A 65,534-nucleotide genomic window follows, 5' to 3' on the forward strand; every position below is an offset into this window, starting at 1 on the left:
GAGAAAGAACATCAATCAGCCTTAAAAGCAAATTTAGGTGACTTACTTCGAACTTCTTATGGTTCGTATTTAAATATTAAAATATCTATACGTAGCCGCTGGTATGACTGTGGATGTCGTGTCGCGGAGCTGCGCAGAGCGTCCGGTGGCGGAGCCGGACACGTGCATGGATGTGGATGACATGGGTGCCACTAACCCTGAACTTGGGGCCGCCCTCGCTCGGATGACATCGCGCCTCAACACTGTCAACTACACCGGGGAGCAGTGCTTCACAAGCGCCAATGGTTCAGAAACTATCACCCCCGAACCCCACGTCACAGAGGTCCCAAACACAACGCAAAGACCCACAACAGGTTCTTCTCTCGCGGCAAGCACCACCGCTGTTCATGTTGCCGCAAACACCACCGCTGCTCCTGTTGCCGCAAACACTACCGCTGCTCCTGTTGCCGCAAGCACCACCGCTGCCCCTGAACCTACAGCGGTGTCCATGTCGACCTATGCTCATGGTACGATTTATTTGCCCTTATAATAAATAGTATAACACTTAAAGACCTAGTTTAATCCTTCTATAAGTTTCTCCCGCCCCGCCCCCCTCCCCCCCCCCCCCAAAAAAAAAAACAACAACACACACACAAAAAAACAACAACAGCAAACAAAACAAAAACAAACAAAATCAAACGTGTATTGTACACAACCTCTGTCCATTGATATTAATGTAATTGCCTAATTGTCTTATCAGATCTCCTATCGAAATATCCTGCTGTGTAGATTTGGAGGTTTCATTAAATGGACCCTAAATGGCCTTGAGAAACGAATACACAGGAAATTGGCACCTACTGTTACATCAATGCTATTAGCATGAGATGCACAGCAGGGAATTGTCATGCCAACCACACCTTAAACTAGGCCTTTAACGTTTTTGAAGTCAGAGAGAAGCTTAACGAACCGTCAGTAAAGCATATCATCGTGTTTTCAGTTCGACCTAAAATTCTTTGCATATAATAGGCGATAAATTTTAATTAAAGTCAGTAATGCTAATGAATGAATTCAGTACTTAAGTTGCTTGAATAGTGTCTTTATTATTACTTGATGGTTACAGGTTGCTCTGAGTGCTTCCATATCGGCATGCAGACCAAGAACATGCCCGCATTCGCCACGCAAATGATGACAACCATACTGAACTCCATGAACCTAACAAACCGCGCATGTGCGAACAACACTGTCCCGCCCAGCACCTGTTCGGCCGCCTTCCCCGGCACAATCAACAAATGTCACGACGTCGCTTTCAGCGTCCACGCCGTTGGAATGACAGGCGCCATACCAGGTAAAAATCACAAACTTCAGTTTGGGTCGTCTCTTGGTTAAAAATAAACGCAAGGTATGCTGAAGAACAACCGAAGATAGACGTTGATTATGTTATTTTTCATGAACAAATTTGCATAGTCAATTGTAATAACAAACATATTAAAAACGCTCTTAAGAAGATAACGTATGAATTTAGCAACACTTTTTTCCGTTCTTTAAAATTGGTTAAACCCAATGAACATTAGCCATGTGTTTGCACATGCAGGCATATTAAGATGCATCGAACACGGATTCTATGTTATTGATAACTTTCCTCGCTCTTATGAGCAACAAAACAATGGTCTGCGTTGTAAACAGTGTTGCCTCCTTGTAAAATTCAATTTGTTGACTTCAAATACCACTTTGCTTCATATATACGTATGATGTGGTCTATTTAAATATATTATCTATTAAAAACCTATCTGTTTATTGCAACAACGTGAGGTTTTGATAGTAGATTCATCTTTTACTTGGAATGAATGAAGACGTAGCTTATTTTAATTGACGCAAAATCACTTAACTATGGGTTTAAGTGGTTTTCATAAATCGCTTATATATGAGCGTCATGATGACTTGCAACCATCGCTTTAACAAATCAGAATGCTGTTTTCGTGATTCACTGATATTAATAGTTTAATTATAATTGTGCAAGGTGTCGCATAATAACGAATATCATGACCACACGCAATAAACTCGGCAAAAGATATGTGACCCCCCACCCCTATCCCCTCTAAAACTAGTGGTAAACGAATATAAAAACTCTGCGTTCAGAAAAATATTTCTTACTTTCCGAGTTCCACATTTCCAAATACTTTTAATAGTGGTGCTCAAAAGTATATAAATTACATTTTGTAAGTATTTTTTCCAAGTCTGCCGTACATTTATGTTGGTAGCCGTTAATGATTATAAACAATTGTATCGGTAGATTAAAAAGAGGTCTGTAGTCAAACACTATGCCGGTTTTGAGGTTTTTGTATGCATATACACAATCAACGAGCCGAGTCCAAGCCTGTTTTTTTTATAAATGCATACTACTATAAACCAGTCTAGTGGTCGTCTACTGAGGTAGCCTCTTTTTAAATTTACAGCAGCACTTGTTACCATTGGATGCCGCCTACCAAACCGAAGGAGTTTAACTCCTACATATGCACCAGTCAGTTGTAACCACGCCCCTCCAAAAGGTCCGGGGGTATACCGGGGATAGCAGGGGAAGTGGGCCGTGTTTTTATTTTCTAAGTGGCCCTGCAGTGCCGAGTAAATGCGGTGGTTCAGATTTGCGTCGAAAATACATGTTGCTGGAAATGGGCCATACCTAGGTATGCGGGGGTGGGGGTACATTTGGCGGGCATTTTACCAGCAGTTTGTGCCCGAAGGGTGATGATTTTACCTTTGGCTGGACCAAAAGTCCAGGCTATTCCTTGGACCTAGGGGACCGTGGTTACAATTGACTAGTGCAATATATTTACGAGGCGCGAACACCGACACTCAGAAGATTAATACTTTAAAATATTGTTTTAGTATTTTAAACTTCTGTCATTTTTGCCAGATGCGGAGGTTCACATGGACGTGATAGTGCGTGGATGCGAGGCGGTGCCGTTGGCCGAGGCCGCGGACGGCTGCTCTCCCGTACAGAAGGCCCTTGACGCAGCCTCCATGGCGCAAGTGATGACCAGCATCAAGCAGATGTCCGACAGGTTTGACAAGGTCACGTACAACGGTACTTCCTGTTTGTTTCCAGTGGGCTCCAAAGCTCCAACTGTGGAACCAACTCCAATCCCAACCACAACCCCAGTCCCAACCACAACCACGATCACAACCACAACCACGATCACAACCAAGGCCACTTCTACTGAACAGACGACTGCTGGTCAAATTACAAAGAACAATGATACATCCGACGGAAGTGGTTCATCTCAAATAAGTTTATCGTTCGTGTGTTTGATGTTAATGTACATTTTACATTTGTGATATAACCATTGTTACATATTCCCATCATCATTTTCATTGTGATTAATTGCATAATGGTTTCTATTCTGTTATTTACATGCCATTATTTTGTACTTGCCGTGACAACATGTTATAATTGTTTTTGTTTTTTTTGTGCTCAAAATTGTTAAATAAACAACAAATATTTTCATAAATCTCTAGTCGACTTCTGGATAAACGTAAAACGAGGTTGTTTTAAGTTTGCTAAGATAATCACTTCATATATACTGCAAACAACGTGCCGGTGGTGATGAAAAGGTTTGCTTAAAGTTTGTAAGTTTTTTATGTTGTTTTTGCCCATATGACGTGAGACCACAGTTATTTTTACTATATGTTTCATATAGACACTAACCTGGCTTTTGACTTTATACACACACAAATTGAAAAACAAGGACATGGCATCTCTAGAACAATTCAAGACACAAAATATAATCACAAGAAAACACCATGTTGACCATTTACCCGACTGTCAAAATTGAGTTCAAATACATAACTCTTCCGCCAGGGAGTCAATCGGCTACAAACAACTAATTTTCAGACTTCCACAAGCTATGATTTTTCCAATATTTACATTGAAAACTATCAATTTCTGCAATAGAGTGTCAAATTCAGTCAAGTTCTTTGCAAAAAAGAACATTTTTTGCTTCTTTTTCATTCAATTTTAATAAAATATTGATACTTGAACACAAGCACTCTTTTTTTCTGTATTCACATCCGGTCAACGGGGGCGGTCAACGGGGGGGGGGGCAGATAACTGTGGTCTTGAGCCATATGTCTGTGTTGCTAACACAGCTCACACGTGATTTATAAAAAAGGATGTTCTCGATGTTTCATCAATGAATCAACTCATTCACATAGGGCGCTGATAAGAAAGTACATAATCTTAAGATATTTTGAAATATAGCCTCTCCTACATCATGGTAAAACTACCATTATGCCATGTTCAATAGTCACAAGAAGTGTCAGCAACCCGTTCAAACAATGATTCGTGACGTTGATATCTTAAAGCACAACTAGGGGCGGATCCAGGATTCGTTGTTGGAGGGGGCGTAACTAAGGGACATATCCTTTTGACTTGCGCCCCACCCTCAGAACCGAAAATTATTGGTTTAAAGTGTTGAGAGAGGGTAGTACTCCCCTAAGAAATTATTAACAATTTCTAGTACGAAATGGTGCAGTTTGGACGTGTTTTATTACTTTTTGTCTTTTTTCTCCTTAATTGAAATCGAAATTACAAGTAAACTTAGTGCCCCCCCCCCCCCCGGAACCGCTTGTACAAACAACATTTGTGTGTCAAGGTAGCTTGACGTGAGGTTACGTGTATATCTAGTGGATCACGACCGTTCTAAATTAATACCTTATGTCGCCATTATTAGTTCAAGCGCAACAATATTCTTTTTTTAATGAACTTCCGGTATTGATATAACAGTGAAATCGAGAATTAGGACCTTATACTTGATAGTGAGTCAAAAATAATGATATAGTCTGTTCTAAATATCAAATCTGATTAAAACGTGATTAAAATTGATCCACTATATGAACGCCACGCATGTGGGTCGTTCTCTCAAGTCGACTGACCACCTAGAAGCAGGACATAACTAATATGAACTAAGGCGCTGCCTCTACGGGCTTGAAGTGTTATTGCCGGAATCGTAGTTCTTTTTATGAAACACGTGTTCTACAATACATGGCGGCCGGCATATTTGGCCTCTCGGGCCATCAAAAACAACTAGCTGTTTTATATAGACAGGTCGTAAAACTTTTCAGTACATGTTCTTTAAAGTTAAGCACAGAGCCTTAATTTATGACATATGGCATATATATGGCAAGGACGAAGAGGCTTTTTTGAATGTGCTTTTCAGCTGTATAATTATTTTGATATCGGGTCTACACTCCAGTTACCAGAAAACCATTTTTTTATGAAGAAGTAAAATATACAAACCATTATTAGTCCATGATTTAATGGTGTAGTATGATAATACAGGCATATCTCTATTGTTCGCCATTTTCCTTGCCACATACTTTGCATGATCTCTCAGTATTTTGATTAGTAATTAAGACCATAGTGAAAGAAATCGGCTAAGTAGTGTGAAGGAAATCGGAAAGGGGCGATGGTTTAATATTGAACGTAATAATAGGAAATGTCATCTTTGTCAATCAAACGATGTCGGTGACGAATTTCATTATCTTTTTAAATGTACTCACTTTGTTGATGCAAGAAAACGACTGCTACCGCATATTAAAGGTGATAACTGTAACACAATTATGTATAAAAAAATTGATGAATGAAACAGATGAAAAGAAATTGATAGGTTTAGCGAAGTTTTTTTAAGATTATACTGGATTATTTATTAATACACCAGGCTAACTAGCGCTTACCTCAATTTTTACTATAAATTGTTACAAATTAATATAAATATATTTATTATATTTGTCTTAGTTCACTCCAGAAGATAGAATATAGCGTTCTTCTTCTTTTTCTTAGTACCTACACAGCTTGACCGATTTAATTTGTGTATGTTTATTTGTTGTAAACCTCGTATCACATGTATTATATATGCAGAGTGTACAATAAACTTTGAAACTTTGAAACCAAATGTAAATCCTTTTAAGTATTAGTCTTTCACACCTTCCACAAAGCAAGCAGTAAGTATTTCACAGTTTATTTATGAGTCCTTAATTTACATAGCTACACTATCTTCATACATTTATAAACTAAAGCTATAAAATATGAGATAAATATGCACATGGCCATTGTATATGAGTAATGTGATATTCATACAGTTATGTTGCGGTAGACAAATTATTAATTATTATAAACAAGAACTAGGTAGCATATAAGTATAATGAGGATAAAACATGAGCATTCAGCTGATACTGAAGACATTTTTTTTAAAAGTTAAAGATGAGTATATGGTCACCTTAGTGCAAGAACTCAATATCTGCTTCTATATCTATATGCAGTTATTGAGTTATTGCACTAAGGTGATTTATCATATTCTTGTAACAATAACATTTAATACTCATATTTGAAGATATTGCTCTAAGGTGATTTATCATATTCTTGTAACAATAACATTCAATACTCATATTTGAAGATTTAACTTCAACACTATCCATTTCATAAAATATGTCGATTTAACTGCAACATTAGTAAAACATTCCTTTGACCAAATGCATGAGTATAATCCCTGATTAACAGTAAATAAAACAATTCTTTTTAACATCACATGTCAAAAGCATTATCGCATTTGAAAAAAGCTATATTGTTTACACAGAAAAAAAATAAAAATAAAATAATAGTTAAGGAAAAATATAAATGCAATAAATTGCCCATTGAGGTCAAACTTAAGAACATTACTCAACATTTATTAAAACTTCATTTTTTCAAACTAAAAGATTTAAGGGATTTACTTCCATTTTCAAAAACTAGTAACTAGTATATTTTTAAAGAGCATTTCAATATCTGCAATATATTTCCATCACATAAGTGCTTTGTTTATAGTAAGTATAATTGAAGAATAAGTCTGTAATTAGAAAATAAATTTATAAAAAATAACAGAAAAAAATGCATGGATTTTTTTTTTTTTTTAATTGAAAATGAAAACAAAAGTGAGCCTTACAATTTTCAACAAAAATGTTTTATCATTTGAATGTGGAGGGCAACATAAGTGAATAAATGAGTTAATGCTCAAATATAGTTAAGGCTTATACTAAGAATAACTGATAATCTATTGAAAAAGAATGGATTAAAAGTAAATACATGGTCTTAATTAAGCAGTGTAATGTACATGTATGTTTGTCAAGTTTAGAAGTTGTTAATAACTTTCCTGTTTGTACATTAACTAAAGCAAGTACTTTTTGCTTTTGATTGTTTTCCTTTAAAGCATTGATATATAATAAAGAAAAATCCACTAATTTGAGATTGTCATTTCTGCACACACTTGATTATGGAGGAAAATATCAAAATGCCATAAAAGTTTTGCTGTTACTTAAAGCTTCACTCTCACAGATTTACTGTTTTGACAACTTTTTTTATTCTTTGTCTTGGAATTAGATTTTTTGTAAATATCTGCTTACCAGTGATGAAAGACTGCTGACAAAAGATCAGATCGCAGATTTTCATATTTCCATTCCAAATTTAATGTTTAATGACTTAAACCGTTTCTAACGGTTTAATAAAAATCCATGAAACATCGTTTTTGGGACGGAAATATGAAAAGCTGCGATCTGATCTTTTTTCAGAAGAAATCATTGGTTTGCAGATATTTATGCAAAAACTTGTTCGTTCAAAGACAAAAAATAAAAAAAGTTGTCAAAACGTTAATCTGTGAGAGAGAAGCTTTTACCTCAGATATTACAATAAATGGAAAAAATAGGTATCACACATGTCAGAAAATAAATTACACAAAAAGCTGTTTAATTTCTGATAAAAATAGGATAGAAACTCTATCGCTAAACTATGATAAAAAAGTGCTATTACTTTGATATAAAGTCTTCATGATGTTTTTGTTCTAAGTAATATCCCAAAATATGACATTATATAAATATTGTATGGCTTCCAGTGTGACAGTACAGTATTTACCCGAATGTTGACAATATGTACTGTCACACTGGAAGCCATGCAATATTTATTTTATTATACCGAACACAGTTACATTTATATACATATAAGATTTTGACCATAACACAACTTTCAAGTTTAATCAATTCATTCTGTAATTATTGTTTGTTTACATTAGCTGTCATTTTTTGGAAATGTCGTTTAGAAATAAGGCAAACACCGGTTGTAACCAGATTCACAATACATTTTAATACATGTAAGCAATTTTCATAGTTCCACAGGCAATGATTTTTCCAAATTTTACACTGAAAACTATTTGTTTTTGCAATACAGTGTCAAATTATGTTGAGCTCTATGCCACCTGTTTCTTCTCTTTCATTCAACTTTAATAAAATATTGATACTTGAACACAAGCACTCTTTTTCTGTATTCACATCCAGATTTTGGTCAATGGGGAGCAGATAACTGTGGTCTTGAGCCTATTGAAGAAACATTTTTTCAGAAACATACTTCAAAACTCCTATAGTTCAACTTCAGGCTATATGCAGGCTATATGCAACACATACTGAAAGTTAAACAATGATATATTAAACACTAAATGAATGAGACAAGTATTAGCACCTGTGGTATTTTCACAAGAGGCCTAAAAGGGCCTATGCTCTACTGGCATGGCTTTTGTGGTCATCTCAATCCAGAGCATATATGTATAGGTAAAAGGCAACAGACATATAGTTTATGTTTTGTGTTTGGGTTACCTGAAAACGTGGCGCGTTCAACATCTGAGCCCAGAAAGTATTGTAAGCAGATTAGATGCATGAACTATTTTAATATGTGCCAAGTAAACATCATCTGACAAAAATAATACTTTCAAAACTGTACTCATAGTAAAAATTTATGTAGTTTTAAAAGTTAAAAAAAAGTTGGTCAAAAGGTCAAAGTCAAGGGCATCCTAGGACAACATTGATCAATTTGAACAAACATTCACAATCAATTGTGCTGAGATGGATGCACGAACACACAAAAAGATGTTCAAACCTTTCCAGATTTATGTTTACCAAACCTGTGGACCCTGGGTGTGGCCAGTAATGACACCAGGTGCATAACTTAAACATTCACAACCAATTTTGTCAAGATGAATGCACAAACTACAGAACTTAAAGCTAAAAATGGCATTTGGGCTTTCAACATGAACAAGGCAGAGTAGTAATTCACAAAATCAACTGCAGAAGCAAAAAGCAAATTGTCTCTCAAAATCATAGACTTGCAAATTGCCTCCCTTAACTCTAGACTTGAATTTACATGTACATGTAAACTTGGCTAAAAATAGAAATCGCTCATGCAGACCTGGCTAAAAATAGAAAGCATTTCTTTAAAACTTTCATGGCCCATAATCTAGGCAATAATCCGAGCTCTAATGGATATCTAGATACTGTACAAGTTTCATCGAGATACAATCAAAACTGAAGATTGTATCGTGTTCACAAGCAATTGTTTACAGACGCACGAACGCACGGACGCACATACTACGTACACATTACCATCGCATAAGCTCTTCTGGCCTTTGGCCAGTAGAGCTAAAAAGCAGAAACAGCCATTTCCCTCAAATGGTAAGCCGCAAACCTTTGAAGAGCTATTATTTCCTTATGCATTGGAATAATTTGACCAAGTAAAGTTTTCCTTGTAGCTTTCAATAGTGTCTATAGGACAGACCACAAATAAATGGCCTGCCTACTCTTTTAAGGGTTTTTTTCTAAGCAAAATAAGGTTTTTCCATTTCATCGGCTTAGTGCTTTATATAAAAACAACAAAGAGCCAAACTGAAATGCTTCAACTTGTCAAAATTTTGCTTTTCTGGTCCACTTATATACAAAGGTAACAGAACTGTTCAGTTTAACAAAAGAAATTTAGTGATTATGTGTTTATAGACAGTTTAAACACCACTATATGCCAAATTGTATGCTTCTGGGACAAATGGCGCAACAAAGGAAATGGCAAAAAAAAACACCTAAACTGAAAGATTCATGACAACTGCTAGTGTTTTCATGTATGAGATGGCTTCATGATGTAGAAAATGCAGAGATAGCATTATTATGCCCATTTAAAAAAAAAAATACTTTAAGAATCTGTTTTGAAGGCTAGATTTGGCATTATTAATTCAGAGTACAGCACTTCACCATTGTCTATAAGTTGCTTATTTCCACCTACGAATACCGCAGAAAAATGCGAACATTATTGCAAGTCATAATGACACAATATATCTGAATAATTTTAAAACAGAAATTAACTAACAAGAAATAATACTTACACAAAATACAAAAAAAATATATCTTTGAATAAAATTTAATGGCATCGTCCATTTTTCTCACGCTGACACCTATGGAATTTATAGTCAGTTTCAACTTGTAATAGAAATGATGCACTGAGTTTCATAGAATTGATTCTCATTCAAGTGATCAATAATTCATATCTTTAATCTAATATGTACCATTGTTTCAGTATTTGAAAATACATAAGCTTATTAAACTACATTTGTATATCAGTTATGTTTATTATTAATGACCTATTATTAATGACATAATGATCTTGAATCTTTTTCTTTGATCTTGTTTGTAGTATATATATATGTTTGTATAATTATGTTCCTACCCATAGGCTTGCAGTAGCCTCAACTTGGCATTAAAAGTGCAATAATGTATATAAACTTAATGAAATTATTTTTAGTGTCTGCTTATTTATGCCTTCATTGTTTCTATTTAAAATAGAATGAAACATGATCTCTTCAGTTATTGTCAGCACTATTTATTACTATTTTTTAACTATTTAAAAACTAAGCTGTCCCATTGTGGATGTCAAATTTAAGGGTTAGAAGTACTTACTCATATAGTTACCATATTTTTATTTTACAGGAGCATAAAGTCAATACACAAGGAGAGTAACATTTATTTTCTATTTTCATTTAACTATAAATGGTCTTAAATTCAAAATCAAAGTGAGTTCTTATGTAGATACCAATAACCAGAATCAGCAATGTTAAACAGCATATATACACTAGCGGCTCCATGAAGTTCATTTTGTGATGTTTTCTTGACGGCACATTTGTCATATAACCTTGGTCCTCCACTGGTAACAATCTAAAGAAAAGCAAAATTATTTTGTAGTCATTAAGTCTGTGAAAATCAGCTTCATATCATAAATGGCTGATTAATGAATATTGGGCGCGGATATGGAAATATGCTCTTTTTTTATTTTTTATTTTTATTATTATTATTATTTTTTTATTTATTTATTTATTTAATTTTTTTTTTTTTTTTGGGGGGGGGGGGTGACGGCGTTCCCCAGAGGCCAATGTTTCTATAAATTTGAAAGGTAAGTTAACAAGAGCGTCGGTAAGAGATGATGGCTTTCACAATAAACAAACCAGTTATTAATATTTTGCTTTCACTATAATGACAGTATTCTGATAATTTACAGAAGAAAAAAACAACATCTTATTATTACCTCACTGCTCTTGGTGTCTTTAATCATGTGCCTTTTATATGTTCTAACATCACATTGGCTCTGCTGGCTTTCGCTGATGAAAAGCCTAAAATGGTTATTTTTTATTCATTATCACAATTATGAAATGGTTGTGTGCAATTGAACATAAACATGTTTATCAAAGAACTGTATATGTAACAGTATAATTTATATACATTTTAACAAACTCATAATATCATCCTTGGGTATGTTGTAGTACCACAGCTGTTGTTTTTGTCAAATATACAGTAAACTTTTATATTATCAATGCACTTTAAAATACAGTATTTGGTTAGCAATCACCCCATTGTGTGCCTCTATGTAAAAGAAAACTGTAGAAATAGACTATAGACTGAGGTATTTTTCTTAGAAAATGACGTCATAGCTGTAATTTACTGTTCAATGTTTACAGGCGGTTCAATTTGATTGTAAATATTTATGTGCAAAATACTCAAAATATGTGCAAAGTGGGATACATTTCAACAAAGTAAGGTCGAGACCTGCAATCAAGTGTTGGTCTCGAACCATTGCAATGAATTTTGAAAGATTTTGGAATTATTTAAACGCGAAACAAGGTAATTACATTCTCAAATTTCAGATTTCTTGTGTCACTGTTTTTGTACATGACGTGTTCGTGGGAATATTTTTAATGCATTAATTTGTTCACACAGTGGTTATTGGCGATTTCTTACCTCTGTATTCCTGTCTTCTATTGATATGGATGTAATGGAACAGTTTTCTATTCACGAAGTTTCAATTTGTCTTTAAAATCGACAAAATGAGTTGTGAATCGAGCGTTTGTTTGTCTGGTCGGCCATCTTGATTCTGGTAACTGAGACGGTAAATCAATTTACCCACCTATTGGAGGAGGGTAAATATTACCGCGGTAAATAGCTTGGTAAAATCTTAATTTTGTTTTATACAATTGCTTACCGCCAATTTACCAGAAAAATTACCGCCGGTAAAATATTACCCTGGGTAAATCTGTTTATACAATTGGCTGCTGATTTGCTATAAATCTCACTCTTTGGAATCATTTACACATAAAAAAGTACTACAGAAATGACTAACATCTTCATTCTTCTGAAATACTGGATTCAGAGCTGCATCTCCTGGATTTAGATTGCAGGACTACCGCCGGGGGGGGGGGGGGAAGCTGCAGCGAACTGGAGCTTATTGGCACATCATGATCTGCAAGCAAGACACAAAAGCAATGTTTTACACTAATAAAACTATCTGCCGCTACTGTTAAAGTTTGAAAAAGGCCTGTAAACACTCATTTGAGGCATACACATTTTTTATGAATTCTAAATGTGTTAAATATGCAGAAAAGTTAATGAATTCAAGGATTTTCAGGACAATTTTATGAAATATATAGTCTTTTGGACATTTTGCAATCAGTTATTAACAACTCAAAGGTTAATCTCATCGTATTGAGTACCCAGATGCATTTTGAAAGCATTAAAACCAGACATGCTTAGAATTTCTTCTTACTTGGAGACGGTATTCCTTTCTCGGAAATCCTTGCCGAGAACCGGTATGGAAAACACACGAGACCACATTTTGACCCAAACTGGTTCTTGTCCTTGAAACTCCTCTGTGGCTACAGCAACCAGGCTGGCTATTGAAATAAGCAATCAATTAGGGTTTTTAAGACATTTATAATGTATTAAGGTTGTCTTTTTAAATGCATGAAGGGAAAAGGCTATAATCTTTATGAAAGCGGCTCACTTTTTTTATTTCTTTTGCCTTGAGAAATGGCAAGTTTTTAAATGTATAAACTGAATAAATGAATGAATATATATGAATTAATGAAAGGTGGCATTATTTCTTTAAAATAGGGATCTCATTGTGTTGCTGTGATTGTTGAAGTAGACGTGTTCTTGTCCATAAGCTGAAAATCATATGCACACTAATGCACCAGTCAATTGTAACCACGGCCCCTCAGGTCTTGGAGTATACCGGGGAAAATGGCTGTGTCTTTTACTTTCCAGGTGGCCCGCAAGGCCGGGTGACCGCGGAGATTGGGCCAAATATAGAATCTCTGGGGTGCGGGGGCATTTGGCCGGGGTTAAACCAGTTTGTCCCCGCAGGCCGGGATTTTACCGGGGTTGGCTGGACCAATAGTCAAAGTCGCAGCTATTCCCTGGCCCTTGGGGTGGGGCGTGGTAACAATTGACTGGTGCATGAAGAAAACATCATGCTGCATCAAATCATTTTAAGTGTAGTAAGTTTTGATTAATGGCTTATAGAATTTGCAATTAATGTAATGATTGCTTAAAAGAGCAAACAAAATGTGCGAATAGATGCACAATACAGACCAAAGACTAATACAAGTCAGCAATTTCATTAGAAAAAGAAAATAATATTATTTATAATTATCAAAGCCGCACCAGAAATGATTGACAAACAACATGAAAGGAATTCATTAGGAATGCAACAAACAGTATCAATGGTCTTATATGACCAAACTTACTCACTTTATACTTCAGTTGGTTCATCATCGTTTCCTCCCGGGTCTGTTTAAAATGATAAGAAATGAAAATAAATAACCGCACAACACCTACTCAAACATACAATCATTGACACCCTTATAGCCTATACAACATACTCAATCAACACATTTCTGGCATACCAGTTTAAATTGATGGGATTCAATATCTATTTGAGAGCTTGCTTTAATTTCAAGCAGTAAAAAATATATCAATGTTTGAAACAGTGAAATATTGTTTTTATTGTTTATAAATGTCTATAAATCAGCACAAAGCATATATAATAAAAATGTTTTGAATTTTTCTATGCCTATGCTTTACTATATTAGAGCTGGCATTGTAAATGTCTTGTTAATTTTACATGAATAATATTGCTTTTTTAGTAATTCATATAGACTGTTTTAAGAAAAAATTGAGAAGAAAATATTTCTCTACCATATTCTATCTCAAGTCAAAACAGCTGTTAGGAAGAGAAAATTGCACACCTACAAGCATGTTAAAAACTTCTGAAAAATATTGCAAAAACCGCCACTGTTTTTGTGCTGAACTGATGACCCCGCATTTTCTGATTATATGCAGGAGAACTAAGGTTTTATTAACATTGCTTGTCCCCATTTACATAATTAATAACTGTATTTTTTTTACTTTGTAGGAAAGAGTTTGTCTAAAACTGTCTTGCATGCTTATACATGCCTTCAGCTGAATAATTTTGAAAAGAGGTTAACTTAAAGTTAGAAATTCTGTGCGGAAATATGTGCCAGTTTAAGCACGACATGTCAATACATTTCATCTCGCCTAAAGATATCCTTCTGAAAACCTTTGTAAAAAATCACCAGTAAGACACTGTAGCACTAGTGTTATCATGTGTTATCATGTAATTCTGCCAAAAAAGAAACACTGTCTTTTATGCTGAAACCTCCCCTGGATTCATAATCTATAATACTCACATTATAATGCTTGTTGAAACCAGGTCAAACATGCCAAATTTGATGGTTGTCGGGAGGGGAAACCCCTCCCAAACCCTCCCCTCTAAAACAAATAATGAATTACTAAACATTTGATTTCATTATTTGTGCTGAAGTGTTTTTTCTGTAATTTCATTCATACATCTTTATCGCTTAAAGTATTCGCGAGTCATCTGCCCCACTCTGCCATGACAACAATTTTTATTCAATAAACATTTATTTATTTTTTAAACTGGGTTGAAGTGTGTTTGGGTTAGGACCAGCCGCCGAGTTAGCTCTGAGTAGCTATATAGAGTTCCGGCTGCGGTGTTGTGTTTAATCACCTCACTGGGCATAATTACACTCAGGTTACCCACAATCGTGGCAGCAGTAAAAGAGCAGAAGTGCCTACATGTCGGCCTAATGGTTAAAGGGACTGTGTTACAGATCTATAAGCACCAAAAAAAGTTTTTTCTGTAACGAATCTCAGGACGCCCACTAGCTAATCACGCATAATGAATGAATTATACCTGGTAATCTTTTTTAATGGAAAAATATGAAATATCTCTTTAATGGGCGGACGAATCTAGTCTGTGTGAGTTGAAACCAGCTGCCCATTTAACTCAGTTGGCAAGAGCGCCATGCTAGTGTTCCTACGGTCGTGAGTCTGAGCCCCACACCAGGCTCACTTTTCTTCTCAGGTTTACCATAAGCATGCACAATGATTTTTAATGAAAAAGGAATGTTTTTTTAGATTTATTTTCACTACTTAAGTTTTAACATTTTTATTAATTACTTTAATTTTACAATACAATAAACGAAGTACACAATCGCACAGTTAACAGTTAGTTTGGCATGTATAGTGATGAGTCATAAATTATGACCTGAAGGTCATATCTGGATACCGATTGCATCAATTTAGCTTGTTCATTATCCGTAAAAACCAACGTTTGGGAGCAGGACTTTTCAACACCAAGATTTTTCAACCCCTTCTCAAAATGAAGACTTTTCAACCCTTAGATTTTTCAACCCCTATTTTAAAGACTGTTCAACCCCTACCTGTTTAGACTTTTCAACCCCTAAATCAAAGACTTTTCAACCCCAAGTTGAAATATTTTGATAGCCATATTGAAGACTTTTCAACCACTATATCAAAGACTTTTCAGCCCCTATTATTTTTGTCAGTCAGGTGTTGTCTTTTTCATTGTTTGGCAAGAAACTTTACCAGTTGTTATTGAAATACGATTAGAGATTTGTTTGGCTTATTTGTTACACTTTTCTCCAAAGTATTGGATGAAATTTACAAAGGCTTTGCCTTGATTTACTAAGCACTTGATGGTTAAGTTTTTTTCAAAATAATATTCCGAACATTAACAATGGTTCGGTAAAGTAAGATTTTGGTGCCTGGTTACTCCGAACAGGGAATTGTTGTATTATTCTGAAGGATATTACATATCTCAGCGAATTCACATATATTATGTACAATGTTATTACCATAATTGTGTTCTTTAAATAACACATTTGAATAATTGCAAAAGAAAATGAATGCAAAGAAGAATTTACGGAACATTCTCCTTTTTGTGCCTGTAGAATACCAATAAAAACCTGAACTTGAACATTTATAAAACTTTCATTGCTTTTAAAAAAGGTCAACAGTGGAAACTTTTTTTGTAGTACCATATTGCTATTTCAGTACAGTTTGATTTTAATTCTTGATAATGTATTATCTAAAAATTCAGAGTTTGCGGGTATAAATAAATAAAATATATTTTTGTTTGGTTTTAAATCCTGAAAATCATACACAAAATATATCAAGCTGGCCATAGTTTGGAATGATGGCCATGATATTAGAACCTTAATAAACTGTCACTTTCAAGTTACTATAACCTCAATTAAATGTGTTATGAAGCCCCTTAATCCCTTAGGAATTTATGACCATGTCACACAATAATTGTTGCCCATTAATGAATGTGCGATCTTCATTCCATTCTTTAATTGCATATATGAAAAGACAATACAATGCTAATAACATTTGTTTTACATATATACCACTTTATAATAGAATGTCCTTACTTTTTTAAACTGAGAAATAAAAAACGTTAATAAAATCTTATGTTACACTTACGTAATTTGAAAGCATTTGGAACTCAATCTATAAGTATTATACATTTTTAACATCTTTGAACTCAATGTATACTTTTGTATTTCTTAAACATTGTCTGCTAAATCATGATATTTTGAAATATTATGAAGAATTTTATTTAAAGTTCAACTCATTTTATTGTCTTTTTTATTGATGACAAAATGTTTTAATATTTTTTTAAAAAAAACTAAAAGAAAAACAAACGCTGTTTCAATTAATTGATGGAGCAGTACCATGCACATAATATATTGTGTGAGGATTTCCTCAGGGAGATAGGGAAGATTTATGGCTAAGTGACTAAATAGCTAAATGGACAGTCGAGCATTTTTAAATTTAATGAATTATTGTAATATCATGTGTTTCAAGTATGTATATTGTGTATGTATTGCATATTTTTTGTTTGTTATATTTTTAGTCTTAAGATATTCTTGATTTTTAAAAGAAATTTCAAAATAAATTGTTTACTGTTGTAGTTATTTTCTCAAAAAGGTGAGAAATTAAGGGGTTGAAAAGTCTTTGTTTAATGTGGGGTTGAAAAGTCTTAGCACTTTTAGGGGTTGAAATGACAAAGGGGTTGAAAAGTCTTTGATTTCACAGATGAGAAAGGGGTTGAAAAGTCTGACAGCCATCAGGAGCTGTCCAAACAGCAACGTATGAACGATTGAATTTACAATAACAAGTATAATTCTTTGTACAACTCACCGTGAAAGCAACGTTAAATCCGTGTTATTACATCATGATGAAAGTTTCTATATAATACTTTAAATAATAGACACATTGAAGGAAGACGTCACGCGCACCTGCAATGTGCCTATAGATATGCAAATCATCGTTTACATCAGCTGTCGTAAAATGCGCACAAATACATTTAACTTAATTATTTAGAAATCCAGTTTAAACGGTATTTTTTAAGATGTAGAGTAAAAAAACACAATTGTTATGACAAACCCTGTTCGTTTTGTATTATTATTGCAAAGTTATGAAATATATTTTCCGGTCAAATGAAGTACTCTTTAGACGTGTATGCATACTATGTGTTATCCACTCCTTTTATGGAAGTGCCGAAGGTGGATTGTACATGTACCTCGGGTATTTCCGTATTGATTTTCATTGGTTAACGGAGGTCGAACCCCGCCCTAAACATGTACAATTTGCTTGCCGGCATGCACGCGCTTTATATGAACAATGTATGACGAGCTTTTCTGGTTCTCATTTTCACGGTTCAGTGGTGCCCAAATTTTTTAATGCCTATCACTCCGGCAAAAAAGAAGTAGTCCCTTGCATACACGTACAAACCGTAAGAGGGCTTGTACAGACAAAGGCTTCGCGTTTGTCTTCAAGCCCGTATCATCTTCATATTATGTACACTTTCATTCTTATACTTATATTGATACTTACTCATTGATATAATTCTTAGTAAGAAACAAAATTAACGAACACAAATATCTACACTTTTCAAACCCTGCTAATTTATTAAGTGACATACATGACCTGTACAATTAAGTGCAATTAAGTGACATTTATCTTAAAAAGGTGCATTCTTTCTTCCGATTCAGACAACTGGTCTCTCCTTATGACTACATATGAACTACATGTATGACACTTTAAGAATGTCAGACTAATATAATATTCAAGACTTGTTATATGAGGTATTTCGAGATACAGGCTGACATTCTTTAAATGCTTCAATCCAGAGCTATTTCATTTCACTAAGGAGTGAATCCGACTAAAGGCAAAAATCACTGTTTTAGGTCACATGTCACTTAATTCACAGGTCATGTGACACTAAATAAAATAAAAGGAGTTCACCATATGGCTAACTTGGAAACTGACTCTTACGCAATTACGAGGAATTCATACAACAATAATTCAGTACAGGCGTGCTTGGCGTTACGTTGAGCAGTTAAGTTGTTATGTTGACAATGCCAACACTGGTAGTAGCAGACCACAATCAGACGGACGGCCGGACGGTCCGCAGAGATTGGCTGAATATCCTTCAGGTGGTCCATGTCATACCACGCGGGTTTTGGCGCTGCGCCTGGGCATGTGCCTTCCGTCATGTTTATGTTCTCGGACTGCAATCGCAGTACCTTCAATATCTGGTCAAAGGACGGCACGGGGGGGGGGGGATAGTTAATTGGCTGGCACGTGTTCCTCGTGGAGTTTTGCGAATTATACGTACATATCCTCATGGTTGTCTTTGACTCATTTGCACCACCTTTATAAAATATAAATAAAGTGTATGATGTCTGCATTAATCACGAACGACATCGGAATATGCGCGAATTATGTTTGGTTCAATGCTTAATTCCAGAGTATCCGTACTGTCCATAGGTGATAGTCACATAGCTTGGTCACTAAAATATAGACGGCTATCATCGACTTTTATGGTTTTAATGACGTCATTTTATCAATTTTAATTGTTGGTAATTGCCACATTTGAAAAAAATAAATATTTTTTTTTAAACAATATCAAAGGACTAAAGTGTCAAATTTTAGTGACCAAGCTATGTGACGATCTCCTGTGGTACTGTCCACCGTTTCTAAAGGAACAGTTTCCATCATCTATACAAACAAAAATAACAATGACATATCCCGTTGTATGAAGAGTAAAAACGAATAGTTTTACCTGTTATATGCTTTCTGGTGGTTTGTATAGAAAAAATATAGTTTTCACTGTTTTTAAAATTAAGCCCGTTCTCAAGTCACAATCAAACATCAACGCGCACAGGGCTGGGACACATTTTCAACTATGTTTATTTTCGACGTATAATAAAAAGGAAAACAAAATGTTTGTAAAAGTGTACGATCGAACAATATTTCAACTCGTGTAAACTCATGATTATTATCTTAATGCTCATTTGGTAAAATATATTTCGATCTTACACTGAAAGAAACAATTATTCTGGATATGCGCGCAGTGATTCGGATTATGTTAATAGTGAACTCGGGTTTTAAATCGTTCTGAGGAGAGTAAAACTTTTTTATGGTGACATTTGAACGAGAAATAATTAATAAGCATTCTAAATATTGCAACAAGACCAGGTTTCTTTGAGGTAATTACAATGTGCTGACCATTAAATAGGTGTTCCATACGGGCGTTTTATCTCTATCCGTGGGAAAGATAAGAATTTATAGTATGGTAAAATTTTTGGATCTACTTATCTGAGGTGTAAGATAGGTTCATCCCAACCCTCGCGCAGTGTGTTTTGCGGAATATCGGTAAACCTCGTTTCCGCAAAACATCCTACTCTCGGGTCGGGATGAACCTGTCTTACACTCTCGGCCATTCAAGAAACTTATAATCTGAGGTTGGATAAAACATCGGTACACTATCGATATATGTGATCCGATGCGTACCAATACACAAGCCCGACAAGACCTCACGATACGAGTTAGTCGAACGTCGTCTCTATTAAAATGGCTATTATACAGTCCTGTTATTCGGTATTACTTTATACCGGTTTGCTATCATTTGTAAACGCTTTATTTGCTAAATTGTATCAAGCACCGGGAGCCACAGCCATCAGTGACGCAATCCGAACAGTCACACGCGACCATAATCTTGCGACACGGACAAACGATCGAGAAACTTATTTATTTTTTTTAAAAAGGGGCGTTTCATATCTTCCGCTATTTTCGAAACAGATCTTAAAGTTGTTTTCTCCGGCGTCACATATTGATCAAGTATGAAACAATACGATTAAATGAGACATCGCGCGGTTTTAGGACAAGGAGTTCGTATGACTAGCAGTCTAGCGCTTGTGTTATCAATCTTAAACCATTTTTGTTTGTTAATGTCTGTCTTATAGAAAAAAATAATGTTTTCAATTAATATCATGAATTTCCAAAAAAAACACGCTTGCCTTTTGTTCGCTCATAATCATTTTTGTTTGTTAATGTCTGTTTTAAAAAAAGAAAATTAATGTTTTCAATTAATATCATGAATTTCCAAAAAAAACACGTTTGCCTTTTGTACGCTCATAATCAGCATTAAAGATATAAAAAGCCATATGACAAAGCTAAGGATTTTTGCGCATTATAATCTTTTATGCGCAAAAACAACGGATTTTGTGCACGATTATCGTCTATTTGTGTTATTGTTAAACCACATGCCAAGTGTTTGCAAGTCACAAACGTGAACGAAATTCTATTATGAATTTGTTAAGCGAACCTTTCACTTTCAATTATTTGAACATTTCTTTAATATTCAACGAAATAAAAACAACATACATCATGTACAAACGCAAACCTGTATCGACGATCAATCAAAACAAAACACCAAAAAACAAGGTTTGACACATTGATTGGTGACTGACAAAGACGATAGAGGAGAGTGACGGCGACAGCGGAAGTGCCACGAACGGAACAGGAAGTTTTGTGACGGGATAGCAACTAACAGCGACGGCGCAGGTAGTAAGTAAACGGCGACATGAATGGCAACAGTGACTGAATGTCTATTAACAACGACCACAGGTGACTAAACAACACCTGCGAGGTAAAAAATATAAGGCCGACAAAGGATGTTCACGTCGACGGCAGTTAAAATAAACGACGTAGGGAACATAATTTTGGCAATGGCACGAACAGAAACTGCCCAAGAGTGAATGAGTATAGCAACGATAACAGGAGTGTAATCAAAACCGAGTGGAGAGGAACAGCGTCATACAAAAGTTGAAGTACGAATTCCAAAACAAATACAATTCCAATAGACCATATAAAGACATATATTAGTAATAGATAAACATGTTTGTATATAAAAAATGTTTTCTGATCACAAATAGTCGCAAATAGTACAGCATGTTATATAATGTGATTTTAGAAAGAGTTCAACAATGAGAATCTATTCCTGTAAGATATTCTTTTTCAAACAAATACTTCTTCTGTTTAGACTATCTGCGCATGCGCGCAGGTAGTCTTAAGACCACAAACTCCAAAGAACTACTTCTATTCATGTCGTTTTAACCCAATTTTTTGTCTCAATGTGCTCTATGTTTAGCAGAATGACGTCGACACCATACAAATAGTCCGAGTATGAGTTTTTGCTTGTTCGGCTATTTCCTCGCCGTAATTATGTATCCCGGCGTTTTATTTTTAGCAGAATATTGATATTTTTATATCGTTATATTTATCAGATTAATGAGGGTCAAGATAATGGAGGCTCTGGTAGGATGATAACACATTTATATTCACTCTTAGTTTAGCCCATGCTGTTTCAGAAATTATTACCGACCGCAAGTGTCCCATCGCCTGCAGGATTTGTTATTGGCGTGACCCTGAACACGCTTATTTGTAATGGTGCTTTTTATTTGACTTTTATGAGATAAGAAACAAAAATGATTGTCTTAGTGTTAAAATAGTTGTATCTCAGGTTTCGCATTGCTAGTGCTTTGAATACTATACATTGTAATTTACCTGCTGACACAATAACAAGATACTATTCATTCTATGATTTTAGGCGTTTATATTGAGATGTTTTCGTTTTTTTGTATAAAAGCTTCGTTCCGGTGTATTCTTGGCATAGTTTTAGACATTAGGCTTTCAATTTATATAAGCACACATGCACTGATATGACAGTGAGTCATGCATACGTTTGGTGAAGAAAAGTAGTTCGGATTAAACCTGTTTAACATCCACAGAGTACGAAGCATTCATAACAGCACTAGTACTATTTCTACACAGGTACTTACATAAAACATTAATAACATTAAATTTATCAATAAACTTTAAAACGCACAATCATATTCTCATTCATAAAACATACAAGTTCTGATAATCTAAAAATAGTTTCAACTACATTAACTGACAGATATTCTAAACATAGTTTCTACATACATTAACTGACCACATATTTGTCCTCACCGCGGGAAAACGACCATCTGATAACCTCTGCATTTTAAAAGGTATTATTGCTAAAGTTGCTCGTAAAAATAGAATCATTTTCCTTAAAGAATTAAAACGTGTAAGTTCATAAAACTTGCATAACGTATGCTATCTAATCAAAGCACCGAAAAACCTTTAGACGCGATTGAAAAGAGCATTTATTGTCACTTCAAATACATGGGGAATTATTGCTGAAGTTGTTTTTAAAAAAAAATATTTTCCCTAAACCAAACGTGTATGTTAATAAAAGGAAATGATATATATATATATATATATATATATATATATATATATATATATATATATATATATATATATATATATATATATATATATATATATATATATATATATATATATATATATATGATGCATTGTATTTTCCTATCGTATGATATTTAATCAAAGCAACGAAAAACCTTTAGAAACGAATGAAATGGGGCATGCCTTTGTAACACTAAATACATGGAGATTGGGGATTACGACGATTGAATGACATTTACAAAAACAAAATGACACAAGAAGCTATAAAGATATAGATATGTTTGTTTTCTCGCCGAGTGTGGGCACAAGCGCTCTCGGCACATTTTTCACTTTTATTTATGTGCCCTTCCCCCATTCCCATAGTTCAAATAAAATGTGCAACTCTCACATATTTGCCCGCAGATAGTCTTTCAGCGCCTCGCGTTTTGAATTGTTCTGGTATATAGTGACAATGTTGTCATAAAATATTTAACCAGTTACGTTTTGGAAACAAAATGAATACAAAAAACATTCTGGATTCTGTATTATGATATATTTCTTATACTAAGTATTTTTCTTCAAGTATTTGTATGATACTGGAAACTATCGTATCGGCATGTAGTTGTATCGATACAAACCTATCGCGGGATGACCGTATCGATACAAACCTATCGCGGTACAAACCTATCGCGGGATGACCTTATCGATACAAACCTATCGCGGGATGACCGTATCGATAAAAACCTATCGCGGTACAAACCTATCGCGGGATGACCTTATCGATACAAACCTATCGCGGGATGACCTTATCGATAAAAAAACTTTCGCGGTACAAACCAATCGCGGGAATACCATATCGATACAAACCTATGGCGGTACAAACCAATCGCGGGCAGACCATATCGATACAAACCTATGGCGGTACAAACCTATCGCGGGAAGACCATATCGATACAAACCTATGGCGGTTCAAACCTATCGCGGTACAAACCTATCGCGGGATGACCATATCGATACAAACCTATGGCGGTTCAAACCTATCGCGGTACAAACCTATCGCGGGATGACCATATCGATACAAACCGATGGCGGTTCAAACCTATCGCGGTACAAACCTATCGCGGGATGAAATGACCATATCGATACAAACCTATGGCGGTTCAAACCTATCGCGGTACAAACCTATCGCGGGAAGACCATATCGATACAAACCTATGGCGGTTCAAACCTATCGCGGTACAAACCTATCGTGGGTTGACCTTATCGATACAAACCTATCGCGGGATGACCTATCGATACAAACCTATCGCGGTACAAACCTATCGCGGGATGACCTATCGATACAAACCTATCGCGGGATGACCGTATTGTCTGATCTCGTAGTTTTTTCGTATAACATGTGAATTACGGCAGCGTTACAATGGGGATTAATTAATTTGGGATGCACTCTTACTCCCAAAGAGATTTACCATAATTAATAATATTATGTTAATATTCCAAAACGGATAAATAAATGCCGAAATAATGGTTGTTATGAAGGATACCAAGTTTACTTTCAAAGAAATGGGATTTCTACCTTATGAGATTAGAGTAGACCACAGTATATCTTTAAGACAAATCATTTTTTAATAGTTTTGCGCTTTCTTCTATTAAATACACGGTTACAAAATCTTATTATCAGTAATTAATATTTTCCATAAATGCATAATTTAGTACGTAGTTAAAGGTTTATCAGTCAAAAATTATGTTTGTTATACATGTGTATGTATTTTTTTTTAAATTAGAGTGTCACTTTAACATTCAGACTTCAGGCAACTGCCGTCAGAAAGACAACCACCCCACACCTGCATAGATCGTTTATTCACGTGCTAAAACTATTCGTTATATCCTTACCCGGGGAACCCGTTTTCATGTCTGTGGTCACAAAGGACATGTACATGGTCTCACACACGTTATCTAAGCTCGAGTTGCACTCCATGGCCGGCGCGAGGTTTTCGCGACACGCGGGGTCCACCATGGCCCCTGCTGCCTCAAACGTTTGGTCCGTGCTTGGGATGTTCTTCGTGTGAATGCCCACGTGCTGACAATGCGAGCATCCAGCAACAACAAAGCGAGGACTATATCCACACAACGTAATCTCTTACTGGTCTAATGTTTGTTCTGATTTTAGCTGTATAGTCTTGGACCCGCATTAGCGTAGCACTTTAATAATTAAACAAAAAATGCTTACATGAAGAAGAAAATAAGATCATAACTAACTTCGGTTACAGGGGTGACACTTTTTTAATATTTCTGCTTTAAATGTAGTTTCATTGCTTTATACAATATCTAAAAAAATGAATATGATTTTGTTTTACTTAAAGAAAATATTTTTGATTAAGATACCGTACTTAAACTGCAAGACAAGCATATCCAGCGAACAAAAGTGCACAAAGACAAATGTCCAGCATATATTATATCTTATCAAAGCTTTCATCCAGCAAATTTAATTGGCACACATTTATTAATTATTCTCCGGACCATCATACATATTAGTATTATTTGCGGCAAAAAGAAGATCGACGTACTAAAATACATGTAAGTATTTATCAGTCACATGTAGCGTTAAAACATTTTTTAATATGGGTAGGTGTCTGGAGTCAGTCACAGGATAAATGTGCTTTTTCCATTAAAGAAAACATAAGCAGGAACGCAAATTTCAAAAGACAATTCATCGTTGTTACGTTATTGACATGTAATGGATCATCAAATATTAAACAGAAACTCTATACCTGAAATAAGGCGTCAGTCATTTGCCTGACGTACGTTGATTTTATGCAATGTTTCTCGAGTGGTAATGCGTTGCAAGCGATATATGTTATGGAACATATTCGGGGCCTCATTGCTCGGTTTGAAAATTAAATAAGGTGGACAGTTGGGTTTAAAACCGGCTCATCTATGGCCAAGGTCTTGTAAAAGATAACTCCGTGTTAGTCAGTGCTGCTACACACAACCCGGAACATCATCAATTGTCAGGCCGGGTACAGACGCTTGCTCTTCGTCGTTTCATTCAGGTTCCAAACGATTAACAGAGAGTCAAGCAAAATGCGTTGAAAGTGGAACCAAGCATTTGAGTTTAAAATGGCTAATTACCAACGGACAGAGCCTAATAAAACTAATAAACGTCATTTTATTAGGCTACGTGTCTCAAACCACTAACAAACTGACGTCGAAGGACGTTCAAGTCATACTTCGACGTAAGGAATGCAAATATAAGAGCCACGTCATTAATTTGAATTATATGTGCTATGGATTGGTCTTAACTTTTTTATTTGACATTGGCAAAGAGAGGACTGTCTGTGTGGCTTTTTATTGACACAGGGAGGGCTGTTTAGGGAATTTTCATTGACAAAAAGAGGGTGGGAGGCGGACAAAATCCCTCCGGACAAAATCCCTCCCGCTCATGTTTGTATTGGTGAACATAAACCCCCATCAATTCTTCAAGGCGGACAAAAAGTAAAACTGATGGGAGGGATTATGTCCGCAACCATAAATTGATGGGAGGATTATGTCCACGTATACAAAAATGAGTGGGATGGATTTTGTACTACACTCAAAGAGGGCTGTTTGAAGGCTTTTAATTGACAAAGAGAAGGCTGTTTAGGAGGCTTTTATTCACAAAGAGGGGGCTGTTTTGGGGCTTTTCACTGACAAAGAGAGGGCTGTTTATGGAGGATTTTCATTGACAAAGAGAGGACTGTTATGGAGGATTTTCATTGACAAAGAGAGGACTGTTTTGGAGGATTTTCATTGACAAAGAAAGGGCTGTTTTGTGGGATTTTTTAACAAAAAGATAGGGCGTTTTTTGAGCGCTGTTTGGGGGGTTTTCACTGACAAAGGAAGAGCTATTTGAAGGCCTTTCACTTACAAATGGAGAACTATTTAGGGGCTTTTTATTGACAAAGACATGGATGTTTTAGGGCTTTTCATTGACAAATAGAGGGCTGTTTTAGGGCTTTTCATTGACAAAGAGAGGGATTTTTGGAGGCTTTTCAAAGACAAAGAGAGGGATTTTTGGAGGATTTTTATTGACAAAGAGTGGGATGCCTGTGGGCTTTTCATGTCTTATCCATAAGTTTTTGAGGAATGACGCATCATGTTATTTACAATCATTCATTTCGGTTACCGGGTATCGGGTGAATAATCTTTATTTTTATGTCATATTTTATATGAAAAAAACGGACAGGAAAACACAATGTCGCAATACTTGTCTGGCCGAAAATATATATCATTAATAGTATTGAAACAACATTATCATTTTAAAAGAATCTTTTGGAATACAAATAAAGTGTCTGCAAATAATTACAGTGTCCAGTCAAATACATCCAGATAGCCCTGGGTGACGACCTTTAAATGCTGATGACCTCCCAGATTATGAAATACCAAAATATCTAGCATACCCTATTGAGTGGTTTACTCAACATACTTACTGAATATGCCAATTCAATCACTGTGCCCTTTTTGATGACACTCGGATACGTGTGCACTTCTCCAAGAAACGATAGGTTGTTTGAAGTACACTGCATCACTAAGACTACTGTACTGTGTCACCATGACTACTGTACTGCGCCACTAAGACTACTGTACTGTGCCACCACGACTACTGCTCTACACCACCATGACTACTGTACTGCGCTAACACGACTACTGCACTGTGCCACCATGACTACTGTACTGCGCCACCACGAATACTGTACTGCACCACCACTACTACTGTACTGCGCCACCACGACTACTGTACTGCACCAACACGACGATTGTACTGCACCTATGCGACTACTGTTCTGCGCCACCACGACTACTGTAATGCGCCAACACGACTACTGTACTACGCCACCACTACTACTGTACTGCGCCATCACGATTACTTTACTGTACCAACACGACTACTGTCCTGCGCCACCATGACTACTGTTCTGCGCCACTAAGACTACTGTACTGCGCCATCACGATTACTGTACTGCATCAACACGACTACTGTCCTGCGCCACCATGACTACTGTACTGCGCCACTAAGACTACTGTACTGCGCCACCACAAAAACAGTGGCGGTTTTCGCAATATTTTTCAGAAGTTTACATGCTTGTAGATTAGTGATTTTTCTTCATGCAGTGTGCAATTTACTCTTCCTAACTGCTGTTTCGACTTGAGATAGAATATGGTCGAGAAATATTTTCTTCTCAATTTTTTCTTCAAACACAATCTATATGAATTACTTAAAAAGCGATATTGTTCATGTAAAATTAACAAGACATTTACAATGCCAGCTCTAATATAGTAAAGCATAGGCGTAGGAAAATTCAAAACATTTATATTATATATATGCTTTGTGGTGATTTATAGACATTTATAAACAATAGAAAAACAATCTTTCACTGTTTCAAACATATTGATATTTTTTTACTGTTTGAAATTTCAGCCAGCTCTCAAATATATATCGAATGCCAGTGCCTAGAGGGCTGGGACACAATTTGAACAACTTCATTACCAAAATAATGTAACCTTTGTATACAAATTATAATTTGTTGCCCTACTTCAATGATTATAATTGAATGCCATTTTATACACTTTTAGGATCTAAAATTAAATTATTATGTTTGTGATAGATCGCAAAATATTTCAGTTCGTTACTCTTAAAATATAGCTTTTGATTCTCACTCAGTGAAATTCATGTACATCAGGATTTTACACTAAAACAAAACAAATTCACTATCTATTCTTTCTTTAAGTTATCGCACATAGGTTATGGCATGGTACCATCCTCTTTATTTAGATTGTCAGAAAATGTGAATGCATCTCAGTAGCTCAGTTGGTGAAGAACTCGCCCTGTTAGCAAAGGGGTCCCGGGTTCCAGCCCTGCAATTGTCGTACATTTTTCTGTCTCAATTTTACTTCAATGGATAAATTCAAATTCTCACAATGAATAATGACAATTTAGCAGGTGGAGCTATGATCCTATTCATGTCAGGCATTTTCATTTCTCAGTGATTGAATTTAAAGCTGCACTCTCACAGATTTACCGTTTTTACATTTTTTTTTTTTTTTTTGCCTTGGAAAGAGCAAATTTTTGCGTAAATATCTGCAAACCAATGATAAAAGATTGCTACTAAAATATCTGATTGCAGATTTTTATATTTCCTTTAAATTATGCATCAGTCAATTGAAACCACGCCCCCCCCCACCCCAGGTCTGGGGGTATACCGGGGATAGCCGGGGAAATGGGCAGTGTTTTTACTTTCGAGGTGGCCCCGCAGTGTCGGGTGAATGCGGTGGTTTTGTCTTGGCTTTAAATATAGCGGGGAATGGGCCTTACCTAGGGGTGCGGGGGCATTTGGCGGGGATTTTACCATCTGTTCGTCCCCGCAGGGCGCAGATTTTAGCCGGGGTTGGCTTGACCGGAAGTCAAAGTCCCTGCTATTCCCCGGACCTGGGGGGGGGGGTACAATTGACTGGTGCATAAATGCCAGCTTCACCAACCCAACTCGAAGCCTTTAGTGAATGTCCTTATGAAAATACGATTTTTAGTAATAACATCAACCAGATTTAGTGGACATTTTTTAGTAATCCAATTTCTTAATAACTTATTATTAATTTGTTATTGTTCGCAACAGGTTGGAGATGGGGATGATGACAGACCAGCCAGCCGAACTCAAATTGGATTAGACATCATGCGCTAAATTATCAGTATTTCACAATCACTTTATGAAAATGTATCCAAACTGTAGCGGGTTTGAATCTTTTAAGTTTATCTTTTCTGTTTGTTTCATTCCTAAATAACATTGTTTCATGCTGGTTGTAAATTATTTCCGGCCACGGCCATGAGATTATATCATTTTCTAATGAACTATTTTGTTTGCTTTTTTATAAATTTCAGGGTTTTGACTTATCCCTCAATACTTCTTAATACATTTCAACATTCTGTAAAAGCACAAATGTATTGGTTCTTTTTTTATAGCCACCTGGTTGCTGAAGCTCGAGAGGACCTTTATGGACAAAAAATCCTGTTCAAGATAGTTCTGTCTGGAATTCCATACCACCTCCAGAGAATGGAAAATGTCTTCAAGTAAGAAGAGATTCTAAACAAGTGCATTTCTGACTACTCCAAAATGCTTCTTTGTAGTCATTTACCTTGGAGTTGTTTAATACTCATTGCAAAATATCAAACATAATATATTTCATCTATTTTGTCTTGATCTTTGAATCCGTCAAATTACACTATGACTATCATTATGTGACTATATCAACGTTATCAATGTTGACGTCATCTGATGTTGACGTCATTTCCTGTTCATTATATACATACAACCTGATGAAGGCTGAATGGCCGAAACGTTGTTTCATAAATAAATAATTTGTGTTAAAGTTGGACTTCTTTAATTATCACCATATGTGACTATATCAAATTTATGACTACATAAAGAAGTGTGTATGCCTCAAATGATTGTTAACTGATATACCTTCACAGTAGTAGTTAGTACATTTATTCTGTTAAAAAAAATGCATTTATGTTATTTGCAGATTCTGATGTGCCAGAGCTTGAAGTGGTCAAACAATTTGAAACTGGATGCAGCACAGAATCCCATATTTCAAGAAAATGTAGATGTTAGTCACCCCTGTCAAACTTGTTTGTGTGAACAATACAAAATGTGACCTTTACAGCAAATATGTAAGAATTGAGCAACATATAGACAATTGCAAAACTCTGTTCTGTTAATTTTGTGCCATATTTAGCATTTAAAACCAGATACTTTTCAGTTTTTGCTGGTTTGTTCGGTTTCTTTTATTCATGATTTTTTCAAGAAGACACCAGTTTGGTGTAATGTAGTTATGGTGTTTTAACTCTCAATGAATCTAAGATCACTGTATGTTGCCGAACTGATATACATGTTCAAAACATTGAAGATCCAGCTGTCAGTACAGAAAACATTGATTGTGCTTTTGAGAACACTGAATTTTATCAACATAATTTGACACTGTACATATTGCAAGCATTTTTTCAAATCTATATAAATTAATAGTAGATAACTGTAGCCTTAATTTGTGCATATTAACATATGTGAATAGTTTAATAGCCTCATGATGTCATTCTGTATAAATTATATAATATAATCATTTTAATTGTTTCAATGATTTTATATATAAATGGTTTTGGAACTGAAATTTGGTCTTGCTCTATTGGCTGGTACACTCAACAAATATAAAAAATATATGAAATAGTGCTTAGTGAGCTCAGCTGACAGTTTTTCACTGGGTTCTTATTTGGGTGTGTTCCAACAATATCACTGACTTGATTACTTTTATTGTATATTCTATATAGTTGCTAAATTTAGAATATATTTTCAGCTCTGTTAAATGTTGATTGTAATTGCAATTTATCATTTCTTTTTAGATCACCCTGTGGGTTTAACATTATGCGAGGGTTAGAAGTCATTTGTTTGTAATTACACCTTGATAAGTTTAATCTTTAATACACTGGGTCTTGAAAGTCCCATGATATGAACAATTGGTTTTGACTATTTTCATGCTTCATTTAGAATATACCTCATAAGAGGTCATACCATATTAGGCCTTTAAAAGTTAGAAAATTTTAACATTAATTTATTCATACAATTTTATTTCCCGCCAGATGTAAAAAACAACAACCTTTTTATCAAAAAGCAAGACAAAAAGGTCACTGTTGGTGATCTGTAAAAATACATGTATTGCTGCATATTTAACTGTCACATGTCTTTTGGTTTATACCTGATTTTAGCAAAGCTGTTTATAATATTCATTTATTGAAATTTAAATAATTTTGATCATTAGACATGATGTTTGTCAGATTTGTCATTGCAAACACAAATTATTTTAAAGTTTATTGAAAGCATCGTTAAGATTATTCTGTAATTAAAGCAGAATTGTAAACGCCCTTAAAATCTAAACAACACATTTGTTCATAATTAACATTTTGCAACTTTTTTTGGCGGGGTGTGGTGTGTTTTTGTAACAAACAAATAAGAATATATTCTGTATTCTCACTGAGATATTTTGCAGACAATTTTCCAGAGCTGCTTGGCTACATATTGTTCATATACAATCATAATTATAAGTAATTGATTAAATGTTTTGCCATGTTTTACCATCATATTTAAATATATAAATAGATTTTTGCCCGTTCAATTCTAGTTAAAATTATAAAATTATAATTACCCCTGCTTGTAATATATTTCAGTGCAACATTATTGATATGTTTTCATTTTGAGCTTGACTATTCGATGAATAAGGAGAGCTATCCTAGTCACCCGAGTGTCAGCGTCAGCATTACCACTTATGTTAAAGTTTGTGTACCACCTCAAATATTTTCAACAGAATTATGCCCATTTTTTACTTAGAATTTATAAGTAAGTTTGGGTACCACCTCAAATATTTCCAAAGTCCATTGACATCTGGCTTTGAAACATTGCACGCTTGTTCATGCCCTAAACCTGTACACAGGAGGCAGTAACTCTATCAAGCATTTTGACAAAATTATGCCCCTTTTTCAACTTACAATTTATGTTAATGTTTGCCTACCACCACAAATATTTTCCAATTCAATTTATGTAAATATCTCAGCACATCATGTATTGCATTGAAATCTAATATAACAATGATCAATGCATGCTTCTCCAAAACTTTTCAGTCCATACACCGAAAAGCGGCGGAATAGTCATGCGCGCTGTCTCTGTGACAGCTCTTGTTTTTTATTTATTTTCTGTTTGTAATATATTCTTCAAATGCGTTTGTGTACTTAATCTCAAATGCATAGTAGCTTTATTTAAGTTAATTAAGAAGAATAACTCTAAACTTCATATAAAATATAGAGTAATGCATTATATATAATGTATACACTATTATTGAAGATTGTTGCGTATTCACTAAATAAATTGCTAACAGCAACAGAACTGCTTGTTATTTAAAACGTTTTATTAACATATACAAAAAAAAACGTTTCCTTTTTACTCCTAGTATGTTTCACTTAGTCATTAAGTAAAATTAAAGTGTCCGGCAATAACACTTCAAGCCCGTAGAGGCAGCGCCTTAGTTCATATTAGCCGTTCCCCGACAGGCGAACGTGGTAAAGTCATTTTCCCTCAGGCGAACGTGGTAAAAGACATTCCCTGACATCCTTACGTGGTAAAAGCCGTTCCCGACAGGATAAAGCGGTAAAAGCCGTTCCCCGACAGGCCAACGTCGTAAAAGCCGTTTCCCCAAATACTTACATCTGAACAGCCATTCCCGACAGGCTAACGTGGTAAAAACCATTCCCCCTACATAGTAACCTGGTAAAGGCTATTCCACGACAGGGTATCATGGTAAAAGCTATTCCCCGACAGGGTAACATGGTAAAAACCATTCCCCGACAGGGTAACATGGTAAAAGCTATTTCCCGACAGGCTAACGTGGTAAAAGCTATTCCCTGACAGGGTAACATGGTAAAAGCTATTCCCCGACAGGCTAACGTGGTAAAAGCTATTCACCGACAGGTTAACATGGTAAAAGCTATTCCCCGACAGGGTAACATGGTTAAAGCTATTCCCCGACAGGGTATCATGGTAAAAACCATTCCCCGACAGGGTAACATGGTAAAAGCCATTCCCCGACATGATAACATGGTAAAAGCCATTCCCCGACAGGGTATCATGGTAAAAGCAATTTTCCAACAGGGTAACATGGTAAAGGCTATTCCCCGACAGGGTAACATGGTAAAAGCAATTTTCCAACAGGGTAACATTTTAAAAGCTATTCCCCGACAGGGTAACATGGTAAAAGCAATTTTCCAACAGGGTAACATTGTAAAGGCTATTCCCCGACAGGGTAACATGGTAAAAGCAATTTTCCAACAGGGTAACGTTGTTATAGACAATCCCCGACAGGTTACTATGATACAAGTCATTCTACGATTGGGAAACAATAAAAGCGAATCCCCGGCAGGGTTACGTGATAATAGACAATCTACCTACAGTAAGGCTGGGTGAAATTCCCCGGCTTATGCTTATACACCAACATTGTTATTCCCTATATAATTCAATGTAAAATTATAATTTTCAGACAACATTTAAAGGCATTTCGAGCGAATGCAGGCTATGATAACCACATATATTCTTAAAGTACAAGCTTTAAATTACCTTTTAAGCCAATAAAAAAGGGGGGTCAAGTTATTCCTAAGAAAAATCACTCCACTTGAAAAACAAACTCTAAAAATTGCACCGTCCGCCATGACAGATCTTCCAAAATGACCTTTCAACTATAGGTCAGCGGTTTATGCTTTAATCTCTACTTTAAATGATAAATCAAGCAAGAATAGATACTTAAGGTATAAAAGTTTCAGGAATGATGATAGTTTTGATTTACAGTGTATTGAGCATGTGAAAACATGTCTATCAATCATAAGAACTTTTTTTTTTATTGAGAATTTTCCACACAACGGAAGTACATATGACGTAATGGTGACGTCATTCCTTATAGCTTGTTACGCAACTATCAACTGTCAGTGTTTGCATCCACGCATGGCTTGTTCCGTCAGCGTTACGTTTCGCAATGCTACGTATTCAAAATCAAGGTGCAACACCGTTTCTTAGACCTGTGATTTAGAAATCACCATGACCGCTGTGTGTTGATAGATGTATATATAAGGAGAGTTGAAGTAGGAAAACAACAGTTTACACTGTATACTTAAGACAAGCGGACTTAAGACAATTCGAGGAGTTCTGGATTGATTATTTTTAAAACAAAAGCACGTTATACGTTATAAGTTAAAATGGATATTCGAGTGTATAGCATCATGTTTGCATCTGTGCTTGCATTAATTCTTGTCAGCAGTGAGAACATACGTACGTAAATATCCTATCAATTTCGTTTATTTATTTATTTATTTATTTATTTATTTATTTATTTATTTATTTATTTATTTATTTATTTATTTATTTATTTATTTATTTATTTATTTATTTTTATTTATTTACTTATTTATTTATTTATTTATTTATTTATTTATTTATTTATTTATTTATTTATTTATTTATTTATTGTCGTTTATTTGAGTGTTCGTCCGTTCGTTCGTTAGTTCCTTTGTTATTTTGTTCACAATTTTGTTTTTCTCTTGTTATAAATTTAAATGTACTTAATAATTGCGTTCTTATTTACTAAATAGTTTCTGAATGTCTTTTCACTAATTCCACCACTCTATCTGCCTCGCCTACAGAATGCCCCCAGTGTATGCACATGGACCACACGTTCACTAACATGCCATCTGTGTACGAGAGCATTATCGGCGGACTGCTTGCCTCCCTCAACCTCTCTAACCCCGAGTGCCAGTATAACACCCTGCTGCCCGACCCCTGTCCCGCCCCCGGGGCCGGTAACCGCTCCAAGTGTGAGACCTTCGTCTTCAAGGCGATAGGGGTCGGTTTCTCAACCATCCTACCGAGTAAGTACAAATTGAAATTCTTGATAGTATTGTAAAGGCCATTGAACAAATATCTACATTTAGGGAAAACGGTCTCAAAATGTTAGGAATAGTAAGTAAGATTTAATGTTGTTGTTGTTGTTGTTGTTATTGTTGTTGTTGTTGTTGTTGTTGTTTTGTAAGTCCAGTCAAAACATTGTAATCAATACAAATGATTAAAAACATCTGAAACTCGGATAACCGGATTTGTTTTTATCTAGGGTAAAAACACTCTAGGGTCTATGGGTTCAGCAGGTAGGGTCCTAACATAAAACATCCATGGTATACTGTTCAGTGTAATGTACTATATGTTGTGTTCACTGTTTAACTCTTTGGGATGGTAAACAATCCATTTAAATTATGCCAGACATTGAGAAAGAACATCAATCAGCTTTAAAAGCAAAATTAGGTGACTTATTTCGAACTCCTTTTGGTTCGTATTTAAATATTAAAATATCTAAACGTAGCCGCTGGTATGGCTGTGAATGTCGTGTCACGGAGCTGCGCAGAGCGTCCGGTGGCGGAGGCGGACACGTGCATGGATGTGAAAGACATGAGTGCCTCCAATCCTGAACTTGGGGCCGTCCTCGCTCGGATGACATCGCGCCTCAACACTGTCAACTACACCGGGGAGCAGTGCTTTACAAGCGCCAATGGTTCAGAAACGGCGGCAAGCACCACCGCTGTTCCTGTTGCCACAAGCACCACCACCGCCCCTAATATACAGCGGTGACAATGTCGACCGATGCTCAAGGTAAGATTTATTTGCCCTTATAATAAACAGTATTACACTTTAAGGCCTGTTTTGCAGATTTTGAGGTTTTATTATAGAAATGGACCCTTAATGGCCCTGAGCCAATAAACAAATAACCAGGAAATTGACCCCTACTGTTACATCAGTGCAATTAGCAGGAGATACACAGCAGGGGATTGTCATGCCAAACATTCCTTAAACTAGGCCTTTAACGTTTTTGACGTCTGAGAGAAGCTTAACGAACAGTCAGTAAAACATATCATCGTGTTTTCAGTCCGACCTAAAATTCATTGCATATAATAGGCGATAAATTTTAATTAAAGTCAGTAATGCTAATGAATGAATTCAGTACTTAAGTTGCTTGAATAGTGTCTTTATTATTACTTGATGGTTACAGGTTGCTCTGAGTGCTTCCATATCGGCATGCAGACCAAGAACATGCCGCATTAGCCACGCAAATGATGACAACCATACTGAAATCCATGAACCTAACAAACCGCGCATGTGCGAACAACACTGTCCCGCCCAGCACCTGTTTGGCCGCCTTCCCCGGCACAATCAACAAATGCCACGACGTCGCGTACAGCGTCCACGCCGTTGGAATGACAGGCGTCATACCAGGTAAAAATCACAAACTTCAGTTTGGGTCGTCTCTTGGTTGAAAATAAACGCAAGGTATGCTGAAGAACAGCCGAAGATAGACGTTGATTATGTTAATTTTCATGAACAAATTTGCATAGTCAATTGTAATAACAAACATATTAAAATCGCTCTTAAGAAGATAACATCTGAATTTAGCAACAGTTTTTTCCGTTCTGAAAAGATGGTTAAACACGTCCTCCCTAAAGGTCGGGGGGTATACCGGGGATATCGGGGGAAATGGGCCGTGTTGTTATTTTCTAGGTGGCCCGGCAGTGCCGAGTGAATGCGGTGGTTCAGATTTGCGTCGAAAATAGCTGGAAATACCTATGTATGCCGGGGTGCGGGTGCATTTGGCGGGCATTTTACCAGCAGTTTGTGCCCGCAGGGTGATGATTTTACCTTTGTCTGGACCGAAAGTCCCCACTATTCCCCGGACCTAGGGGGCCGTGGTTACGATCGACTGGTGCAATATATTTACGAGGCACGTACACTTACACTTAGAGGATTAATAAAATTTTGTTTTAGTATTTTAATCTTCTGTCGTTTTTGTCAGATGCGGAGATACACATGGACGTGATAGTGCGTGCATGCGTGGCGGTACCTGTGACAGAGGCCGCGGACGGCTGCTCTCCCGTACCGAAGGCCTTTGACGCAGCCTCCATGGCGCAAGTGATGACCAGCATCAAGCAGATGTCCGACATGTTTGACAAGGTCACGCACAATGGTACTTCCTGTTTGTATCCAGTGGGCTCCAAAGCTCCAACTGTGAAACCAACTCCAATCCCAACCACAACCCCAATCCCAACCACAACCCCAATCCCAACCACAACCCCAATCACAACCACAAACACAATCACAACCACAACCCCAATCCCAACCCCAACCCCAATCCCAACCACAACCACGATCACAACCACAACCCCAATCCCAATCACAACCCCAATCCCAACCCCAACCCCAATCCCAACCCCAACCCCAATCCCAACCACAACCACGATCACAACCACAACCCCAATCCCAACCACAACCCCAATCCCAACCACAACCCCAATCCCAACCACAACCACAATCCCAACCACAACCCCAATCCCAACCACAACCCCAACCACAACCCCAATCCCAACCACAACCACAATCCCAACCACAACCCCAATCCCAACCACAACCACAATCCCAACCACAACCCCAATCCCAACCACAACCCCAATCACAACCACAACCCCAATCACAACCACAACCCCAATCACAACCCCAATCCCAACCACAATCACGATCACAACCACAATCACGATCCCAACCACAACTCCAATCCCAACCACAACCCCAATCCCAACCACAACCCCAATCCCAACCACAACCCCAATCACAACCACAACCCCAATCACAACCCCAATCCCAACCACAATCACGATCAAAACCACAATCACGATCCCAACCACAACTCCAATCCCAACCACAACTCCAATCCCAACCACAACCCCAATCCCAACCACAAACCCAATCCCAAACCCAACCCCAATCCCAACCACAATCACGATCAAAACCACAATCACGATCCCAACCACAACTCCAATCCCAACCACAACTCCAATCCCAACCACAACCCCAATCCCAACCACAAACCCAATCCCAAACCCAACCCCAATCCCAACCACAACCACAATCCCAACCACAACCACGATCACAACCACAACCACGATCACAAACCCAACTCCAATCCCAACCACAACCCCAATCTCAACCACAACCACGATCACAACCACGATCACAACCACAACTCCAATCCCAACCACAACTCCAATCCCAACCACAACCCCAATCCCAACCACAACTCCAATCCCAACCACAACCACGATCACAACCACAACAACGATCCCAACCACAACCACTATCACAACCACAACTCCAATCCCAACCACAACCTCAATCCAAACCACAACCACGATCACAACCACAACCACGATCCCAATCACAACCACGATCCCAACCACAACCCCAATCCCAACCACAACCACGATCACAACCACAACCACGATCCCAACCACAACCACTATCACAACCACAACTCCAATCCCAACCACAACCTCAATCCCAACCACAACCACGATCACAACCACAACCACGATCCCAATCACAACCACGATCCCAACCACAACCCCAATCCCAACCACAACCACGATCACAACCACAACCACGATCCCAACCACAACCACGATCACAACCACAACCCCAATCCCAACAACAACCCAAATCCCAACCAAAACTCCAATCCCAACCACAACTCCAATCCCAACCACAACTCCAATCCCAACCACAACTCCAATCCCAACCAAAACTCCAATCCCAGCCACAACTCCAATCCCAACCACAACTCCAATCCCAGCCACAACTCCAATCCCAACCACAAACCCAATCCCAACCATAACCCCAATCCCAACAACAACCCCAATCCCAACCAAAACTCCAATCCTAACCACAACTCCAATCCCAGCCACAACTCCAATCCCAACCACAACTCCAATCCCAACCACAACCCCAATCCCAACCACAACCCCAATCCCAACAACAACCCCAATCCCAACCAAAACTCCAATCCCAACCACAACTCCAATCCCAACCACAACTCCAATCCCAACCACAACTCCAATCCCAACCACAACCCCAATCCCAACCACAACCACGATCCCAACCACAACCACGATCCCAACCACGATCACAACCAAGGCCATTCCTACTGAACAGACGACTGATGGTCAAATTAAAAAGATCAATGGTACATCCGAGCGAAGTGGTTCATCTCAAATAAGTTTATCGTTCGTGTGTTTGATGTTAATGTACATTTTACATTTGTGATATAACCATTGTTACATATTCCCATCATCATTTACATTGTGATTAATTGCATAATGGTTGCTATTTTGTTATTTACATTCCATTATTTTGTAATTGCCGTGGCAGGATGTTTATAATTGTTTTTGTTTTTTGTGCTCAAAATTATAAAATAAACAACAAATATTTTCATCTCTAGTCGACTTCTAGATACAAACGTAAAACGAATTTGTTTTAAGTTTACTAAGATAATCGCTTCATATATAATGCAAACAATGATGATGAAAAGGTTTGCTTAAAGTTTGTAAGTTTTTTTTATGTTGTTTATAGTCCATATGTCTGTGTTGCTAAAGCAGACACAGCTCACACGTGCCTTATAAAAAAAGGGTGAAGTTCTCGATGGTATAACTACTGCTTATCATCAATTGTTTGATCAATGAATCAGCTCATTCACATTGCAGGCTAAGTACATAATCTTACGATATTTTGAAATATAACCTGCGCAACATCGTTGTGAAACTACTATTATTCCATGTTCAATAGTCGCAAGAAGTGTCAGCAAGCCGTTCAAACAGTGATTCGTGACGTTGATATCTAAGCACATCCAGGTGCGGATCCAGGATTCGATGTTAGAGGGGCGTAACTTAGGGGCATGCGCCCCTCACTCAGAACCGAAAATATTTGTTTAAAATGTTGGGTGGGGGAAGAAAAATTTATCAGTTTCTAGTCCGAAATAGTGCATTTTGGACGTATTTTGTGAGGCACATGTATAACTACTGGTTCACAACCGTTCCTTAAATCCCGATTATTATACCAAACGGAACAATATTCTAACATTCAGAAAGTTCCGGTATTGATATAACAGTGAAATCGAGAATTAGGACCTAATACTTGATAGTGAGTCAAAAATATTGATATACTGTTCGAAATATATAATGTGATTAAAACGTGATTAAAAATTGATCCTCTATATGAACGCCACGCATGAGGATCATACACTCGAGTCGAATGACCACCTAGAAGCAGGACATAGCTATCATCTTCATCTTATATACACTTTCATTCTCATACTTATATTGACACTTACTAATTGATATAATTCTAAGTAAGAAATAAAATAAACGAACACAAATATCTACACTTTTCAAACCCTGCTAATTCATTGTGGCACATATGACCTGTTCAATTATGTGCAATTAAGTAACACTTATCTTAAAATAGTGCATTCTTTCTTCCGATTCAGACAACTGGTCTCTCATTATGAATACATATGAACTATAGCACTTTAAGAATCTCAGACTAATAATATTCAAGATTGTTGTATGAGGTATTTCGAGATACAGGCTGACAATCTTTAAATGTTTTAATTCATTTCACCAAGGAGTGAACTAAATACAAAAAATCACTGTTTTAGGTCACATGTCACTTAACTTTACAGGTCATGTGACACTAAATAAAATAAAAGGAGTTCACCATATAGCTCACTTGGAAACTGACTCTTAACGAGGAATTCATACAACAATAATTCAGTACGGGCGTGTTTGGCGTTTCGTTGAGCAGTTAAGTTGTTATGTTGACAGTATCAGCCTTTCGACGTTTGTTGTAATGCGACATTGCCATGCGAAGTAGGGCCACATGACAATGGAGTCAGACTTTGAAAAATATTGACAACAAACAAAGATCACAGAAACAATGCCAACACAGGTAGTAGCAGACCACAATCAGACGGACGGCCGGACGGTCCGCAGAATTTGGTTGAATATCATTCAGGTGGTCCACGTCATACCACGCGGTTTTTGGCGCGGCGCCTGTGCACGTGACCCCGGTCATGTTTACGTTTTTGAACTGCAATCGCATGACCTTCAATATCTGGTCAACGGACTGCACGGGGAGGTTGGAATAATCAATTCGCTCGCACGTGTTCCTCGCGCAAGCACCGGGAGCCACAGTCTTCAGTGACGTCATCAGTGACGCAATCCAAACAGTCACACGCGACCATAATTTTGCGACATGGACATATAAAAAACGATCGAGAAACTTATTCTTTTTTTTAAAAAAAAGGGCGTTTCATATTTTCTGCTATTTTCGAAACAGATCTTAAAAGTTGTTTTGTTCGGCGTCATATATTGATCATGTATGAAACAATACGATTAAATGAGACATCGCGCGGTTTTAGGACAGGGAGTTATGACTAGCTGTCTAGCGCGTGTGTTATCAATCTTAAACCATTTTTGTTTGTTAATGTCTGTTTTATAGAAGCAAATTAATGTTTTCAATTAATATCATGAATTTCCAAAAAAAACACGTTTGCCTTTTGTACGCTCATAATCAGCATTAAAGATATAAATAGCCATATGACAAAGCTAAGGATTTTTGCGCGTATCTTTTATATGCGAAAAAACAACGGATTTTGTGCACGATTATCGTCTATTTGCGTTATTGTTAAACCACATGCCAGGTGTTTGCAAGTCACAAACGTGAACGAAACCGTATTATGGCTTTGTTAAGCGAACCTTTCATTTTCAATTATTTGAACATTTCTTTAATATTAAACGAAATAAATACATCATACATCATGTACAAACGCAAAGTTGTATTGACGATCAATCAAAACAAAACACCAAAAACAAAGTAACAACACATTGATTGGTGACTGACAAAGACGATAAAGGAGCAGTGACGGTGAAAGCGCCACTAACGGAACCGGAAGTGTTGTTACGACCGCGTCTCTTGAAACAATGACGGGAAGCAACTAATGGCGACGGCGTAGTTAGTAAGTAAACGGCGACATGAATATCAACAGCGGCGATCTCATGATTATTAACAACGACCACAGGTGACGAAACAACAACCACGAGGTAAACGATACGAGGCCGACAAGGGATGTTCACGTCGACGGCAGTTGAAATAAACAACGTAGGGAACATAATTTTGGCGATGGCACGGACAGAAACTGCCCAAGAGTGAATGAGTATAGCAGCGGTAACAGGAGTGTAATTAAAACCGAGTGGAGAGGAACAGCGTCATACAAAAGTTGAAGTACGAATTCCAAAACAATTACAATTTCAATAGACCATACAAAGACATATACTAGTAAAAGACAAACATGTTTGTATATTGAAAATGTTTTCTAGTCAGAAATAGTCGCAAATAGCACAGATACATTTAAGCATGTTATATAATATGATTTTAGAAAGAGTTAAACAATGAGAATCTATTCCTGTAAGATTTTCTTTTTTCAAACAAATACTTCTTCTTTTTTGTTCTTGTATATAGTGACAATGTTGTCATAAAATATTTAACCAGTTACGTTTTGGAAACAAAATGAATACAAAAAACATTCTGGATTCTGTATTATGATATATTTCTTATACTAAGTATTTTTCTTCAAGTATTTGTATGATACTGGAAACTATCGTATCGGCATGTAGTTGTATCGATACAAACCTATCGCGGGATGACCGTATCGATACAAACCTATCGCGGGATGACCGTATCGATACAAACCTATCGCGGGATGACCGTATCGATACAAACCTATCGCGGGATGACCGTATCGATACAAACCTATGGCGGTACAAACCTATCGCGGGATGACCTTATCGATACAAACCTATCGCGGGATGACCTATCGATACAAACCTATCGCGGGATGACCTATCGATACAAACCTATCGCGGGATGACCTATCGATACAAACCTATCGCGGGATGACCGTATCGATAAAAACCTATCGCGGGATGACCGTATCGATACAAACCTATCGCGGTACAAACCTATCGCGGGATGACCTTATCGATACAAACCTATCGCGGGATGACCGTATCGATAAAAACCTATCGCGGGATGACCGTATCGATACAAACCTATCGCGGTACAAACCTATCGCGGGATGACCTTATCGATACAAACCTATCGCGGGATGACCTTATCGATACAAACCTATCGCGGGATGACCGTATTGTCTCATCCCGTAATATGTCGGTGTATGTAAATGAAGGCAACGTTACAATGGGGATTAATTGGGGATGCACTCTTACTCCCAAAGAGATTTACCATAATTAATAATATTATGTTTATATTCTAAAACGGATGAATAAATGCCGAAAAAAACAATGGTTCTTATGAAAGATACCATTAAAGAAAATAAAAACAGGAACGCCATATTTCAAAAAACAACTCATCGTTGTTAAGTTATGGATCATCAAATATTAAACAGAAACTCTAAACCTGAAATAAGACGTTAGTAATTTGCCTGACGTACGTTGAATGTATGCAATGTTCCTCAAGTGGTAATGCGTCGCAAGCAGCATACGTAATGGAACTACATATTCGGGGCCTCATTGCTCGGTTTAAATAAAATAAAGTGGACAGTTGTGTTAAAACGGGCTTATCTATGGTCAAAGTCTTGCAGAAGATAACTTCATGTTAATCAGTGCTGCTACACGCAATCCGGAACAATTGTCAGACCGGGCCCAGGCGCTTGCTATTCGTCATTTCATTCAAACGATTGACAGAGAGTGAACCAACCTATAGCGTAGAAACCAAGCAGGTTGGATTATCATGGCTATTTACCTACGGACAGAGGGTGTATAAATTGTATTTTTTTACTAATAAACGTCATTTTATTAGGCTACGTGTCTCAATGTAAAAACCACTTACAAACTGACGTTGAAGGACGTTCACGTCATACTTCGTCGTAATGAATGCAAATATAAGAGCCACGTCATTAATTTGAATTATATGTGCTATGGATTGGACTTTATTTTTTTTATTTGACATTGGCAGAGAGAGGGCTGTCTGTGGGGCTTTTTATTGACACAGGGAGGGCTGTTTAGGGGCTTTTCATTGACAAAAAGAGGGTGGGAGGCGGACAAAATCCCACCGTACAAAATCGCACAAAGGGAGAACTATATAGGGGCTTTTTTATTGAAAAAGACATGGATGTTTTTGGGACTTTTCATGGACGAAGAGAGGGCTGTTTTGGGGCTATTAATTGACAAAGAGAGGGCTGTTTGGGGGCTTTTCATTGACAAAGAGGGGGCTGTTTGGAGGCTTTTCATTGCCAAAGAGAGGACTGATTGGGGGCTTTTTATTGAAAAGGGGAGAGCTGATTAGGGGCTTTTCATTGACAAAGACAGGGCTGTTTGGAGGATTTTCATCGACAAAGAGAGGGCTACCTTTGAGCTTCTCATTGACAAGAGAGGGTTGTTTGGAGGTTTCTCATTTACAAAGACATGGCTGTTTTGGGGATTTTCATTAACAAAGAGAGGGTTGTTTTTGGGGCTTTTCATTGACAAAGAGAAGGATGCTTTTTATGTATTGTCCATTAGTTTTAGAGGAATGATGCATCATGTTATTTACAATCATTCACTTCGGTTACCGCGTTTCTGGTAAACAATCTTTATTTCTATGTCATATTTTATGAGAAAAAAAAACGGACTGGATTACATACACAATGTCGCAATACTTGTTTGGCCGAAAATTTATATCATTAATTGTATTGAAACAACATAATTATTTTAAAACAAACTTTTGGAATACAAATGTGGTGTCTGAAAATAATTACAGTGTCCAGTCAAATACATCCAGAGAGCCCTGGGTGACGACATTTAAATGCTGATGACCTCCCAGATTATGAAATACCAAAATATCTAGCATACCCCATTGAGTGGTTTACGCAACAAAGGTTCAACAACCTTACTGAATATGCCAATGCAATCACTGTGCCCTTTTTGATGGCACTCGGATACGTGTGCACTTCTCCAAGAAATAATTGGTTGTTTGAATTGCACTGCATCACTAAGACTACTGTACTGTGCCACCATAAATACACTGTACTGCGCCAACACGAATACTGTACTGCGCAACCACGAATACTGTACTGCGCCAACACGACGACGATACTGCGCCACCACGACTACTGTAATGCGCCAACACGACTACTGTACTGCGCCAATACTAATACTGTACTGCGCCACCACGACTACTGTACTGCGCCAACACGACTACTGTACTGCGCCAACACGACTACTGTACTGCGCCACCACGACTACTGTAATGCACCACCACGACTACTGTACTGCGCCAACACGAATACAGTACAGTAACATTAAGACTACTGTACTGCGCCAACAACTACTGTTATGCGCCACCACGACTACTGTAATGCGCCACCACTACTACTGTACTCCGCCACCACGACAACTGTAATGCGTCACCACGACTACTGTACTGCACTAAAACGACTACAGTACAACAACATTAACACTAATGTACTGCGCCAACACGACTACTGCTATGCGCCAACACGACTACTGTAATGCGCCAACACGACTTCAGTACAGCAAAATTAACACTACTGTACTGCGCCAACACGACTACTGTACTGTGCCACCACGACTACTATACTGCGCCATTACGACTACTGTACTGCGCCACCACGACTACTGTACTGCGCCAACACGACTACTGTACTGCGCCATTACGACTACTGTACTGCGCCACCACGACTACTGTACTGCACCCACACGACTACTGTACTGTACCACCACGACTACTGTACTACACCACCACGACTACTGTACTGCACCACCACGACTACTGTTCTGCTCCATCACGATTACTGTCATGCGCCACCATGACTACTGTTCTGCGCCTCTAAGACTACTGTACTGCGCCATCACGACTACTGCTCTGCACCACCATGTCTACTGTACTGCGCCAATACAACTACAATACTGCGGACACCGCGACTACTGTACTACGCCAACACCACTATTGTACTGCGACACCGCGACTACTGTACTGCGCGAACACGACCACTGTACTGCGCCAACACGACTACTGTACTGCGCCACCACGACTACTGTACTGCGCCACCACGACTACTGTACTGCGCCAACACGACGACGATACTGCGCCATCACGACTACTGTACTGCGCCAACACGACTACTGTACTGCGCCAATACTAATACTGTACTGCGCCACCACGACTCTGCGCCACCACGACTACTGTACTGCGTCACCACGACTACTGAACTTGGCCAACACGACTAATGTACTGCGCCAACACGACTACTGTACTGCGCCAACACGACTCTGCGCCACACGACTACTGTACTGTGCCAACACGACCACAGTACTGCGCCAACACGACTACTGTACTGCGCCAATACGACTACTGTACTGCGCCACCACGACTCTGCGCCACCACGACTACTGTACTGCGCCAACACGACTCTGCGCCACCACGACTACTGTACTGCGCCAACACGACTACTGTACTGCGCCAACACGACCACAGTACTGCGCCAACACGACTACTGTACTGCGTCACCACGACCACTGAAATGGGCCAACACGACTACTGTACTTTGCCACCACGACTACTGTACTGCGCCAACATGACTACTGAACTGGGCCAACACTACTACTGTACTGCGCCACCACGACTACTGTACTGCGCCACCACGACTACTGTACTGCGCCAACATGACTACTGAACTAGGCCAACACTACTACTGTACTGCGCCACCACGACTACTGTACTGCGCCAACATGACTACTGTACTGCGCCAACACCACTACTTTACTGCGCCAACATCATTACTGTACTGCGCGAACACCACTACTGTACTGCGCCAACATGACTACTGAACTAGGCCAACACTACTACTGTACTGCGCCACCACGACTACTGTACTGCGCCAACATGACTACTGTACTGCGCCAACACCACTACTGTACTGCGCTAACACGACTACTGTACTTCGCGAACACCACTACTGTACTGCGCCACCACGACTACTAAACTGGGTCAACACGACTACTGTACTGCGCCACCACGACTACTGTACTGCGCCAACATGACTACTGTACTGCGTCACCACGACTGCTGTACTGCGCCACCACGACTACTGTACTGCGCTACCATGACTACTATACTGCGTAACCACGACCACTGAACTGGGCCAGCACGACTACCGTCTTTCGCCACCACGACTACTGTACTGCGCCAACACTACTACTGTACTGCGCCAACACGACTACTGTAGTGCGTCACCACGACAACTGAACTGGGCCAACACGACTACTGTACTTCGCCACCACGACTACTGTACTGCGCCAACATGACTACTGAACTGGGCCAACACTACTACTGTACTGCGCCAACACCACTACTGTACTGCACTAAAACGACTACTGAGCTGGGCCAACACGACTTCTGTACTGCGCCACCACGACTACTGTACTGTGCCAACATGACTACTGTACTGCGCCAACACGACTACTGTACTACGCCACCACGACTACTGTACTGCGCTACCATGACTACTGTACTGCGCCACCACGACTACTGTACTGCGCCAATATGACTACTGTACTGCGCCACCACGACTACTGTACTGCGCCACCACGACTACTGTACTCCGCCACCACGATTACTGTACTGCGCCAACACGATTACTGTACTGTGCCACCACGACTACTGTACTGCGCCAACACGATTACTGTACTGCGCGAACACCACTACTGTACTGCGCCAACATGACTTCTGTACTGCGCCAACACGAATAATGTACTGCGCCTGTACGACTACTGTAATGCGCCACCAAGGTTTATAACTGTACTACCACGACTTAAGTACTACACCACAACGACCACTGTACTACATCACCACGGCTTAAGTACTACACCACAACCTACTGTACTGCATCACCACGGCTTAAGTACTACACCACAACGACTACTGTACTACATCACCACGGCGTAAGTGCTACATCAAAACGACTACTGTACTACATCACCACTGCTTAAGTACTACACCATAACGACTACTGTACTTCATCACCACGGCTTAAGTACTACATCAAAACGACTTCTGTACTACATCACCACGGCTTAAGTACTACACCACAACGACTACTGTACTACATCACCACGGCTTAAGCACTACATCAAAACGACTACTGTAGTACATCACCACGGCTTATGTACTACACCACAACGACTACTGTACTACATGACCACGGCTTAAGTACTACATCAAAACAACAACTGTACTACATTACCACGGCTTAAGTACTACATCAAAACAACTACTGTACTACATCACCACGGCTTAAGTACTACACCACAACGACTACTGTACAACATCACCACGGCTTAAGTACTACATCAAAACAACTACTGTACTACATCACCACGGCTTAAGTTCTACACCACAACGACTACTGTACTACATCACCACGGCTTAAGTGCTACATCAAAACGATTACTGTAGTACATCACCACGGCTTAAGTACTACACCACAACGACAACTGTACTACATCACCACGGCTTAAGTACTACATCAAAACAACTACTGTACTACATCACCACGGCTTAAGTACTACACCACAACGACTATTGTACTACATCACCACGGCTTAAGTGCTACATCAAAACGACTACTGTAGTACATCACCACTGCTTAAGTACTACACCACAACGACTACTGTACTCAATCACCACGGCTTAAGTACTACATTATAACGACTACTGTAGTACATCACCACGGCTTAAGTACTACACCACAACGACTACTACTGTACTACATCACCACGACTTAAGTACTACACCACAACGACTACTGTACTACATCACCACGTCTTAAGTACTACACCACAACGACTACTATACCACACAACCACGAATGCCGTTCATCTCCCTAAAACTACAGTACTACACCACCACGACAACCTTACTAAACCATCACGAAAACATGAATCGTGTAAATAATATTGTTGTTGTTTTATACTGAATTGTTAAGGAGGTTATGAGTGATGAGGCCCGACATCTTGCTTGTGGTACAAGATACATCCTGTAATTCTGGATGACAAACGGGCAGATGTTTCTGAGCTTTCCCCAGAAGGAGGGTTTTATCTCAGTTTTTCGTCGGGCAGTCAACCACATCAAAGTGTTCCATTTTTGCCTAGCATGTTGTTACCTAGACATACTTGGCTCATGTTGCAAGTTTATGCTGGTTATGTTTATCGGTTTCTAAGTGCTTCACTGAAAGTTTCAAAATAATAGCATAAAAGGGAAAATTATTTTGTTGTTTTCTATAGGAGGTTATAGACTGGTTTGTAGGGAGTGGTAATTAAATTTGAACTTATTTTTAAGATGATCATAGTTAACTATGTTTTGGTTGATAAAATCAAGGGTCAAACAAGTAATTTTGCTGGGTGACATATGCTACTTAATCCGTGCGCTTGTGGTATTTCGAATATTGATAACGGATATATAGACGTATGTTTTACTAACGCCATACTTTTATTAGGCTGATATAAACGTGCTAAACCTTACGGTATTTCGAAATAGTACGCCTTAATAGTAGTGTGAATCATTTGAGTTCAATAGCCTATCACAGCTTGTTTGTATGTACGTTTAAAACTTTTACATGTAAAAGTAGGAAAACACGAATGATAAATTAGTATTTAGAATGATCAACATATTATGTCAATATGGCTACTGCCTTTTAGCAGGCAAATATGCGATAGCGATAACTGCATCTGACCTGCTATAAGGCAGTAGCCATATTGATAATAACCTTAAGAAATACATAAGGTAGAAAACAAATCAAAATTACACTGTTCAAATGTCGCCGTCAATCTTATATAAAGTTGAGAACAATGGTTCACTTGTAAAATGACGCTTTGCGTAAGTCTGGCAATTCATTATCTTTTCTTGAGAGGTATATACCCCTGATGGCGTCTGACGGCGCTGATGGATGATTGCTATTCTACCTAAGCACATCAGCCACTGCATCCTTTCTCTTCTTGGTTTTCTTTGGAGGCATCCTTGATACAAACGTTGAATCAAATAAAGTGACCACTCTAAAATATAGGACCGACCCCTGATGTTCCACTGAAATAATCTCGCGGGCATATGGCAGGCAAGAGACCGGGTCACATAATATGATCTGGACGCGGACGCGCGAGTGTCACGTGAGTTACTGTTGTGCGACAGTCTCACGACTTGATCACGTGTAAAACAGCCCCTTCGACACTATAATACCTCACGATGGCCCCATGACTGTCGCAAGCCTGACTTGCGAAACACCCACGACATTTCTTTTTTGTCGTGACCATACCGCCAAACCATCGTTAATGTGTCGCAACCTTTGTGACAACAGGAGATATGATTTGAACATGTTGAAATATCTGACCACGAGAAATATTTCATGGGTCTCAAGCGACATATCTCCGAATGATCATTGTAACCGGGACTTAAGGCTACTGTTTATCATCAATCATTTGCTCAATGATTCACCTCATTCGCATTTAAGCTGATAAGAAAGTAAATTAACTTATTGCGATATTTTGAAATACATCTATCACCAATCCGTAAGTCGTTGTGATTTTAGTTTTATCCTCTGGTTATAAGTCCTAATCGACACAATTAAGGATTAACTTAAAAAAATGAGAAACAACATTTTTTTTCTTTCGATATTATCCAAGTAAACATTACCCTTGTAGTCGTCAGAACCAGCGTTGACAAATGTATTCTACAAATCTATCCAACTGCATGATGTAGGAAAAACAGCTCTTACATAAAGTGGCACTGTATATTATCAAAGCATCTAAACAAAGAGACAATGTTATCGAAGTATCAATGTTGAAATATATAATATGTACTGAAATGACTTTTCTTCTTTACCGTAGTTAGGGATACTGATATGATACATATTGCAAGTTATTGTAATTGAATATTATACATTCTTTGTGTGTGTAGCTGAACATTTATGATCAATAAATTAATGAGTTTTATATGATGATACGTTGTATATATTATTCTTAAATCTAAATGATGTTATGATGTGCTGTTTTATATAAGGTTAGGCATTTGAACTAAAATACGTATACTCAATACGTCACATATTTTGCCGTATTAGACTCGACTAAACCCAAGCCATCTACCTTGTGCTAAGTATCGCAAGTTAACCCCTAGCTGAAATTATATTGATTTCAATAATTCAAGTTATATCAGTATGAAAATCATATCACGATACCTCCACTAACGTTCGTTGATACAGTGAGGGTCACTACATGTATTCAGTCGATGATCATGTGGACTCATAAGAGAGGATACACGTCACTACTTGTACATGTATTTAGTCGATGATCATGTGGGCTCATAAGAGAGGTTACACGTCACTACTTGTATATGTATTTAGTCGATGATCATGTGGACTCATAAGAGAGGTTGCACGACGCTACTTGTATATGTATTTAGTCGATGATCATGTGGACTCATAAGAGAGGTTGCACGACGCTACTTGTATATGTATTTAGTCGATGATCATGTGGACTCATAAGAGAGGTTGCACGACGCTACTTGTATATGTATATATTCGATGATCATGTGGACTCATTAGAAAGGTTACACGTCACTACTTGTATATATGTATATAGTCGATAATCATGTGGACTCATAAGAGAGGTTGCACGACGCTACTTGTATATGTATATATTCGATGATCATGTGGACTCATTAGAAAGGTTACACGTCGCTACTTGTATATGTATATAGTCGATGATCATGTGGACTCATAAGAAAGGTTACACGACGCTACTTGTATATGTATACAGTCGATGATCATGTGGACTCATTAGAAAGGTTACACGACGCTACTTGTATATGTATACAGTCGATGATCATGTGGACTCATTAGAAAGGTTACACGTCGCTACTTGTATATGTATACAGTCGATGATCATGTGGACTCATTAGAAAGGTTGCACGACGCTACTTGTATATGTATACAGTCGATGATCATGTGGACTCATTAGAAAGGTTACACGACGCTACTTGTATATGTATACAGTCGATGATCATGTGGACTCATTAGAAAGGTTACACGTCGCTACTTGTATATGTATTCAGTCGATGATCATGTGGACTCATTAGAAAGGTTGCACGACGCTACTTGTATATGTATACAGTCGATGATCATGTGGACTCATTAGAAAGGTTGCACGTCGCTACTTGTATATGTATTCAGTCGATGATCATGTGGACTCATTAGAAAGGTTGCACGACGCTACTTGTATATGTATTCAGTCGATGATCATGTGGACTCATTAGAAAGGTTACACGACGCTACTTGTATATGTATTCAGTCGATGATCATCTGGACTCATTAGAAAGGTTGCACGTCACTACTTGTATATGTATACAGTCGATGATCATGTGGACTCATTAGAAAGGTTGCACGACGCTACTTGTATATGTATACAGTCGATGATCATGTGGACTCATTAGAAAGGTTGCACGACGATACTTGTATATGTATTCAGTCGATGATCATCTGGACTCATTAGAAAGGTTGCACGTCACTACTTGTATATGTATTCAGTCGATGATCATCTGGACTCATTAGAAAGGTTGCACGACGCTACTTGTATATGTATATATTCGATGATCATCTGGACTCATTAGAAAGGTTACACGTCACTACTTGTATATGTATACAGTCGATGATCATGTGGACTCATTAGAAAGGTTGCACGACGCTACTTGTATATGTATTCAGTCGATGATCATCTGGACTCATTAGAAAGGTTACACGTCGCTACTTGTATATGTATATATTCGATGATCATCTGGACTCATTAGAAAGGTTACACGTCACTACTTGTATATGTATTCAGTCGATGATCATGTGGACTCATTAGAAAGGTTGCACGTCACTACTTGTATATGTATTCAGTCGATGATCATCTGGACTCATAAGAGAGGTTACACGTCACTACTTGTATATATATATATGTATATAGTCGATGACCATGTGGTCTCATAAGAAAGGTTACACGTCGCTACTTGTATATGCATATGGTCGATGATCATGTGGACTAATTAAAGAGGTTTTACGACGCTACTTGTATATATATATATAGTCGATGATCATGTGGACTCATAAGAGAGGTTGCACGACGCTACTTGTATATGTATTTAGTCGATGATCATGTGGACTCATAAGAGAGGTTGCACGAAGCTACTTGTATATGTATATATTCGATGATCATGTGGACTCATTAGAAAGGTTACACGTCACTACTTGTATATGTATACAGTCGATGATCATGTGGACTCATAAGAGAGGTTACACGTCACTACCTGTATATATATATGTATATAGTCGATGACCATGTGGTCTCATAAGAAAGGTTACACGTCGCTACTTGTATATGCATATGGTCGATGATCATGTGGACTAATTAAAGAGGTTTTACGACGCTACTTGTATATATATATATATATAGTCGATGATCATGTGGACTCTTAAGAAAGGTTACAAGATGTTGATTGTACATGTATATGGTCGATGATCTTGTGGACTCGTAAAAGAGGTTGTACGACGCTGCTTTTACATGTATATAGTCGATGATAATGTGGACTCTTAAGAAAGGTTTACACGTCGCTACTTTTATATGCATAATGTCGATGATTGTATATGTATACAGTCGATGATCATGTGGACTCATTAGAAAGGTTACACGTCACTACTTGTATATGTATATGGTCGATGATCATGTGGAGTCATAAGAGAGGTTACACGTCGCTTCTTGTCTATGTATATAGTCGATGATCATGTGGACTCATAAGAAAGGTTACACGTCGCTACTTGTATATGTATATAGTCGATGATCATGTGGACTCGTAAGAGAGGATACACGTCGCTACTTGTACATGTATATAGTCGATGATCATGTGGACTCATAAGAGAGGTTACACGTCGCTACTTGTATATGTATATAGTCGATAATCATGTGGACTCATAAAAGAGGTTGCACGTCACTACTTTTTTATTACAGATTTTGTACGACGCCAGTAGTATATGTACGGGTTGACTTTATCTTGACAAGTGCGTTATAAAGTTAAGTGTTGTCAAAACACTGGCCACCTAATTTCAGGACATAACCATCTTGTACACGTTTTATTATATATACTTTAATTCATATACAGGGCAAAATAAACAAACTCGGAAGCGGATGGGTTTTTACACGCCTTTTGAATAAACACATGAATGTGAATCAACGCATGGTTAAACCATCTTATATTCATATGTTTTAAAGCTGAATGGTTTGAGATTTTTAAAACAGGCTGAACATGCTGATCTACTTGATCTACTATTTTTATTGTTTACACTTTCAACGCGTTGTTTGTTCTCGTACATCTGATGTGGCCGTCAGAAATACACATTGGTTACGTTCAACCAATTTTATTTATTTTATTTCTCTAAGGAGAAACACACATTTTTCCAAACGTTGTTTAGCGTTTAGTAAACTAGTGGAGCTTTCTCTACATACATTTTGTTAGTGTCGTGAAGGACTAGAAATCAGTGTTATCTTGCCTGCAATTTCGTCTTTTGACTTAAAAAATTTATTAAATGACGTCTTACCTCCATATGCATAAATGAACATTAACTATTTAACATGATGTTGTCAAGGTGTAAATAAAAGAAAAAAAACGAAACTTACAAATTTACTGTGTTCACAGGTCCAATGGCTAAGGAGGAAATGTTATCCGGCTTGAATTAACTCAAAATAATGCATTTTTCTTCAGATTAAATCAAGCAGTCACTCCAAAAATAACTTTGAACTATTGCATTGTACGAGTGTCAGAACATTGCCAAAAGTCTAACAGGGCAAGTCTTTAACGAGATTTAGCATTTTCTGACCGGCGGACATTCCTGAAATGCTAAAGCTCATAGTTATGTAATTGTAGACCATTGTAATAGGTTTAAAGACATAGGTCTAGGTCACATGCCACTAAATGTTATATTTCATGAATCACTAAATGAAATAATAGGAGTTCATTCCCATCTGAATTTCACATAATACTTTTGTTTCACTTATCATTGCCATACCGTTCATCATTTACAACACTTTTATATCAGTTAATATACAAAGATCACAGAAACAATGCCAACACTGGTAGAAACAGACACACAAGCAGACGGACGGCAGGACGGTCCGCAGAGTTTGGTGGAATATCCTTCAGGTGGTCCACGTCATACCACGCGGGTTTTGAAGCGGCGCCTGTGCAAGTGACCCCAGTTATGTTCACGTTTTTGAACTGCAAGCGCAGGACCTTCAACATCTGGTCAACGGATGGCACCGGAAGGTTGGACAAATCAATTGGCTCACATGTGTTCATTGTGGTGTTTTGTGTCCTGAACGAGCACATCCGCATAGTCGTCTTCGACTCAACTGCGCCGCCTTTGCAAAAACAATATGTGTAAAATGTTTACATTGATGTTCGACGTAAATGATGAATTTAATTTAATTTACATCTGCTTTTCTTGCAGTGTCTGGAACACCGAATTCGATAATATTCGATGTCTATAATACTCATACTTTATAGTAAAGGACCGATTTGGAAAAAAATCGATCCGACCAATCGGTGGTTAATTGATCGGCCCAATATTATTTGCACTAAAATCTAAAAAGCGGACGCCTTCCGAAAGCGTTTCGAAAATTCGTGCGCATCGTATATATACATGTATTCTCATTCATCAGATGCTTGAACCTTGAACACATAGCATCATCACTCTAGTGAGAAAGCGTTTATACTACCGCGATCATGAACAAAAACTGTAGGGAGACGTGTGTAAACGAAGGGGCGAGTAAAACGACAACAGGCTTTTAAACAACGTTGCTTTGAGGTGTAGCAACAGCGGCAGGGGAGCGTTTCAGTAATTATCTTAGTCGATTTTAGTCGTAAATCAAAAAAAAAAACGACCATAGTGCCATTTTGCCATTGTGTCATTTCTGTGTCACGCATTTGTGTGGATTGATATTGAGCCAACCTTGAAAATGAACACGAAGTTGAGGGAAAACAAATCTGACTGACCAGTCATTTTGATGTTCAATTGAGTTTAAGTAATTGCAGTTACGACTAAAAGCCATTATTGAAACGCCCCCTCCCATCACCACCCCCCGCCCTGGGTCGTTAATTACGGCGACAAAATGTAAACAGCGTAACAAACGATGACAGGAGTGTCATTAACAGCGATTAGAGGGAAACAATGACATTTGGAGTGTTACGACGTAAAGCAGTTATAAAAAAACGTAATGTAAGGATTCCATAAATAAAATCAACAGACCAAACAGACATAAAATCAATAAACGTCCTTGTATTTCCAAATTGTATTCTAGTCACAAAACGAAAATCTATTGCTGTATGATTTTACCTTTTCAAACACATACTTGTTCATATGTGACAATCATATCAGGTAGTATATCAGCAGTTGCTAGTTTTGAACCAAAATGGCTGTACATATACCCATTCTGGTTTCTCTGGCGTGTGTTTCTCTGATATTTGAATTTAAGTATTTACATAAAATGTCGTATCGGCATTTGTACAAATCCTATCGCGGGATGACCGTATCGTCTCATACTAAAGTGAATGTGTGGGATTGATGTCATCATCGGGGTGTGAACGCAATAGGGCTGGTCAAAGTATTTCGGACTCAACACACTTTAACCACCCCAAATTGCGTCCATACCCCGATAACTTATATACTAGTAGTTTTCATAAATTAACTCTTTCGAAAATGTTGATTTATTTTTACGAGACCTGCTAACACAATACAAAAAAATACAAGATCAATAATTGTCACGTCTATTTTTTTGTATATGTATATTGTTATGCGATAATTGGCGACCCGAACATCTCCGAAGATGTTTCGTTAATCGGATGATATCCGCAATTGCCGAAAGGCCTTCTATTTAAGAAAAGGAGGTTGCGTTGTAAATACATATAAATGAAGGTAATGTTGCCATGGGAATTAACTATCATTCAGACAACAGCCGTCAGCATGTAATATCATAGACCATATATACACGTGCATAAAGAATTAGTTTATTCTTACCAGGGTAACCTGTTTTCATGCCTGTGGCCACGAGGGACATGTACATTGTCTCACACATGTTTTCATAGCTCGAGGTGCACTCTGTTGCCGGCTTAAGGTTGTCGCGGCACGCGGGGTCCGCCATGGCTCCTGCCGCCGCGAACGTTTGGTCCGTGCTTGGGATGTTCTTCGTGTGAAGCCCCACGTGCTGACACTGCGGGCATCCTGAAACAACAAAGTGAGGAGTAAATTTCACACTGAGTATTCCCTTACTGGTCAAATGTTTGTCCTGAGTGAAGGTGAAGTGTTGGTTAGCGTAGCGTTTTAATAATTTAAGAAAAACTGTTGACTTGAAAAAGAAAAAAAAATCACTAACTTCGGTTACAGAGATGACAAATTGTTAATATTTCTTCTCTAAATGCAGTTTTAAGGCTTCATACAATATTTACGTGTGGTTGCCGACGATGAGGAAACAGGGGATGCCACTTTGTTAATTATAATTACTATATCCGCAAATCCAAATACAGTTTCACTACCTCTTACAATATTTAAAAAAAACAAGTATGATTTTGTTTTACATAACTAATATTTATTATTAAGATGCCATACTTAAAGTGCTAGACAAGCATATCCAGCCAACAAAAGCGCACAAAAACAAAACATTTCTTAATTGCGCCATTTTAGTGTACCCCTCTCCGTTCAATATAAACTCATATCACTCATTTATATATTTATATAGGACATACATGTCAATATTTCGACATCGCTTTGTTTTAAAGAGATATGTTCAAATTCAAATGTATACCATATATCTTATCAAAGCTTTTGACCAGCAAACTTAATTGGCACACAATCAAAGTACTAATTATTCTCCTGACCATCATACACATAAATATTATTCGCGGCCAAAAAACGATATATCAAAATAAGTAATTATCAGAAAAAAAGTGTTATACATTTTGGGAAAATAAAAGGTAAACTTATATGTAGGTGAAATGATATTCTTGACAATGAGAGAGCTGTTTGTGGATTGTTCACTGACGAAGAGAGGGCTGTTTGTGGATTGTTCACTGACGAAGAGAGGGCTGTTTGTGGATTGTTCACTGACGAAGAGTGAGCTGTTTGTAGATTGTTCACTGACGAAGAGAGGGCTGTTTGTGGATTGTTCACTGACGAAGAGTGAGCTGTTTGTGGATTGTTCACTGACAAAGAGTGAGCTATTTGTGGATTGTTCACTGACGAAGAGAGGGCTGTTTGTGGATTGTTCACTGACGAAGAGTGAGCTGTTTGTGGATTGTTCACTGACGAAGAGAGGGCTGTTTTGGATTGTTCACTGACAAAGAGTGAGCTGTTTGTGGATTGTTCACTGACGAAGAGAGGGCTGTTTGTGGATTGTTCACTGACGAAGAGTGGGCTGTTTGTGGATTGTTCACTGACGAAGAGAGGGCTGTTTGTGGATTGTTCACTGACGAAGAGAGAGCTGTTTGTGGATTGTTCACTGACGAAGAGAGGGCTGTTTGTGGATTGTTCACTGACGAAGAGTGAGCTGTTTGTGGATTGTTCACTGACGAAGAGAGGTCTGTTTGTGGATTGTTCACTGACGAAGAGAGGGCTGTTTGTGGATTGTTCACTGACAAAGAGTGAGCTGTTTGTGGATTGTTCACTGACGAAGAGAGGTCTGTTTGTGGATTGTTCACTGACGAAGAGAGGGCTGTTTGTGGATTGTTCACTGACAAAGAGTGAGCTGTTTGTGGATTGTTCACTGACGAAGAGAGGTCTGTTTGTGGATTGTTCACTGACGAAGAGAGGGCTGTTTGTGGATTGTTCACTGACAAAGAGTGAGCTGTTTGTGGATTGTTCACTGACGAAGAGAGGGCTGTTTGTGGATTGTTCACTGACGAAGAGAGGGCTGTTTGTGGATTGTTCACTGACGAAGAGAGGGCTGTTTGTGGATTGCTCACTGACGAAGAGAGGGCTGTTTGTGGATTGTTCACTGACGAAGAGAGGGCTGTTTGTGGATTGTTCACTGACAAAGAGTGAGCTGTTTTGGGGATTTTCACTGACAAAAAGGAGGCTGTTTAGGGATTTTCATTAACAAAGATTGGGCTGTTTTGGGACTTTTCACTAGCTAACAGGGGCCTGTTTTGGGGTTTCTCATCGACAAAGATTGGGCTGTTTTGGGACTTTTCACTAGCTAACAGGGGCCTGTTTTGGGGTTTCTCATCGACAAAGAGAGGGCTGTTATGGGGCTTTTCAATAATAAAGAGAGGTTGTTTTGGGGCTTTTCAATATACTTGTAAAAGAGAGGGCTGTTTTAGGCTTTAAATGTCTTACCCCTGTGGGGAATGCAGCACCATGCCATTTACAATAACTAATTTCGGATTTATTAGCAGCGTAACTGGATAACAATTTTCGTTTATATATCATATATTATAAGCAAAAACGGACTGGAAAAAATACAGATTATTTTACAATGTCGCAATAATTGTTTGGCCGAAAATTTATATCATTGTATGTATTGATACAACAGTAATATTTTATAAGAACCTTTTGGAATGCAAATACAAAAACAAAGTCGTGTGTGCAAATAATTACAATGTCACAGTCAAATACGTCGAGAGAGCCCTGGGTGACGACCTTTAAATGCTGATGGCCTCTCAGATTACAAAATACCAAATTATCTAGCATACCCCATTGAGTGGTTTGAACAAATATTAAACACCCTAACTGATTAAGCCTGATTAAGCCAATTATCAATCACTTTGCCCTTTTCAAAGACACTCGGATACGTATGCACTTTTACCAGAAATGATGGTTTGTTTGAATTAGTGGCATCTTAGTTCGCCACCCTTTCCCCGTCCGTATTGAACATCTCAGTGCTGCAGCACCACAACTACTGTACCACACAACACCACGGTTGCCGTTCTACACGAACACGACTTCTGTATAACACCACGATCACAACTGTACTGCGCCATCACGACTATTGTACTTCATCACAAAGACTACTGCACTAAACAACAACGACTGCCGTATTTAATATATCATTATTACTGCCTGTAAACACCAGAACGCCTACCATTCTACGCCACCACGAATGCCGTACCTCACCACAACGACCACTGTAGTATACCACAACGACTACTGTACTACACCACCAGGATTATTGTATTGGACCACCACGACAAACGTACTACACTATCACGACTAGTGTACTGCACCACCACGAATACCGTACAACACCACCACGACTATTGTACTACACCATCACGACTACAGTACTACACCACCACGACTAATGTACTGCGCCACCACGACTACAGAACTACACCACCACGACTTATGTACTGCGCCACCACGACTATCGTACTACACCACCACGACTATTGTACTACATCATCACGACTATAGTACAGCGCCATCACGACTATTGTACTAGACCACCACGACTATTGTACTAGAACACCACGACTACCGTACTACACCACCACGACTAATGTACTACACCATCACGACTATAGTACAGCGCCACCACGACTATTGTATTAGAACACCACGACTACCGTACTTCACTACCACGACTCCTATTCTACACCGACATTACTGTACTACACTAAGACTGCCGATCTACACCACAGCGACTCAAGTACTACACCATCACGAATACTTTACTCTTCCACCTTACGTCTGTACTACACCACCACGACTGCCCTACATCACTATCACGACTTCTGTTCTACACCACAACGACTGCTTTCCTACAATAAAAAACTGCTGTAGTACAAACCACTATTGCCGTTCTGCAACACAACGACTGCCTTACTACAACATAACGACAGCTGTAGTACAAAACCACGACTGCCGTTCTGCAACACAACGACTGCCTTACTACAACATAACGACAGCTGTAGTACAAACCACGACTGCCGTTCTGCAACACAACGACTGCCTTACTACAACATAACGACAGCTGTAGTACAAACCACGCCTGCGTTCTGCAACACAACGACTGCCTTACTACAACATAACGACAGCTGTAGTACAAAACCACGACTGCCGCTCTGCAACACAACGACTGCCTTACTACAACATAACGACAGCTGTAGTACAAAACCACGACTGCCGTTCTGCAACACAACGACTGCCTTACTACAACATAACGACTGCTGTAGTACAAAACCACGACTGCCGTTCTGCAACACAACGACTGCCTTACTACAACATAACGACAGCTGTAGTACAAAACCACGACTGCCGTTCTGCAACACAACGACTGCCTTACTACAACATAACGACAGCTGTAGTACAAAACCACTACTGCCGTTCTGCAACACAACGACTGCCATACTACAACATAACGACAGCTGTAGTACAAAACCACGACTGCCGTTGTGCAACACAACGACTGCCTTACTACAACATAACGACAGCTGTAGTACAAAACCACGACTGCCGTTCTGCAACACAACGACTGCCTTACTACAACAAAACAACTGCTGTAGTACAAAACCACGACTGCCGTTCTGCAACACAACGGCTGCCTTACTACAACATAACGACTGCTGTAGTACAAACCACGACTGCCGTTCTGCAACACAACGACTGCCTTACTACAACAAAACAACTGCTGTAGTACAAAACCACGATTGCCTTTCTACAATATCACGACTTCAGTACTACAACACAATGACCACTGTACTACACCGTCACGAATACTGTACTGAATCACCACAAGTTCTGTACTACACCACCACTAGTACTGTACTACACCACCACTAGTACTGTACTACACCACCACGAGTACTCTACTGCAACACCACGACTACCGTAATACACCATCACGGATACTGTACTGAATCACCACTAGTAGTGTACTACTCCACCACTACTACTACTGTACTACACCACCACGAGTACTGTACTGGACCACCACGACTACCGTAATACACCATCACGGATACTGTACTGAATCACCACTAGTAGTGTACTACTCCACCACTACTACTACTACTACTGTACTACACCACCACGAGAACTGTACTGGACCACCACGACTACCGTAATACACCATCACGGATACTGTACTGAATCACCACTAGTAGTGTACTACTCCACCACTACTACTACTGTACTACACCACCACGAGTACTGTACTGGACCACCACGACTACCGTAATACACCATCACGGATACTGTACTGAATCACCATTAGTAGTGTACTACTCCACCACTACTACTACTGTACTACACCACCACGAGAACTGTACTGCACCATCATGACTACCGTGATACGCAACCATGAATGTTGCACAGCGGCAGAACAACGGCAGGCTTCGGCGTAGACCTCGTAAATTGTAGAAATGATGTACGAAAATTGTGATGAGGCCACCGGCGATTTACACCATTTTCTGCATTATATGTGCTTATTCCAGAGAAGAGAGAAGCAGAACGAGTTTAAGGAATTGCTTGAAACTTGAAATACAGATAAGCTTTGTCAAGGTCATTACTCGAAAACTAGCCAAAGGAATTACATGACGTAATTGAAACTTTTAACATGCACATTTGACATTATCAAATAGTGTAAAGCCAATGAATAATCTTGGTCATATTTTTACAGAGTTATATCCCTTTGTACCTTGAATAGTCTTGTAAAGATTTTGTACAACATATATAACTTGGAACCTTCTGGTAGGGTGGAATTAAACTTTCAATAGTTATTGCTGTTAACAGCGGAAGAATATTGGCATGAGGACAATTTTATTTAACGCAATAATGGACCGATGAACTTTGTTCCAGTGTAGGGATCAGTTTTCGAGTGCGGGGGTTCATTTTCTGTTTTTATATCTAAAATCATTTTTTTTCCGGACTACTGATGTTATATGATTGATACTTGGATAATTGATAGATGGCAATGCAAAGTTATGCACCATCAAGTAGGATAACTGTGGGACACTTTGTTTACGGTAATTTCCCCTTTTTACTCATTTTAAATAACAATGTTTGTCCAGGTTATTACCCAAAGACTGACGAAATGAATTGGTGCACATTGCCACAATTGTTTACTTTGGTCTTATAACTGCATGTTATCTTCCTCTGTGCAAATGCCCAACGTGGACGGTCTTAGTTGTGCTCAGTGGTTGGTCGAAATGAAGCATCATCATTCGGCGCATTTCGCCCAGACATTTGAGGTATTTCCATATTGTTTGCCCCACCAATTGTCGCGAGAGTTTTAAATGTGCTAATTTTCGGGGCGATAATGAAAAATTTTCATGCGGAGCGTTTCGCCCCGCCAATTGGCGCATTTCCGCATTTTTGCCTCGCCACTTGTCGCATCTTAGCCTTTTAAAAAGGGACAAAATAAACCAAGTGGCAAGACCAAAATACGCCAAATGGCGGAGTGAAAATGCGCCACATGATTATTACTTTTTATTCAGTTTTACCACTCCAAGTCCTTCTCTTAATAAAAACTTGAGTGACGCTTACTGGTAATCATATTTGAACTTATTTTTAAACTGATCATGATTAAATATGTGTAGGTCTAGCAAGAAATTTTGCTGAATGGCATATGCTACTTAATTCCTACGCTTACGGTATTTCAAAAATTGATCAGGGGTAATGTATATACTAATCTATGAATAAGCTCAAACACATTCAAGGCTGATAAGAGCCTACTAAACGTTACGGTATTTCGAAATAGTACGTCTTATATTGTGAAACATTTGAGTTCAATATATATCAGGGAGATACGAATTATAAATTATTATAAAAATGATCAAAATATTATCAATTGCAATTTGTAAATATTGTCGTAATACAAATAACACACATGTGATTTGATAACATTTGTACCGCTAACACAACTTAGTTTTAAGATATTTTATATAAAATACCACCGTGATAGCGGCATGTCGCCTGCTATAAGTATAAAGTAATAAACATATTTATTTATTTCACCTCCCACTAGTTTCTGACCTTTTCATTGGATAAGAGAAGTCACATGGTGACCCACTTTTTTCTATAGTGGGTCAGTAAAGTCAATAGTCGACAAAAATGGCCGCCATTCATCGATTCTTCCTTCAAAACCACTTTTGCTGTTGAGAGGCGGTCGATGAATTAAATCAGTTATTTGGTCTGTTACTGACCCACTACAGAACATAGGGGGTCTGTGAAATTTATAGGGGCGAGATGAGACATTAACTATTTGAAAATATATAAGGTAGAAAACAAAACAAAAATACACTGTTCAAAGAATGCCGTTAATGTTATTCAAAGTTGAGACCAAAAGTCTAACTGTGCAACGACAGGGCAGAAAATTTGGGCGAATCGTGGGTCATCGAGGGTCGTCGCAATGCAGTACTACGACATTTTGAGCATCGAGACGTAGACTTGCCGTCGTGAGGCAAAATTACACATGCACCTGTTGTGTTCTGCGATATCTTGTCATATCTGTGGCTTGTAGCTGTCGTCAGTCTGTCCTACGACACCATTGCGACTAATGCACCAGTCAATTGTAACCACGTTCCCCCCAGGTCCGGGGAATAGCGGGGACTTTGACTTACGGTCCAACCAACCCCGGCTAAAATCCCCTCCCTGCGGGGGACCAACAGATGGTAAAATCCCCGCCAAATCCCCCCACACCCCAGGGACCATAGGTAAGGCCCATTCCTCGCTATATTTAAAACGAAGACAAAACTACCGCATTCACCCGGCACTGCGGGGCCGCCTAAAAGGTAAAAACACGGTCCATTTCCCCTGCTATCCCCGGTATACCCCCGGACCTGGGG

General features: G+C 38.2%; 4 protein-coding genes across 4 annotated transcripts in view; 2 read left to right on the forward strand and 2 right to left on the reverse strand.

Moving 5' to 3' along the window:
• The window catches only part of LOC128244960 (mucin-5AC-like), a 4,719-nt gene extending 1,200 nt beyond the window's left edge, over positions 1-3,519 (forward strand). Inside the window, exons 3-5 of the mRNA XM_052963128.1 lie at positions 96-506; positions 1,100-1,324; positions 2,891-3,519. Of these exons, the coding sequence (XP_052819088.1) occupies positions 96-506; positions 1,100-1,324; positions 2,891-3,312 (1,058 nt within the window). The 3' untranslated portion in view covers positions 3,313-3,519. The remainder of the gene's footprint in view (positions 1-95; positions 507-1,099; positions 1,325-2,890) is intronic.
• Positions 3,520-34,730: 31,211 nt separating this feature from the next.
• Positions 34,731-40,037, forward strand: LOC128243649 (mucin-2-like). The gene is made up of 5 exons (XM_052961524.1): positions 34,731-35,006; positions 35,378-35,602; positions 36,088-36,374; positions 36,772-36,995; positions 37,570-40,037. The coding sequence occupies exons 4-5, from the start codon at positions 36,833-36,835 to the stop codon at positions 39,867-39,869; spliced, it is 2,463 nt and encodes an 820-aa protein (XP_052817484.1). The 5' UTR covers positions 34,731-35,006; positions 35,378-35,602; positions 36,088-36,374; positions 36,772-36,832; the 3' UTR covers positions 39,870-40,037.
• Positions 40,038-55,344: 15,307 nt separating this feature from the next.
• Positions 55,345-58,429, reverse strand: LOC128242076 (uncharacterized). The gene is made up of 3 exons (XM_052959110.1): positions 58,360-58,429; positions 57,772-57,975; positions 55,345-56,116 (listed from the first exon to the last, which is right to left on the reverse strand). The coding sequence occupies exons 1-3, from the start codon at positions 58,427-58,429 to the stop codon at positions 55,809-55,811; spliced, it is 582 nt and encodes a 193-aa protein (XP_052815070.1). The 3' UTR covers positions 55,345-55,808.
• Positions 58,430-59,048: 619 nt separating this feature from the next.
• LOC128244439 (PGC-1 and ERR-induced regulator in muscle protein 1-like) lies at positions 59,049-60,728 on the reverse strand. Its single transcript, XM_052962444.1, has 2 exons — positions 60,653-60,728; positions 59,049-59,809 (listed from the first exon to the last, which is right to left on the reverse strand). The coding sequence occupies exons 1-2, from the start codon at positions 60,726-60,728 to the stop codon at positions 59,049-59,051; spliced, it is 837 nt and encodes a 278-aa protein (XP_052818404.1).
• Between the last annotated feature and the right edge of the window lie 4,806 nt (positions 60,729-65,534).

Source organism: Mya arenaria, chromosome 8 (assembly GCF_026914265.1).
Source record: "Mya arenaria isolate MELC-2E11 chromosome 8, ASM2691426v1".
Lineage (NCBI taxonomy): Eukaryota > Metazoa > Mollusca > Bivalvia > Myida > Myidae > Mya > Mya arenaria.

What these genes read in the sequence shown, in the direction of transcription:
- LOC128243649 (XM_052961524.1), top strand. Translation starts at nt 36,833, where the DNA reads ATGATGACAACCATACTGAAATCCATGAACCTAACAAACCGCGCATGT. An exon ending in AATGACAGGCGTCATACCAG is followed by an intron (nt 36,996 to 37,569) that starts GTAAAAATCACA and finishes CGTTTTTGTCAG; the next exon opens with ATGCGGAGATACACATGGAC.
- LOC128244439 (XM_052962444.1), bottom strand. Translation starts at nt 60,728, where the DNA reads ATGGCGCAGTACAGTTGTGATCGTGGTGTTATACAGAAGTCGTGTTCG. An exon ending in GGCAACCGTGGTGTTGTGTG is followed by an intron (nt 59,810 to 60,652) that starts GTACAGTAGTTG and finishes CCTTTTTGTCAG; the next exon opens with TGAAAATCCCCAAAACAGCT.
- LOC128242076 (XM_052959110.1), bottom strand. Translation starts at nt 58,429, where the DNA reads ATGGCGCAATTAAGAAATGTTTTGTTTTTGTGCGCTTTTGTTGGCTGG. An exon ending in ATGCTTGTCTAGCACTTTAA is followed by an intron (nt 57,976 to 58,359) that starts GTATGGCATCTT and finishes TTGTTGTTTCAG; the next exon opens with GATGCCCGCAGTGTCAGCAC. An exon ending in CATGAAAACAGGTTACCCTG is followed by an intron (nt 56,117 to 57,771) that starts GTAAGAATAAAC and finishes GTTTTTGCAAAG; the next exon opens with GCGGCGCAGTTGAGTCGAAG.